The 70089-nt window shown below is 52.0% G+C and overlaps 2 protein-coding genes across 6 annotated transcripts; one reads left to right on the top strand and one right to left on the bottom strand.

The window, feature by feature from the left end:
* Positions 1-27477: 27477 nt before the first annotated feature.
* MVK (mevalonate kinase) lies at positions 27478-48544 on the bottom strand. Of its 4 annotated transcripts, none has more exons than XM_066260370.1 (11): positions 48462-48544; positions 47538-47629; positions 46527-46674; positions 43720-43864; positions 41228-41383; positions 37633-37736; positions 37030-37075; positions 32130-32220; positions 31624-31743; positions 28402-28630; positions 27478-28283 (listed from the first exon to the last, which is right to left on the bottom strand). In XM_066260370.1, the coding sequence occupies exons 2-11, from the start codon at positions 47613-47615 to the stop codon at positions 28105-28107; spliced, it is 1296 nt and encodes a 431-aa protein (XP_066116467.1). In that variant the 5' UTR covers positions 47616-47629; positions 48462-48544; the 3' UTR covers positions 27478-28104. The 4 variants fall into 4 exon arrangements, with proteins under 4 accessions (XP_066116467.1, XP_066116468.1, XP_066116469.1 ...); XM_066260371.1 differs by having other exon boundaries at positions 28402-28555; XM_066260372.1 differs by lacking the exon at positions 41228-41383.
* Positions 48545-48727: 183 nt separating this feature from the next.
* MMAB (metabolism of cobalamin associated B) lies at positions 48728-64498 on the top strand. Of its 2 annotated transcripts, XR_010729292.1 has the most exons (10): positions 48728-48896; positions 50669-50730; positions 52869-52962; positions 54771-54828; positions 57706-57778; positions 58008-58105; positions 58427-58491; positions 60258-60317; positions 61445-61812; positions 62202-64498. XR_010729292.1 is itself a non-coding variant. In XM_066260369.1 (9 exons), exons 1-9 carry the CDS (start codon positions 48781-48783, stop codon positions 61536-61538), a joined length of 720 nt encoding a protein of 239 aa, XP_066116466.1. In that variant the 5' UTR covers positions 48728-48780; the 3' UTR covers positions 61539-61872. The 2 variants fall into 2 exon arrangements, 1 of the variants encoding a protein (XP_066116466.1); XM_066260369.1 differs by lacking the exon at positions 62202-64498 and having other exon boundaries at positions 61445-61872.
* Positions 64499-70089: the final 5591 nt, after the last annotated feature.

Here is a 70089-nt window from a genome sequence, read left to right as displayed (position 1 = left end):
GGTGGTAGTCTTGATGGTGACTATGGTAACGATGGTGGTAAGGGATGATGATGGTAATAATGGTGATGGTGGTAATGATGGCTATGGAGATGTTTTGCTGCTGTTAAGAGACCCTCTCAACACAGAAGTCACACTAGGCCAGGCTATGCTGAAGCCTCAGCTTTCTCCATTTCTTGCATGACACTCACTGTGTTTCTGCATTTCCATTTCTCTTCTCTCACCTTCCCACTCTTCCTTCCACACACACATATGTGTATATATGCTTTCTTCATTTTCTAGGTCTTCCGTACAAAATTCCACAAAGCCAGATATTGAAAACAATAGAAATGTGTTCTCTCACAGTCCTGGAGGGCAGAAGTCCCAAATCAAGATGTTAACAGAGCCATCCTCCTTCTGAGACATTGGGTAGAATCCTTCCCTGCTCCTCCCAGCTGCTGGTGGAGGCCACAGCATTGCTTGGCTGATAGCTGCATCCCTCCACTAGCCTTTGCTGTCATATGGCATGTCCCTGTGTGCCTGTGTGTCTTTTCTCTTCTTAAAATGGCACACAGAGTCTGCCCTAATGGCTTCATCATACCTTGGCTATATCCACAGATTCTATTTCCAAATAAAGACACATTAACAGGTACTAGGGGTTAGGATTTCATAGATTTTTTTAAGGGGTAAGGAGTAGATAGAATTCAACCTACAACACACACAAACACATACATACACACACACACATACACACCTTTTTCTCTGCACCTCACTCCCAGGCTTCTATCATTCTCATACCCTAGTTCTTGAACTATGAGACTTTTCCTTCTGATTACCTCCTACGTCGTCAGTTTCTCTCTGCATTCTTTCTTTCTTGCACCTTTACAGTGTTTATTAAGCTCTACTCTCTGCAAGCTCTGTCCGGGGGAGCTGAAGACAGAGACAATGGTGACACACATCGTCCCTGTCTTCAAGGAGCTCACTGTCTAGAAAGCAGAGTGAGGCCGCCCAGGTCACCAGCTGAGGGCTTTGAGGAGGGGACGTGGTGCATTTGGCACAGTTGAGCCAGTGTGTCCTTGGCCCTCTGTGCCCCCTTCACCACTCAGGACATCTCATCTCCTGCCCACCTCCACCACTCCATCACCCTCCTGCCTCCTGGATGGTCCGTCCCCTCGGCCAGGCGCTAGGGCTTCTGGGCTGGCCACGCCCTCTCCCACAGGCGCCTCTCGCCACCTTCCACCCGCCCACTCCCTCCGCGCATCCCTCATTAAGGAGGCTGAAGATTGTGCAGCCTGTCTCTGGGCTCTGCACTGAAAGGGCTAAATGATATGCTGACACCTTAATTAAGGCCCATTGTCACGCAGCGCTGGGGAAATTGTCTGAGTGATCCCAGGAGAATGGGCGCTAACAGGCCCGTCAGAGCCTTTGATTCCTTGCTGCAGATTATAAAATGACACAAGCGGTGGCTAAACCGCAGCTCCTGGGTGACATGTGTGGGCCACCCCCTCACACATATATACCTGAGTGGTTGTCACGGTAAAGGGGTTCCTCCCTAGCCTCAAGGTGCGGGGTCCTGCTGTGGTTTCATTCACCCCTCCCCCTTCACCTCCCTGGGCTCCCACAACAGGCCTCCAGGCTGAAGCAAATATTTGCTAATATTTACTGAGTCTTGCTCTGTGTCAGGTATTGCACACGTGACCCTGACACAGAGCCTTACCACAACCCAGCGGGGTTTTTTTTTTTTTTTGCTCCCATTTTATGGGAAAGGAAATGGAAGCTGTGTGAGTTTAAGTCACCTGCCCCAGGTCACCTGCTTGTGAAGAACAGAGCAGGCAGCTGGCTCCCAGCCTGGGCCTGGGCCACTGAACAGATGGCAATGCAAGACCCAGAGGGGTGGGGTTTGCCGAGGTCACTCAGCCACCCGCAGCAAAGAGGGGCCTGGACCCAGAGCCCTCACTCCCATGCCAACAAGACTTTTTCCACCAGGGCAGCAATTTGCAAAGTGCGTGTGTGGGGGATATTGACAATAATAATAACACAATAACAGCCGTGACCTGTCAGCGAGGTTGACAAAGCATGGGCTCTGGGTCTTGCAGCCCCAGGGGAATTTCAGCTCTATAGTCAACTGTGCTGTCTTTGTGAGGACCCTGTGAGCTGGTTCAGGGAAAAGCAAGAGGTTGGGAATGGGGTGACCTTGTGGCCCCTTCTCCTTTTCATGAGCCCACAGCACCCAGAGGGCAGGGGCCAGTCCCTGGTGGAGCAGTACCTGGCCTCGGATCACCCCCACCTTGTGGGTACCCTCCCCTCTGCTACTAATAACGGGACTTTTACAATCTGGCTGTCGCAACAGTCACAGGTGAGAGGACCTTCTGACACTACTAACTGGCCCCGTCAGCTGAGAAATGAGTGAGGGCCTCTCTGCAGAAGAGCATATATACACTGATGGCACCAACTGCGATGACAGGAGGCGTGCCGGTGCACTCAGACTGCTAGAGCAGGACCTGCCATCTTCCATGACTGTCAACTCTCTCTTTCCAGGAGACCAGACTCAGGTAAGGGCTGGTCTCCCGCCCCCAACACCATTTCCATGGGGAATGAGAGAGAAGTGGGGACTCTATTGAATAGCTCTGGCCATGTGCCCTGTGTTTTCATAAACCTGAGGGGCCAGCTGTTACCCCCATTTCACAGATGAGAAAACTAAGTCACCAGTCTTGCATTTTTTTGGCAAAATTACAAGTGCCTGCTCTGGGTCAGGGCTTAATTAAAATGTCAAAGATAAAAACAAAGATAGGATATTAAAAGCAACAAGAGATAAAGTAGTTAGTTACCTACTAGGAAGCTTCCAGAAGACTGTCAGCTGATTTCTCAGCTGGGGCCACATCAAGGGACAAAATGGACAAATTCCCAATCCTTGGGGGATGCACACCCACAAATAGAAACTGGCTTCTTGTTCAATCTTCTACTTAGCCAGCAGGAGGCAAGACCAGGCTGGGAGCAGGTTGAAGGAAGGGACTTAATCAGACAGGCTGCAGGCTGGCTCTGTGACCTCAGCAAAAAAACTTTGTTCCCCAAGGCCTCAGTTTCCTCATCTGAAGAGTGAGTGCCTAATGCCCGCCCCCTCCAGGGCAACAAAGTCAGTGCCCGTGGAGCCTGACTCTTCCCACTCCAACCCCCGCAGGCTGCAACAGCCGGATTTGACAGTTGATACAGCATCCAGCAAAGGAAAATGATTCCTAGCGTGCCTTCTGTCTCTAGCCTCCAGCAATGCTGGGAAGTGACTTGATTGTCCCTGTTTGGAAGATGGGAGGCTAACACTCTGAGATGGAGTGTCTTACCCAGATGCCATGGCAGGTAGCCCAGAACTACTGTTCTTTCTACTATCCCCACCCCCTTCTACCATATCCTAGCACAGGCCCCTCCCTTGCTGGACAGCTGCCAAAATGCCATCACAAAACCCAATTATACGACCCAACAATTGCCCTCCTCAGCATCTACCCCAAGAAATAAAAACATGTGTCTACACCAAGCCTTGTAGATCACAGCTCATCACAGCACTATTTACAACAGCTCCCAAGTAGAAACAACTCAAATGTCCATCACCCAAGGAACGGAAAAACAAAATGTGGTCTATCCATACAATGGAATATTATTCAGCCTTAAAAAGGAGTCGAGCACTGATACATGCCGGATGAATGCTGAAAACATTCCGCCAAGTGAAAGATGCCAGACACAAAAGACCACATAGTGTGATTCCATTCATATAAAATGCTCAGAATAGACAAATCCATGGGAGAGAAAGATTTAGCAATTCCAGGGACTCTGTGTGTGTCTGTGTGTGTGCTACTGAGAAGGTAGTTTCCTTTTGGAGGAAAATAATTAAAATGTTCTAAAATTGTGGTGTGGGTTGCAAAACTCTGTGAATATACTAAAACCCATTAAATGATACACTTCAGATGTGTGTGATTCACATTATGTGGTATGTGAATTATATCTCACTAAAGTTGTTGCAAAAAACAAAACCAGTATGCACTGGTGAGTAAGTCTCTGTGATGGATACTCTGCACCTATGCAGAGGGGAGAGCCCAGTTGGCGGGCCCAGGAAGCCTCCAATGGGTGGTGGGGGAGGGGAGGGGCTGACAGGCAGAAATGACAGCCAGGTGTGACATTGCTATACCAGGGCAAACACAGAGAGGAAGGGCTCCTAACCTGGCTCAGGGGCTCAGGAGGAGAAATAAAGCAACGCAGGGACTGGAAAATATTTCAGGCAGAGGGAACAGCAGATGGGAAGGCTTAGAGGCTCAAGAGAGTGTGGCATATTCGGAGGGGAAAAAGGCGGACAGAGAGAGAAAGGAATTCAGGACAAGGACCAGGCTCTGTGAAGAGGAGGCTGGGAAGGGACGAGAGGGAGCAGCCCATAGGCCCACAGGGCCAGTCCTGGTCTCTGAGCATCCCCTTCCCAGAGGCAGAGCCAACACCGGGTCACCTGCCCTGCCCCATCCGCCCTTCCTGGGCTGGGGTGCCTGACATCCCACAAGGGAGGGCATCCAGGCCCACACAGCCAGGGCCCCCTGACCCGCATCCCACCTCCACGTCCCCCTCCCTGCCACCTCTCCCATGCCCTGTGAGCCTTAATCACAGCAGGTGGAAAGGCGAGACTAAATTTTAATAAGTCGTCTCTGGGATGTCTTAAGCTGCATTTAAAAGCTCCTAAGCTTCCCATGAAGGGGGGAGGGGGTACCCGTGTCAGGCAGGGTAAATATTTACGGCTCCACCTGAAAAGCCAGGCCCATTTTTCATGCAGGATTTTAACAATATAGATCACGCCGAGAGAGAGACGTAAAGGGAAGAAAGTGAAACCATGGGCGGCCGCAATGCTGGGGCCCTGAATTATGGATATGAACCTGTCCCCAACATCTTGTTTTTAATTAAAAAGCCCTTTTCAGTAATTCCATTAAGAGGCGGCTGTGGTTTGAGAGTCTCTAGCTTGTTCTCTTTAAATTATGAAATGTTCCGCTGGCCCCTTCCGGTTTCAGGGGCCGGGGATGGGAGTCAGGGAATGCAAGGACTCGGGAAGCCACAGGTCAGGCCTCGCAGGGTCTCTGGGCCCTAAGCCCCCTCACTGCCATTCCGTTTCTCCCCCGCTCCACGCCTCAGCCAGACGCATCACTGTGCACCTCCTGAGCCAGGATGTCCATCTCCACCATCTCTTTACCACCCTCGGTACCAGCGTGAGGTCAGCTTGCGAATGTCTAGTCTACAGAGCAGGGGAGGCTGAGTTGCAGAGAAGGAAAGGGCCAGGCCTGATGTCACACAGCAAGTATGTGGTGGTAGAACTGGATCTCAGACCGAGGACCAGCTGACTCCAAGTCTCCTGCCTGTGGCTCCTTCACCAAGAATGGAGCGAGACTGGAGTCCTCACCCTGTCAACTGGAAGGGCCTGGTGAGGGACTGAATACCTTGGGGCCTGGACCCCCAAGTTGCAGATGTGGGGTCCGGGAAGAGGGATCTCCGAGCAACTGTTCTGTGTGAGAACCCAGGTCAGGAGCTGGGGATTCAGAGCTGAGAGATGCACGCTGGCTATCTGTGAGAAGCACGCAGCTTACCTCCTCCTGGAAGCCTTCTCTGCTTACACCAACCATCATTTCTCCTTCCACCTGTTACCCAGAAACTCATCTCATATTCATCCACCCACCCATCCATCCTTCTACTCATCTAATGGCTTATCCATCCATCTACCCATCCACTCATCCATCCAGCCTTCCAGAAAAAAACAAAAACAAAAAACAAATGCATCTCAAGCCATTACTATGTGTCACTCTATGTGTCTGCCCCGTGCAATTCTCATAGCACCTCTGCCAAGGAAGGGCTGTCACCTCCATTTTACAGATGGAGAAACTGAGGCTCTGAGATGTCTAGATTGCTTGCCCAAAGGCAAGGGGATAAAGAGCTAGTTGCACACATTTAGGAATGGTGATAGTGATTGGCCACTTATGGTGGAGTATCTGGGCCGGGAAAGAGAGATCATCCAATCTTACCAGGTGGGTGGGCTCTTCAATCCCCCTCTCCCCCCACTGCCTGTATAAGCTCACCCAGCCCCTCTCCCCTTGCTCCTAAGCAGGGCGCTGGCTGCCAGGGCCACCTCTTGTCCCCAGAGTGGTTCAGGGAGAGGCAGGCCCCTGATACAGGGTGCCTATTGTGCCCCTCCCGGAGCACAGGCTCCCCATTGTCTGGAGGAGGCTGCAGGTGGGATCCAAGCTGCTCCTGAAGCCCAGCGACGGACATCTGACTTGGGCTGTCACCATTGTGTGGCCACAGCAGCCCTTTGTCTCAGACAGGCTCTTTCTCTTTGCCTGTCCAGTGTTCCCCTACCCCAGCCACGGTGATGCGCACTCAGCATGGTAGAGAGACTTGGGAGGGGTGGGAGAGAGCTCTGGCTGTTTGGGAGATCCCCAAAACATCACATCTCCTCTCTAAGCCTCAGTTTCCCCATCTGTAAAAGGGAGGATCACTCCTGCCATGCCTCACCTGTACTGGAGACAATGGTAGGGAACGTAGGGGGAGTTCTGGGTACAAATTTGGTCCAAACTCTGTTAGTCTCTTGCTGTGTGGCCTTGAGCAAGTCATTTGCCCTCTCTGAATCTGTTTCCACATCTGCAAAGTCAGAATAAAAGAAAAGCCTGCCTCCAAGGAGATACTGTATGCAAAGTGCTTGACACAGGGCCTGAGCTAAGAGACTGAAGTCGCCATTTCCATTGTCACCATGGTGGCAGCAACAGCCCTCTGAATGCTGCAGAGCTCCGTGCCATTCAGGCATTCTGCTATTTCTGCTGCTCTTTCAAATCAGCAAGCCCCTGCTTAGGTCGTCTTATGCCTCAGCCCAGAGAATTTGAGTAACACCTCTAAGGTCACACAGCGAAGGGTCATCAGTGAGGCTCACCGATCCTGCCCTGAGTTCCTTCTTTCTCAATATAGCCCCTCTCAGGGGAAGCACCTCCTGGACACAACAAGGTGACCCATCTTGTTGTAAGATATAGATTGTGTCACACAGACATGCACCAGCCACTCGGATGGTGACACAGGACATGGACTATGTCACACAGACAACTTAGAGTCACACAACTGTGTCCTAGAGTCATGGGCTCATGTCATCCCAACAGACACAGTGACCATGGCATTGGCTGGCACCCCATGCCCCTTCCCACAGGGGGAGGAATCTACCCAGGCAAGGGGACATGCCCTCTGGGAGCTTGTGTCTCTGCTGTCCACACTCTGGAAGCCAGAATCCCAGAACTCCCTCCTCCAGCAGCCTTGGGTCCACTTCCAAGGCCTGGAGGGCCCTTTCCCAAAGTCCATCTGAGGAGAAACCTGATAACTGTGTGAGCACCCCCAGGCCCCAGAAGGTGGTCGAGGAGTGGCCATTGAGGGAGTTGATGTGGATTAAGCTTGATCTGGAAGGCTGGTGTCTGGTGCGTGTGCATGAAGCCCTTTCCATTCTGGTCACAGCCTGTGTTGGGAAGAGAAGCCCTGGCGGTCTGGTGCTAGGGTCTCCGTGTGCACCCTGATCTAGACTCTGGGACTCTCTCCAGCTTCAGATTCCATCAGGCCCATGACAACGTAACCTGCCATAGGACCCCCTACATCACCCAGGCATTACAAGCCAAGCCCTGGACCATTGCAGGACTGAGCAGATGATCCTGCCTAGCCAAGGGCTCAAGTTCATCAGGAACAACTGACAGCGCAGAGGCCCTACCAGGCCGGGGTCCAAACCCTGACTCTGATACCAGCTGTGTGACATCTGGAAAGCTATTGAGACTCTCTCAGCCTTAGTTTCCATTCTTTTGAAAACTGGAGATAAACCTGCTTCCTAGGGATGTTGCTGGGATCTACTCTAATCATGGCTTTGTGTTCTCCCTGTACCCAAAGGCTACAAATATGTCCTTGGCCAGTCCTGGGGAAGCATTCATTGAATGAATGATTTTTGAAACAATCTAAAATGTGGGACGGAAGGAAGCCCAGCTCCCAGCTCCTGAATCCCTCCTTCCTCACAGCCACAGGCCCTCCCTGGGCGGGACCCTGCTCTGAGCTCCTCCCAAGCTGCAGGAGGCCCAGACACATGTTCTGAGGGGGCATTATCTGTGCTCAGTTGACTGTAAACGTTTAAGCAGAATTGACTGTGTACTCAGCCACTTTCAAACACAACTAATCTTCATCGGGGCGACGGGAAGTGAAATATGTTATTGTCGGCAGCAGTAAATTACCCGTGCCAGAGCTGGCTCGTGAGGCATTACAGGCCGTGGCCAGCGCACTCCTTCACCGGGCCGCCACCCATCCGCAATCCATTACGGCAAACAGCCCTGGTCACCTCCTCACCAGCCCCAGGGATATGGGGCCAGCTGCCAGCTGCCCACGCCTGGCCCCGCCCACCCTGTGCAGCTGGAGGAGAAGCAGACGGAGGGGGCAGGGCCTGGTTTTGTTCCCACCCTGCTTCCCAGATGCCCGGGCAAGAGACATGAGAAGACCTTTGCCCGGTAGATTCTTGAAGGTAGGCCACCAGATGATGGGGAGATGGAGGCCTACACAAGTTATGGGATTTGGTCCAAGGCCTCTGAGCCTCAGTTTCTGCTTTTGTAAAATAGGGTTCATTCATTGTTTTCTGTTTTTGCAAATCTCTTTAATGTCCGGCTTAAGTCAAGACAGCTGGATTCTCAGATCTGCTTCTGCATTCTATCTGTTGAGTCTCGGTTAAAGTAGGTGAAGAATACATGGCCTCATGCAAACATGTATCTAGATAAGGGGCGAGGATGCCAATCGCCTTCCCAGATCCCTGTAGATACTGACTGTTCTTGGATACCGAACCCAAACTCCACACGTGGTAGTTTACCATCAGCTACTATATGGTCCCGTAAACCACGTCAGTTAGCTTTCACACACTGCTAATTTAAAACCCATCTGTCTATTTTGCACTTTAAATAGCTCTTTTACTCATTTTGTAATATTACGCATTGGTCATTGGGAAAATATTGATTACTGAGTTATGCAGCTCCTCCAAATGTTGACATATTTCCTTATACAACATCAAAAAGAAAAAAGAAAGGTCACATTCGCTAATATTACTACCGATCTCTTCGGGAAAGTCTTTATGGAGGAAGCTGTCAAACCCACAATGACAGAGACAAGTTCTCCGAAATTCTAATTTTTGCTGGAAAATCAAATTTGAGCATCGGCAACAAATACTGTCAGTTGACAGGCAACTTTGTTCGTGTTCAAGAAAATATCTGCCAGTGGCCACAGCTGGAAAGGCTACCGCCGGTCTGTCAGCTGCTATTTCCAATGGAAACGATGTTGTGTGCAGTAAAGTGGCCGGGGGAGCTCGCAACATGGTCACATGGTGCCTTTCTGACACAACAGACGGTACAGTGAGGGCCTTTACGTGCTCACCTCCTCTTGTTACCCAGAGTATTTCAAAGAGGTGGACTCAGAGGTTGAGATTTTTTTTTTAATTACTGATTTTTACTTTTCATCAAGGACACGCTTAAGTGAAGCTGGCTTTTATGTTTTTAACTGAGAGAGTGTTTAAGTAAAGAATGTAACCATCTCTGTGATAGTCTGGTGCCTAGGTTAATCACCCCAGGGTGGCCAGGGCTGTCAGAAGACTCGGATGGGTGAAAGGACCTTCATAAACTGCTCCACATCCTCAGGCTCCTCCACCCCCAGCCCCATCATCTGGGGCCTCCTCCCCATGTGGGGACCCCAGGCTGGGCTCCTACCCTAATTCCAATTCTACTTGAGGCTGCGATGAAAATGTTTGGCTTCTTTAAAACCCTGCTCAAAGGCAGCTTCTTCCTGAAGCCTTCCTGAACAGAAGCTCTTGGCGGGGATCTTGTCTTTTTCCTCTGAACCTCCTGTCCATTCAGCAGCCCCCTTCCAGCCTCACGGCATTCTGAGCACCCTGCCTCAGACACAATAGCCCTCCACAGAGCCAGGCTGAGCTGAAGGAATGGGATGGAAAGTGTGACTTGGCTAATGGCTAGGGGTGGTTGGTGACACTGGCTAAGTGGTGACACTGGCTAACTGGCATATCCTGCTATGAATCCCAGAACATGGGCATAACCCCAAGAGCTGAGTACAAGGGATCAACACCTGGGTGGGCCTGGAACAGGTGGGGCCTGCAGGAGATGAAGGGGTTACAAGTTCTCTGAAGACTGATCTAGATTAATTGTGACCTTGATGAAACTTACCTTCAGGGTCCTTCTTGCTGTGCTTCCTTTGGCAAACCACTTAACCTCTCTGGGCTTCTGTTTCTCATCCTTCAACTAACGAGGTTAGACCAATCCCTTAGACTCCTTACAGCTCCAAAATTCTATGAGTCAATGATATTCACAAGCTAACAGTCCATGATGCTGACACTCCAACTTCCTGTGAGAGGAATATTCAAGCTTTCCGGTTCACTGACATTTCAACGCAGCATGATGCTGACATTGAAATGTTCTCTGACATCATCCAGTGATACTGACATCAAACAGTCTATAACGCTAACATGTGAAAAGACCCATTATGCTGACATTCAAACGTGCTGTTGCTGACATGGAACACTCTATGACATCAGTGTTAATTGAGTGCCAGTTATGTGCCGGTCATGCCAACGACCCGGGGAAACGTTTGAGTCCGTACATTGTCTTGTCTCAGAACTCTCCTTTCCAGGAATCGAGATTCCCAGGGTGGCACCAAAGAATGGCTTGGGGGGACTTTATCTGTCCCCCATTCCCCCAAAGAATCTTATACAAGGGATTGGTGTGGTGTCAACATAATACAAATGTAGCTTTAACACAGTCCTATGATCCTACTTCCAACCAGATTCTACCCCCCTAAAAATCAAGAGCATCATCACTATAGCCTCAGTTCCCTAAGATTCCCCTGTTCCCATTTTCCATCCAGGCCCACACCAACTGGAACAGGCTGGCGGGGGCAAAGGACATCGAGGAGAAATCAAGGTTCAGGGCACGACCCACAAAACGCCATAGGAGGCATGCCCTGGAACTGTGGCTCAGCCCCCTCCTCCTGCCCCCTGGTCCCTCTGGCTGTGGCTCCTGGGGGGCCTCCAGGGGAGGGGGAGTCACCATGGTGACACCTGCTCCCACCCCCAGGCCGCTGCCCAGACAACGATTCCGAGCTCTGAATTGGCTTTGCCTCTCTTAAAAAAAAAAAAAAAAAGAAAGAAAAGAAAAGAAATTCCTGCAAGTTGAACAATCCTCGTGTTGGATTTGGGAGATGTTATTCCTAGTGACAGACAAGGGCAATTATCTGCAATCCGCCAGCAGTTTTAGCCTAATTTCATTACTGCTGTGCAATTCTCCCTGAGCTGCTAGTCTATCAATGTCTTGCAGAACGGATTAGTGGGCACTTTCTTCATCTTCAAATGAATTTTAGCTGTCATGCCCTTGATGAATAGAGCAGGGACAGGCGGCTGACCTGAGCCAGGGTAGTGGCCAGGGGGCAACAGGCAGGTGGCCTCGGGGCCTGGCAGGAGGTGAGACAGTGAGGGGGAGACCAGAAAGTAAAAGGACAGGAGGCACCTGAGCAACCCAGCCTTCCTGGCTCTCCCACATCCAGGACTTAGGGCTGCATGGACCCACCTCCTGGGGCTTGGCGCACTGAGCCCAGCTTATAGGGACAGCGTTCCGGTCCTGGGCTGAGAGCACAGGAGGGGGCTCTTCCTCACCCTGCAGCCCTCTGGGTTGCACCCTCACCATAGCACCCAGACCTCTGGAGACTCCAGCTTCAGGTCTGCCTCCCTAAGACACTGTGGACCTCTCAAGATTAGAGTCCAGCCCTGTCTTGTCACCGCTGTGTCCCCAGGACCCAGCTCGGAGGAGATGCTCTGTTAAGTTATGTTGTAGGAGAAATGATTCTCAGTTTCGCTGCAGCTTGGGCTGGGGCCTGGCACGGGCCTGGCACATGGCAGGAGCCCAATCACTGTTGGATGAATGGGTGAAGCTTAATAGAAAGAGAGTGGAGAGGAGAGGAAGCAAGTGCTTTACAGAGCACCTACTATGTGTCAAGCACTGTGCTAGGGCCCTTGCTGATGCGGCCTCGTTTAATCTCAGCAGTGAAGCCACTAAGCCCAGGACAGAAGTTGGGAACTGATGAATCCAGGCCTGTCTGGCCATCCTCTGCAACTCCCAGGGAGCACTGTTTCAGGAGCATGAGATTCTTATGGGCAGAGTGGGGCCCCGTGTAGAGAGGGGAGAAGCCCGGGAAGAGGCAGGGTAAGATTGGCAACATGTGGTGAAATCCATGCCTGCTTCAGACCCCCTTTTCCGCACTCCCACCCAGAAGCTTCTCCTCCTCCCCATACTTATCCAAAGTCCTAGGAAGAGGGGCTGTGGGGTTTTATCCCCTTGACTCCCACCTGCTAGTCCTCCCTTTCCAGCCTGGCTCTGTGCCCCGGGAAGCTGACCTCCACGGGCTGCCCCAGTTTCTGGCTTCCAAAGGGATCATCCGACTGGAGGCTGGAGCAGGAGAGGGAGAGGCTGGGGTATGTGTGCCCAACTCTGCCTGCCTCAGCATGGCATTCCTGGCAGTAGCCAGAGACCCCTCAAGTCCACAGCCCCCGCCCAGAGGTGCTCCTTCCAAGGCTCCCTTAGTACCGGGCTCTCCTAGCTCCATTTCTGCTCCTTCTGGTCTAAAGGACTCTGCTGGGTCTCCACATCCCTGTCTGGCTGACACCTCTCTCTTACTCCCTTAACTGAACTCTCTCTTTACTTGTACCATTTCGGTGGCACGCCATGTCCAGCAGGATGCTGACGGATGCGGGTCGGGTGGGACTCTAGGAGCTCACTGGGACAGCAGCTTCCATTCCCTCCATCCCTGCTCGGTGCCTGGTGCTGGCTGGGCCACAGGCCCACTGGAAACTCCCAGCTGCTCAATGGGACAATTTCCAGAGGATCGAAGAGTCCAGGAGACTAGCCAGGGCACCCAGAAGGGAGGAGGGGCAGTCAGGATTTGAACCTTTGTTCGCCTGAGCCCCAGCCCTGTCATTTTAATCCCCACACTGCATGCACTCAACTCTTTGTCCAGAAACCGGAGCCAGCAGAAAGCTCTTTGGGGCCATATGCTGATGATGCTTCAGAAAGACCAGATGTTGTTCTTTGCCCTTGAAAGGCAGCCAGGGTGATTCCTTTACGCTTCCTCAGCCCCCAGCAGGCTGCCACGTCAGCAAAGGGAAGCCAAGACCAAGAGAAGAGGGGCTCCCTCCATCGCAGCCACCCCACTAGCCCCCCAACCCCTACCCAGAGAGGCTACTGCTCTCCTCCCAGATCTTCCAGGAGCAGAAGGAAGATCCCTGGCCCAGGAGAGCCTAACCCCCATTTTACATGTGGGCAAACTGAGGCTCAGAGAGGCAAAGGGACTTGCTCAATGCCAACAGGATGTCATGCAGAGCTGGCCCCAACCCAGGAAGCTGGCCAGCCTTCCTCAGGGCAGGAGAATGAAGCTCAGACCAGCCAAAGCCAGGCTTCCTTCCCCCACTTTCAAGTTCCAGCCCTCCCTGCAGGCACCTGAGAGACTCTCCCAAGTTATCGATCGCCAGGGCAGCCTCAAGTCAATAAGGTGCACTTTGCTAATTAATCTTTTCCAGATAATTGCAGGAAATTATTGGTTGGTGTGAAGTGGGGAAGGGGAGGCAGCCTCTGTTCCCCCACCTGCCCAGAACAGCTTCTGGCAGAGCCTCTGCCCAGCCTCCAGCTCCTTCCCCACCTCCCCCTCCCTGGAATCTAGGGCCGATGAGCCCTGCTTTCTCCTGTCCCCTGCCCAGCACCCCCAACCAATGTCCATAGTATAGGATTCCTACCAGGCCAGCTCTCATAAGGCTCTGGAACACAGGGGGAAACACTGGGAGCAGGGATGGCTCCAGGTTCAAATCCCAGCTCTGGCAATTGCTAGCTGTGCAACCTTGGACGAGTTACTGGCTGCTTCTAAAGACAAAACAAAAGAAGGCATTTCAACACTGATTGACTACGACCTCTAGGACTTTTGCTGCATTCCAGGTACTGTTCGGCATGTCTGATAGGTGCTATTATTACGATTCCCATTTTACAGAAAGGAAAACTGAGGCACTAAAATGCAGTTGCACAGAGAGTGAGAGGTGGAGACTGAATCCCTGTTCAGGACCCTGGATGCCAAGCTCCACCTCATGTGGTGTTGCCAAGCTGAGCATACACCCAGCATAGAGCCGAGTCACCGGGAACAAGCCCTGCCCATCTCAGAAGCCAGGGGCACAGCATGGGGTGGGAAGGAGATGGGAGTGGAGTGCTAGAGATGGCACAGGCCTCAGAGGCACCCATGGCTACCTCCTCCAAGCCCCCTCACCTCCAACCCTGGGCCCATCTCAAAGCGCCTGAGGGAGCCATTGGGCTGGGGTGGACTCAGGGCACCTGGGGCCTCCCCTTAGGTCCCACTGTAATTAATCAAAAGGACACTCCTGGATAGTTTCCATCCCTTTGGGGTTTTCTCCCTTTCTCCCAGATATCATTTAATATATCACCTCGCTGGGCCGTACATACCTGCTCCTAATAAACCTCTAAGACTTTAATGAACTAAATAGCAAATTACTTTTTTATTCAAGAATGAAATTTCATCATATTCATAATTCATATTTTATTTCAGACATCTGCTGCTGATTACATTACATTTAACTAAAATTAGATGATGCTCAGAATGCAATTAAGGTTCTGCCAAATTCTTCGGCCCACCAATGCCAGCGGAGCTCAGCGGGGGCCGCTAGGAACCTAATATGTAATTAGGAGCTATTTTCTAGCTGTTTTTAAAGTCTGAAAATTAGCTGCCTTTATTAATCACACAGACAAATATAAAGTGGAACCAACGCTCGCTGAAATTTCTAAAAGGGATTTTTTGTTTAATTATACACCACAGAGCACTGTGACTCGTTTTGCATGTTGATTTGTTGTGCAGTGACATTTTGACAACTGGTTCTCAATTTGTCTGTCGTAGTTAGGCAACAACAAAGCCGACGGTAATACTTTAACTTTCAAAACCTTCAGTGTGCCAGGGAGAGGGAGAATGGCATTCCTTGCTGTGGGCCCGGAGCTCAGGCTCTCGAAGCTATGGGGGTCAGAGACACAGGGGCCGGTAGGAGAGGGACGGAGGGGAGCTCATCAGACAAGCTCGGGGGGCAGGTAGCTGGAGCACTGGACCCGGCTCTGAGGGTGGCTAAGAGGAAGACCCCCTCTCTGGGCCTCAGTTTCCTCCTGTGCACCTGGAGGGGTTTAGATTCTGAGATCTCTAAGGAGCTTTCATAGGTTAAAATTCTTTTTTCCCCTGTTGGTCAGACCCTGTTCTAGTGTCTTCACATACTATCATTTAGGCTCTCGCAGCTCTGAGGGAGATCTTTTATTATCTCACTGAACAGAGGATGAAACTGAGTCTTGGTGAGATTTGATGACTTGTCACCAGCCATCTGTTAGATTTGATGACTTGTCACCAGCCATCTGTTGGACGCACCAGAACTCAAACTCTGATCCTGTTGACTCTATAGAGTCCCTGGTCTTAACTACTGTATTCACCGGCCTGGCTCAGCAGCTCTGAGCAGAGTGGCTCCCGTGGCCTCGGTTCCCATGAGTGCGGCTTGGACATGCTGGAGCAGCTTTTCAAGGCCTCGGTCTGATGCTGTAACCAGATGACCTTGCCCTTGCCCATCTGAAACTGAGTGCCCCACCTGCAGCCCTGCTGGGGCCAGGAAGGGGTGTGCAAAGGAAATTGTGGCAAGGAGCAGCTCAGGGTCCCTGAGAAGGTCTTCAGCCCCTGCGCAGCCCAGAGCCCACCCTATACCCTCGGAGGCCCCCTGTGCTGTCCAGAGAGTTCTCAGGACAGGGGACCTGCCAAGGGGCTCAGTTGCACAATAACAACAACAACAGCAATAATAAGAGCAGACAGCTTCACTCTACATGCTAGGACTGTGTGACACTTTGTGCCTGCACTGTCCCACAAACCTTACAAGGTAGTTTCACAGCCAGACTTGGGGTAGTAAACCCGGGTTCAAACCATTTCTGCCACTTCCTGGCCGTGGTGGTCTTGGCCAGGCTGCCTCACCTCTCTGAGCCTCGGTGTCCACATCACGTGAGGATCCTGACAGCCCCCTGATCTCCAGGCTCCAAAGAGGACAGATCAGGATAATGGGTACTCGGTCTGGATGAAGCCTCGACCAGAAGAAGCCACCTGTTACCACCCCATTAGACGCATGGGGTCACTGAGGCTCTGCAGGGTGACGTACTTGCCCTAAGGTGCATGTCGCTGAGCTAGCACTGTACCCAGGCGGTCTGATTTCACAGCCCATGCTCTCACCCTGGTACCCTGATGCCTCCCCCCTCCTGCCCAGGGAGGGTGGGAGAAGGGCCTGAGGGTCCCAGGTGGGACCCGGGCTTCCCCATTTGGCCAACATCCTCTCCTGTCTCTCATCTCCTCTTGCCCCCGGGAGGGAGCGCCAAGCAGGGCTAAAGCCAAGGCACGGTGGAGCCACCATGGGGGTCTCTGCCACCACTGACCCCCGTCTGGCGGAACCAGTACCTACCACCTGCCAAAACCTGTTCTCAGCAGCCAGCCCTGAGCCTTCCTCCCGCTCCCAGACTCGCCTGATGAAAATGCCAGCGGAGAAAAGGAGGTTTTTTTGGGTGACAATGAAACTGTCAATAAAATCTCAAACGCAAGGATAGGCAATGACTATTTCACTTACTCTGACAGTTGAGATTTTGCTGGGGAAGGAAAGTGACAGGCATCTGCTGACATCCACACCACTTCTTTAGGAGAAGAACCCATGGGACAGGTGGCCCCAGGGACCTGCCTCGCCTAGGTGCCATTCGGGCCGGGGTGCTGCGGTTGTCAGAGGAGCTGGGGTCAGCCACAAAGAAGAGGCAGGAGGCCCCCGGTTCTACCTACTCATTTGTTCCTCCTATGACTCCCCTCAGAGCACTGACATATCCCTGGTTCTGTGCTGGGGCCACAGAAACAGAGATGAATCAGAAAAACTTGTGCCCTTGAGTGTTATGGCTTCAGTTGTGTCCCCGCAAGAGAGATGCTGACGTTCTAACCCCTAGTACCTAATGAATGTGGACTTATTTGGAAATAGGGTCCTTGTTGTAGATGCCAGCAAGTTGAGGTTGCTTGGGTGGACCCTAACCCAGCGTGACGAGTGTCCTTATAAGAGCAGGAGATGTCATGTGAAGATAGAGACACGTGGGGAGAAGGTGGCCATGTGATGACAGAGGCAGGCATTGGAGGGACACAGCTGTGAACCAAGGGCCACCAAGCTGGAAGGGATGAGGAAAGAACGAGAAAGGATTCTACCCAGACTCTTAGAAGGAATAAGGCTCTACTGACATCTTAATTTCAGACGTCCAGCCCCCAGAACAGGGAGAGAACACACTTCTGTTGTTGGGAGCCTCCTCGCTTCGGTACTGGGTTATATCAGCCCAAGGAACTAATTCAAGGGCTTTCATGCCAACTAGGGAGTCAGCCTAAGGGCACCAGCCCTGGCAGGGGATTATTGAAGAAGGGGCATACCTGGTCCCTGAACAGGGGAGACAAGCTGGACTCCAAGACAGAAAGGCCCTCCAAGCACCCACATAATCCTCCAATCTGTTGCCTTCTCTCAATTGGTCCCCAATGCCACTGTCCTATTCTGGCCATTGCCACCTCTCACCTCTCCCTCCATCAGCCATGCTACAGCCAGAGGACTTTCTCAAGCACAACTGAGACCTGCTCTCAGGTGCCTGATACCCACTCTGGCTCCCTGGGACCTTCAGGATAAACCCTGCTTCTTGTCCGTGCCGAGGTCTTGCCTCATACCACGAGAACCATCTGAACACTGAACAATCTGTGGCTTCCTGGCACCTACCTGCTCCAGTACTGCTCACCTCAGGGCCTTTGCTGCCTAGAATGCCCTCATTTACCTTCCAGGTCAGCCAAAATTCTGCCCAGGCACTTCTTCCTCCAGGAAGCCCTTCCTGATCACCTTCCTATACTCCAGGCTGCCACCCTCCACCCACCCCCAGGCTCCCATGGAAACTTGGAATCAGCAGTTCTTTACTGTCATCGTCAGTTTTCTTCACTGGCTCTGCCATGAATCCTGGATGGTAGAGGCATGTTTTGTTCACCTGTGACCCCAGTGCAGAGCTCAGGCTCAGGTAGTACACTCACCTGCTATCTCAGCCCCAGCCATACTCAGGCCTTGGCCAGCAAGGCGGCTCTGAAAACAAATGCTGGCTTAGCCATCTAGACCAGGGCTTGCTAGTCTTCTGCTTGTGATGCTCTGTGAGATCGGCCAGGGTCAGGGAAAGGAATCTGGCTTTGTAGGGAGGGGGAGGTGAAGCGAGGTCCAAGGATCTGGGCTTGAATCCTACTTACCAGCTGGCTGGTCTTGGGACATCATTTCATCTCTCTGAGCCTCAGCATCCTCCTTAGTGAAGTGGGAACAGCAATACCTACAACATGGAGTCTAACTGTAGCCATTATCAATAGTTTTTATTATAATGATGTTTGATCCATTATAACAATAATGGTTATCTTGTGGATTTCTGTTTCCAAAATCCAGGTGTTGTTCAAGGCCAGTTTCCCTGACCAAGTCCTCAGGACCATGGATCATATAAGCACCTTGTGAGAAAGTCCAGGTTCTGTTGGCCACTTAATTCTTATAACTTTTTACATATTAATATATCAACCTCCCAACTCGATGATATCTCCCTTATCAGTAGGGACCATGTCATACTTCAGGGGCTCTGGAGGGACTCCACAGTGCTGGTTGAGTGATTTGACTGCCCACCCAGGGCCTAATAAAAACCTGAGACAATCCGGGCACTTGAGTTGAGGAGCCAACTGCAGAGCAATGATTGCAGACTGGAAAGGGGTCAGGCAGACCTGTGTTTCCACCGGCCGAGACTGAGGTCTAGCTAGCCATTTCACCTCTCTGAGTCTCGGTTTCCCCCTTTGCAAACTCAGGACAGAATACCCACTTCTCAGGTTGTCAGGAGCAGCATACATAAGGTGCCTGGCACACAAGACTGTAGATGAAAGAGCAGTCTCTAACCCGAGTCCTGGGTTTCACCCCAGCTCCATTCCCTACTGGTTGAGTAATGGTGGGCATGCCCTGCAGTAAGTGGTGGTTGTCATTTAATTGCACTGAGTTTTATAAATGTCTAGACCTGCACTCCTCCAGGGCTAAGGGGCTCCCAAGGTCTGGTAAATGGAGTGAGAAAGAGGGTGCCGATGGGTGCTGGAGCAGCACTCCCTCTGCCAATGGGGACATCTCCTATGCCTAGGGAACTTCCAGTCATCACTTCAAAGGACTTTGGAAACGCTACTTGGCTCACCAACATACTGGTTGCTGGGACAGGGAAGCTCTGTGGAGGCCTTTCTGTTCCTAAGTGAAGGAGGAAAAGACTGACCTTCTTGGTCAAACCCCATTGGAGGGCTGAAGAGGCGGGCTCGGGGCAGCCCGGGTTCCTGAGCTCAGCAGGGCAGCCACAGTGCAGCCAAGAGGGGCCGCTTTCTGTCTACTTTCTTTCTCACTCATTCATTCACTTATTTATTCTTATCATGTGCTGGCACTGTGCTAGACTTGGGGAGACCATCGTGAACAAGACAGCCACAGTGCCTGCCCGCAGGGAGCTGGCTGTTTACTGGGGAGACAGGTGATGTAACAAAAAATGAATGCACAGGTGGGAAATAAGACAAAGGAAAGATGGGGGGAGGGGGTTTCAGGCAGAGGGAACAGCAGACAAAGGCCCTTGGATGGTACATAAAGGTGACTGGCATCATCATCGTCGTCTTCACTCTCATCTGTCCTGCACTCCATGTGTCCTCATGAGCCACTGTGAGTTCATGTTTATTGTCTCCCACCCTGGAAGGTGAAAAGGCAGCCATGAATCTGTTTGGCCCACAATTATATCCTTGTCGCCCAATCATGTTTGTTGAGTGAATATGCAAAACGAATACCCAGGCAGGCACTGTGCTACCTGCCCTACATCCATTACTTTACTGAATGCCCACTGTCACCTTCCAGGTTGGTTGTCTCCATGTTCCAGATAAAGATACTGAGGCTCAGAGAGGTGAAGTCACTTGTCCAAGGCCACACAGCCAGCAAGCAGCAGACCTGGGATTCAAAGTCGGTGCTCTCTAGGCTCTTTTGCTCCACTGCCCAGGCATGAAGCAGGGTTGGAAGGCGTATGTGTGTGTGTGTGTGTGGGGGGGTGCAGCAGACAACAGGGCCCCCAGCACCACCTACTGAAAGCAGGTCAAGGGGGACAGCACTGCAGGCTCCATACATAACGTGGGTCCTGGGCCCTGTTGGTGGTTTAGCAGCCCGAGTGTGTGTGTGTAATACAAACAGCCCTAATCCCCTGTCAGTTAAACTGGATATCAGAGGAGACAAGCTTCCGAGCGGGAGGCCTAATTGAATCGAATTGAAAAGGCGGAATGGGCGGCCAGGCTGAGGAGGCGGGATGCCGGAGCGGAGCGAGCAGGTGCTGCTGGGCAGCTGTCTGGGTCTCGCCTGCCCTGGTCCAGGGGGCACTCCAGCCGCCGCTGCCGCAGGGAGCCGGGCCGGGGTGGGGGGCACACCGAGCCAGGGCACTCCACCCCTTTCGGGCTCCCCTCTATCTGCTGGCTCTGCCATTTTCTCTCCATCGCTGACCCTTTTTCTGTTCTCTGTTATCTCGAATAATGTCACTGCCTCTTTAGAATCTATTCATCAGAGCAGAAAGAAGCCAATGCTGACACTGATAAAAAAAAAAATACCATCTGTGCCTCATGGGGAAGAGCTCTCAACCCCACCTCTGGCGCCAGCCCCGCCCCCACCCGCCTGCCTGCCATTTCACGGGGCACCCAGGGGTAATCAGATTCCACCGGGGGCGGGGTGCCCTCCCACAGGTGGTGCCCCCACTCCCGCACCCAGGCTCCACAGCCAGGGAGACTGGCTCGGAAAGAGCTCTCAGCCCTGGGTGAACATCTGTCTGCCGATGAGCTCGATTTGGCCATTTTTTAAAAAAATTGATTATTCTTTATTGGTTGCCTAATTTAAAAACCACAGTATTTTATCAAACATCCAGATTTCTGAATTCTCTTTGAAAACCACATAGAAACAGTGGGTTATGGTGGGTCTACTACCTCACAGGGCGACAACTGGCCAGAGCTTTGGGGGGAGGGGTGGTACTGCCTCCTCCCCGCGCCATCTGCCATCCCCCATCCCCAGCCTGACTCCTGAACGCTTGCGCTTGCAGGCTGGAGACCCCTGAGTGGGTGGGGTTCCTCAGACTGGTGCTGACCACACCTTGGGCTGGAAATAATATCAAGAATGATAGGAGGCCAAGGCCTAAGCATAAGTCACATAGCATTTCAGAAATCTCTGACTCCTGGGCAGTGCTCTCCCAAGCCATACAAGGCAGGTGGGGAGATGGGGGTCCTGACTATATGGCCCTACCCACCCCTCCTGCAATCCCATTAAAGCCATTAGGACTCCTGCATCTGAGTGCCACCCCCCCACCCCCGGGAGCAGGCTCTCATCCGAGCTCCCAAAGGGCATTGGCAGAGGCACCAGCATCTCCAGGGCAAGGACTCATCAGGTCAATACGCTCCTGCCTCCTTTCCTGGCCTCGGAATGCCCACCTCCACCCTGCCCTCTCAGCTGGTCACGAACTGAGTCAGAGCCGAGTGTGAACCCCAGCTCTGCTGCAAACTCGTGTGAGCACCGGCAGGTCGCTTCCCTTCTCCATGCCTCAGTTTCTCCGTCTGCAGAATGTAGGTCCTTGTGGCACTATCAGGGAATGCTCTTGATGGAAGGACATTCCCTCTGAAATGGTGGACTGGCCTCTCTGAGGCAGATGGCAGGACATGGGACCTGGGGGTAAGTAAGAGCCCTCCAATGCCTGCGAAGACAAGGCCAGGTGTGCACTGACAGGTGCTGATGTGGGCCTGCAAGGGGGCCATTACGTACTCTCCGTACCACCCCAGCCCAGCTATGATACAGAACTCCCCTGCTCCGTGAAAGTCAGGGCACAGAGCAGACACAGCCATCCTGGCAACAGAAAACAAGTGCTTGTTCCAGCGGAGCTTCTCCTCCAGGGTCACATCCCCTACGTCCCATACCCATGATAACTACTGGATGGCACCATGCACCTGGGACCAACTCAGCCAAATCAGCCTTGTGACCCCAAGTCCTGCCCTATATTCTCCCTCCTGGGCTGGGTGGATGCGTCAGCAAAGCCCAGCCTTGCTTGCTAAGGAGAGGGGAGGGAGCCCAGGCTTTGGGGTCAGATCTCAGCTGGGTTCCAATCTCAGCTCAGACCCCAAAACCCACAAGATAGTGATCACTGGGAAGATGAAATAAGGGCACAAGGGTAAAGCTTCTGGAACAGTGAATGGGCAACATGATTTCTATGGATGAAAAAACCAAGGCCCAGAGAGGGCCTGAGGTCACACAGTAAGCTGCCTTTTGGCTTTCTTTACACAGCTGGGGTGCCACAGGAGCAGCACTGTCCTTGGAGTTCAGAGACCCACCTCCGGGTCTAGCTTCTGTACCTGCTGATTTTGTGGTTGGAGCAGGGACTACCCTTTGGGCTTTAGTGTCCTCACCTGTCAAGTGGGGCTAACCACACTATCCTCACGGGCTTGCTGTGGGTAGGGGTGGAGACAAGAGGTGTGGAAACATACAGAGCACAGGCTGGTGAGCCACAAGGGTAAGAGCAGCCCTACCAGTCACCTCACTTCCCCAGGGCCCAGCCTAGTTCCTGCTTTGCAGTCGTTGCACATTTCATATTTGCTGAATGAATAGTGACCGTGAGCTGAGGGGCCAGGTTTTGCCTGCGGCCCTTGGCAATCGGGCAATCGTGGGGAGGATAGCAGCCCTCTCTGGGCTGGGAGGACACCCGGGAGGCCCCAGGAGGCCAAGTGCATCCCAGCAAAGCCTCTGTGCCTGCCAGCACTCAGGGGGGTACCTTGGCCTCAGCCAGTACATTATGCAAATGCCTGGAAATGGATGTTTTCCTTATCAGATTTAAACACTGTGTGAGAAGAGACCCAGCTAATCTTCAGAGCGAGGGGGAGAGGGGGTTGGCAGAGCAGCCTGTGAAAGAGGCCCGATTCTGTCTCTTCTCCTGTGTGTGTGTGTGCGTGTGTGCGCGCGCACACATTTGTGTGGCTGCCCCTCCGTTAGCTCACGAATATGGTAAAAATTGATGCATTAGGGCCTCACAATCACTTCTGGCTGCTTGGAGTAGGGGGAGGCTCAGGAGGAGAAGGAGGCCCCCTCTCTCCCCTTCGGGCTGGGCCCACCCATTCCTGTCCTTTTTCAGAAAGAAACTGATCCCCAAGGAGGTCCAGGAGCTGGAGGCGTGGACAATCACATTACAAGTTTTATGGTTGGAAAAAAAAATAGAAATGGATGATTCTGATTTGACTTATCAGTTTGAGCCAATATAAGTGGGGCCGTGCCCCTTGCCTGTAGCCTGCACCATGTAGGGTAGCATCCAGCCCCAAGTGGCCAGTGCAGAGACTTCCCACCCTAGTGGACAAGGACATGCCCTGGTCAGCCCCTGCAGCATGGGAGGTCATCTCCAGCCTAATGGCTGGGGTTCAAGTCTAGGCTTTACCCCCTTAGCTCTGTGGCCTTGGACGGATCACTGAACTTCTCTGAGCAGCATCTGTCTGCTTCTCTGCAAAATGAGAGAATCACTCAGGCCTGTGATCCAAGGCACTCTGCAACCCAGAAGCTTGGCATCAAATGCATTTGGCAGTAAACACAACACAGGCTGACACATTATGCATAATCTTTACTCTTCATACCTTTCACTGCAGATCTGGGGTGGTGCTGCCCCAGGTGCCAGGAGGGATGGACCACAGGGTGTCTATCCCTAAAACTGCAGACTTCTGAATTCCAAATCCCAGCTGGACCCCAGAGTTTCAGATAAGGGACTGTGGTTCCGTCCTACCTACACTAGAGTCATTATGGGAATTAAGTGTGACAATGTCTGAGATGTTTAGCACCCTGCCTGGCATTTTACATGTGAGGAAACTGCCCAGAGGGAATTCCCTGCTCCAGGCCACACAGTCAGCATGTGCAGAAGCCACAGAAACATCCGTCTGGTTGACTTTGGAGGCTACTGCCCTTGTCCGTTTCAGTTTTGAGAAGACTTGGGGTGTGGTGCTTGTTTAGCCTGGCGCCCAGCTTTTTTCTCTGAAGTGGGGAGACGATGGCCTGGGCAGCTGTGATCTTCGGCAGTTCAATCAAGTAGCCCATTTGTGGCATCGGCAGGGCCACAGGGATCCAAGGTATGGGCAGCGATGAGGACAGAGGGGGCAGGAGACAATTGAGGGGAAATGTGACGATGGCCTGAGCATTATACATGAAAACATAGAACAGGACTGGATAAAGAAGATGGGGCACATATACACCATGGTATACTATTCAGCTAGAAGAAATGATGACATCGGATCACTTACAGCAGAATGGTGGATTCTTGATAACATGCGGAGTGAAATAAGTGAATCAGAAAAAAACAAGAACTGCAGGATTCCATACATTGGTGGGACATAAAAGTGAGACTAAGAGACATGGACAGGAGTGTGGTGGTTACGGGGGGTGGGGGGAGGGAAGGAGAGAGAGGGGGAGGGGAAGGGGGAGGGGTACAAAGAAAACTGGGTAGAGGGTGACGGAGGACGATCTCTCTTTGGGTGATGGGTATGCAACAGAACTAAATGACAAGATAACCTGGAAATGTTTTCTTTGAATATATGTACCCTGATTTATTGATGTCACCCCATTAAAATAAAAATTTATTTATTAAAAAAACAAACAAACAAACATAGAACAGGCATGTTGCTTAACCTCTTGGGCCTCAGTTTCCTTATCTGAGACAATGGACCAGGCACACAGAAGGTGCTAAGAGACAGCCAAGGAATTGGTCCTAAATGAGCCGGCAGCCTGGAAGGGCTGGGTCTTGGCCATGCCTGCCGACCAGCGGCCAGTGCCTAAACTGAAGAGGCTGCCGGCGGTCCACGGGAGAGGTTCTCGAGGACAAAAAGTCAGCACCAACAGAAAGAAGGTTGGTTACTCTGGCGTGAATCAGTATTTGCTGCCTGTCTCCTGACGGAGATCTCCGCTAGACCAGGGAAATTTCCCGTGAGCTTCAGGCTGGGAGGGTGGGTGTGAAGTCCACCCTCCCGCGGCAGGCGCCGGGAGCAGCTCCAAGTGCTGACTTGAGGGATTGCCGTCCTCCAACTGGCAAAGAGGGCACCGGAGCTACATGGCCACCTCTTCCGAGAGGAAGCAGTGGGAATGCCAGTCAGCATTAGCTGTGTTTCTCAAATAGCGACCCTAGGCATCTCAACCTGGGTAGTTTGGACAAACTGGGCTGGGCACTTGTAACCAGGTCTGTGTACCATCCTGAAATTTCTGGGCTCTCAGAAACATTCCATTTTTCAGCACAGAGCAGTTATAAAAACGAGCGTCTACTGAGTACTTATTCCGTGCCAGGCACTGTGCCAAGGGCTTCGCGTGCATTTTCTCACTCAATCTTCATGAAGCCTCTCTGAGCTGGGTGGGTACTACTCCTACTCCTGTTTCCATCTTCTAGATGTGGAGACTGCAGCCTCCAGAGGTGGCCTGGCTTGTCCAAGGTCATGTGGCTAGTGGGTGGCAGAGCTAAATGGGAGCCCAGGCCAAGGCGAGCTCTCTAGAACCGTAACGACACGCAGAAATGACCTTAGGGGTCGCCTATCTCAGTGTCCTCAGCCCTGGCTGCACATCAGAATCACCCGGGAGCCAAACCAAACAGGCTGCCAGCGGTCCACTGCTGAGACCACTAAAAACGGAATATCTGGGAGTGGGGCCAGGCATCATGGGTGGTTCTGCCGTGTCGCTAGGAGTAAGAACCCCAAAGCAGGCAACAAGCAGGCGTGATGCTACAAATGCAAATCGTCTGCAAATGTACTATCAAGGACAGGTGGCCCATATGGTGGCTGGTGGCACTGGGTAGGGTGAGAGGCTGTGCTGGCAAAGGCATGGAGTGATACCCAGTCCCTAGGGAGTCAGAAAGAGGGAGGGTCTTGGTGAGCAGACAGATTCTGGAGGCCCAAGCCTTACAACACCCCCTCCCTTGGACTCTATACCTGCCATGGCCGCCTGTGGGAGCCCCAGGGAGGATCCCAGGCCCATCCTGTTTAGGCTGGAAACACTGTCAACTCCCATCATCCCCAAGAAAACACCTGTCAGCCCTGGCTCCTCATTCATACGATGTGGGCAACTTCCAAAAAACACCCAGGCCCATGACCCGCTGTAACCAAGGGTATCAGAGACTAGTCCGAGTGTGGAAAGCAGCAAGAATGGCAGCAAATCTGCGTCCAGGCACGTAGGGGGCTGAGGGCAGGTGCTGGAGTCAGTGTCTGGGTTGGAATCCTGCCTCTGATGCTGATTAGCATGTAGCCTTGAATGAATTACTCAACCTGAGCTTCAGTTTCCTGATCTGTAAAATGGGGCCGAGACTAGCAATTACAATCCAAGTGTGGGGTAGGTTAAAAGAGATGATGTATGCACCATGCTCAGAACAGTGCCTAGCACAAGGGAAGTGCTCAGCATTAACACTGTTTTATGTATTGTTTTAAAGAGTGGGGGCAGGGAACTCCCCATCAGTGATGCTGGGGCCATTTGTACGAGTTCAGCTGGGGCAGGCGTCCTTCCTGTCACCCCTATATTCCTGGCAGAGCCCAGACAGGCCTGGCATGGGGGCTGGGGGGAGGGAGGCTCAGGTTCTGCTCTTCAGGCCAACTCCCACTCACCCTCTGTGAAAAGCACGAGCTGCCCCCTAGAGGCCAAGGGCAGAAGCTCACCGAGCCATTTTAACCACATCCTGAAACCCCTGCCCTACCTAGCCCCCACCTTCCCTCCATAAAGCCAGCTCTCAGGTCTGGGACGCCTGAAGCTTCTGTTGGCAGTGTGCTAGCTACATGGGGCTTTGATAGACTCTGGCACTTCGGGAAGAGCCTTGATGGTAATATAAAGTTCAAATCTGGCCAGGTAGGTGCCAGGCACTGGGCTATAAGCACTTGAGTGCTTTCCCCACCCAGTCAATTTCAGAAAGGAAGGAATATTCCAGGACCCACAGCAGGTTTTTGCTTCAATGCTTACAAAGGTCTATAAACTGATGAGTGCTTATGATTCTAGGAAGGAGCTAAAAAGCTTAAACTTCCCCTTCTTGGAAAAGAGCCTGGCGCTGTGCTGGCAGACGGAGAGCCTCGTGTCCTGGCACCCACCCAGGTCCGGCCAGGACTGAGAAAATCCCATCCCATCCCCAAGACACCCTACCAAGTGACCCCGAGCCCACCTTCCTTTAACTCCTGCAGAGCTCCCATGAGAAGGGACAGGGACAGAGGAGGCAGGTGTGCGGGTGGGCTGGAGACACCAGACCCTTATCCTTTCTCCTGGACACACAGTGAAGCACATTGACTCAAGATTTTTTTATTCTCCTTTTGCCATTTTTCTACAAAACCCCTGGTATAGACCAAAAGAAACTGCACATTGGTCCTGCCTTTGGTCAACCTTTGGGCCACAGAACAGAAGGCAAAGACCACCACCCAGATCCTCCTGACGGGGAGCCCACAGGGAGCTGGAAAGAAGGGCAGGCCACACAGTGCTGAAGGTTTAGAAAGACGGGAGGTGTGAAAGCAGGGAGGAGGGACAAAGGTGGCCCTGCTGGGGTCAGGGAAGGCTTCCTGGGGCTGGCTGGGGCCTGGCACCGAGGGACCGGTGGAGGTGCAGATGTGGAGGAGGGAGAGGCACGCTGCTCCACGAACCAGACCCCTGCAAGTGAGCATTCTGCCAGGTCAGCCAGGGAGTCTGAAGTGAAGGAGGCGGGTCTGGGGGAGCCTCGAGGAGGCAGAGAAAGAGCACCTCACGTCTCAGGTCTGCAGTCTCAGAGGACCATGCACAGCCCACTGCACAGCCGGCTCCAGAGACCACAGAATGCAGACCACGTCTTCTGGGCAGCCCAGCCCGCTGCAGGTTCCAGGTCCCAGCAGCAGCACTGCAGAGGCCCACAGTCACAGGGCGCTGGGCCTCTCTTGTCAGTGTCAGGAGCTGGACGCCCACTGGCCGGCACAGAGGCCATCCAGAGCTTGCCAAACGGGGGCATCTAGGGAAGCGGCCGTGTGGACAGAGACACCAGGGGCACCGATGCTGGTTTCCCAGCAGTCAAACCCACAGCCGGTCAGCGCCTGCTTCACGGCCTCCACCTCTGGCCCCGTCAGGTCTGGGGAGAGGGAAACAGCAGGTCACCTCTGACAACCATCTGCCTCCTCCCCAGGGAAAGACCCAGACAGAACCTTTGTATAAGCCCAGGCTGGCAACCCTGCCCGCCCCCCTGGTACCTGGCCTGAGGAGTGTGATGCCACAGCCACCGCCACCAGCGCCAGTGAGTTTGCTGTGCAGCCCATGGGCCATGGTCACCTGGCAGAGCTGGTCCAGTGAGGTGTGGCCCACACCAAGGGCATTCAGATGGTGCTGGTTCATATCGATGAGCTCCTGGAGGAGAAGACTCAGTCTGTTCCCATTTGGCCTGCCAGAAGCCGGGCTCTTGTGCCCGTGCCGTCTGTAACACTGGTTTGGGACAGCAAATGACTTTGACTACCCAGCACACAGTCCCTCTCTGCTAATGAGAGAGCCTCTCCTCCCTGTAAGACTCCCCAAGGATCTGGGATAGAGCTGGTAGTGAGCACATGTCCCAAGCCTGGCACAGATGCCTCTGGCCATGGTAACTGGTCAGGGTTGGGCATATGGGCCAATCAGGCCTCTCCCAAGGTTTTCTCTGCCTCCTTCCACTGGAACTGCTACAACTGGTCGACTTCAGCGGTAGGCTACCAGAGTTACCTACCCTGCAAATGGTCAGAGATTACATGGAAGACAGGTATCAGACCAGGTTGTTTTGGCCTCTGGATCCAGCTATGCCTGAAGTTGCTCCCTCTGGCATTCTATTATAAGCCAATAAATTCCTCTTCTGCTAAAGCCCAGACGAGATGGATTTCTATCATTTATAGAAGTCTCAAGCAATACACCATCCTAAAGATGCCTCAGGTACCGATATTCAGAATAAAACCTGGTTTGCAGTTCTAGCAAGGTCATACACAAGGGAGGTGAGAGAGTTCAGCTTTCCTTGATTATGTATAACAAAATTCCTTCTCTTCTGATGACCAGATGAGGCAGGATGAGGAAATAACTAGACTGATAGCTCCCACTACCCAGGCATCCCCTATTTACCTCCCATTTACTCCACGAGGGTTTGACAAACACACAAGTACCAGCCCTGCCACTTCATGATGGGGGTGTCCTTGGGTGAGGTCTTCCACTCTGAGCCTCAGGCTGCCTTCTAAAACAGGAGGGGAAGAGGATCTGCCCCCACTGCCGGGGGAATGAAAAGAGGTGAGCCATCTGTACAACACCTGGCACAAGGGGTGTGCTCAGCAAACATCTGCAGCCCTTCGTACTTTTATGGTTACAGTACCATCACCCCCATTTTACAAAGGGGCAAACTGAGGCTCAGAGAGGAAAGTAATTTGCCTAAGCTCACTGAGCTGGCAGCAGAAGCCAGGTCTGCCTGACACGAAGCTCGTGTCTACTCTGCCTAGGAAAGTGCCCTGGCGTTCCAGGGGACTAGGAGTGCCAATGTGAAGACTGCCAATCGCCGGGAGTCTGTGGAGACCCGCCTGGTTCTCCGGCCCAGGGCTGTCTGGCAGGGTGAGGCCAGCACTTCCCACGCAGCCCGCAGCCCACCACTCACCTCCCACCTCTGGTGCCCCAGCACTTTTGACAAAGGAGCAGACAGGCATGAGGGCCTGTGGCAGCCCCGGCTTCCTTTCCCGGCCCGGGGGCTGGATGTGAGGGAAAACTTCTGGGGGCCTCTCTCTGCGCCTGAGCACCAGGTGTCATGTTGCTGAGGCAGGTTCCAGACACCTGTCACATTCTGATCCAAAATCTGTCAAGGACTGGATGACAGGTTGTGACATAGGAGAACAGCTCGCTGGTTTGAGCGCAAAGCTGTCCGGGAGCCGAGCTACACATTTCAGCGGCTGCCACAGCCAGAAATATACACAATGTATAATCAACGTGCTGTTCTGGGGGCATTCTCCAGGGGCTCAACGGGGTGTATTTTAGGCAGTACTCTATCATTATTAATTTCCTACTCAGGAGGACTGTGTTCCCTCCTTTCTACGTGAAAGGAATTGAGAGCCAGCCAAGCGAAGGCTGGGGGAAGGAAGGCAAAAGCAAATAATTAGGTGGAGTCTTGCGCCTGGCAGACGCTCATTAAAGAGTTGTTGACGAAAGAAATAAATAAGTCAGTTTGACCCCTGGCTCAGCCACTGCCTAGTTGGAAAATCTTGGGAGAAAGTTGCTCCCTTCAGGCCTCAATTTTTATACTTGTAAAACAGGGACAATAGACCTACTTCACAGGTAGGTTGTTATAGGGACCAAATGAGAACTCATTTGTGAAATGACTTACAGCTTCCATTCGTTACAGGGGCTGCAGGTTCAAATGCTTATAGTAGGACAAGGAGGCACCAGGTAGACTGTAGTGGTGTGGGCACACTTAGGGAGTGGTGAGGACTGTGGAGAAATGGACACCACGGGAGGCCCCTCTGCACCTCTAGCTGACTGCCGCTGTTCAGCCCTGTCAGCTGAGGCTGCCTGATCCTGTGATTCTTCACAGGAAGCCAGATGGCTTAATGCCAGCCCACATCCACCAAGCCAGATGGGCCAAGTCTGAGGATGAGCTCGGGCCCTCTGGCTTACTGAGCTGGTGGCTCATCAGGCATTGTCCTTGTGCATCACCCAAGAAACTTCACTGCATTCTTAAGACACTCCAGGGGGTGAGGCCGGGATTCAGACCTGAGCCTGATTAAAACCAAAGCATGAGGTCTCAACCTCTGCACTAGAATTATGTAAAGGGTGCTGGGCTGGGGTGATGATGACAAAAGAACAATATAAGGCTCTGTCCAAGCCAAAGCATGCAGGTGATAAATAGTTACTGAATAAGCAAACACAGTTAACAAAAATAGCAGAGCCCTGGCTGGTTAGCTCAGTCCATTAGAGTGTTGTCTCGAAACACCAAGGTTGCAGGTTCGATCCCCGGTCAGGGCGCATACAGGAAGCGACCAGTGAATGCATAACTAAGTGGAACAATAAATAAATGCTCTCTCATTCTTTCCCTTCCTCACTCTGTCTTTCTAAAATCAATAAATTTTTTTTTAAAAAAAAGAAAAAAAATAATTAATAGTAGGAAAGAGGCAGCCAAGTAGGAAATCTTTCCTGCACCCATGGAAGACTATCAGAAATATCCCCGTGCTCCTTATGTAAACCTGGTCCATTGCATTTAGTCCATACCAGGCACTGCCCTTAGCGTTTTCTGTGTATTTTCCCTTAATTATTGCAGCCACCTAGAAAGAGGTTGAAAGATAAGGCATGCTTGCTCATGTGTGTGCATACACAGGACCCTGGGCCCAAGCCTGGCCCCCAGGGATTCTGAGCACAGGCAGATTGGGGGGCTCCACTGCAGTGGTGTGGGTGAGTGACCCCGGATCCCGCAGACGGGTTCTTACTTCCAGCGCGAGGTAGTGCTCTGGGGCTGGGACTGCTGTCGCCATCTCTTCCAGCACTCGTTCACACTCCAGGGAAATGGCATTTATGGAGGTCAGGAGGGGGGCCACGATCTTTGGGAACTAGGGGGAAAGGAAGCAAGGGACTGTGAGAACTAGGGGTAGGCAGGCACTGGACAACTGGTCCAGCAATGGGGTAGAGGAAGGTGTGCCCACTGCTTATGCCCACCCTCTGTGGAAACCACCTCTTCTTCCAGCCCGGTCCCTGCCTTGCCCAGACGTCCAATATAAGCAGGGGATTCTCGCTGCAAAGCCAGCATGACGGACGATCCCTGTCCCAACTCCCATCTGGAGTGTGAACAGACAACACCTCCTTTTTTGCCAAAACTGCCTTCCCAAGTCCCCACCCCTCACCCCCATTAACCCATGAGGCAGAGGGAGAGCTCCACCACATAAATGTGACTGTTGTGATCCTGCTAGACACCCATCAGGGCTGGGACAAGAAGCACCTTGAGCAGTCTGTTCCTGACGTTGAGCACAAGAGCCTTGGTGCTGCGAGGAACCTTGGTGTTGATCAGCAAGATCTTTAGAGCTGGTGGCCTGCAGGGTAAAGAGGGTCCAGAGTGAGCAGGACGGAGCTCGGTCAGGGCTGGGGCAATCCTGGACTCCACTCCCCTTCCCATTCACAGGCCGCAGAGGCCCAGAGAAGGGACATCAACAGCAGGCTGGAAATGAGTTAGGGGAGCACAGGCTCTTGACACCCAGTCCAGTGTGCCTGCAACTAACCACAGCTGCATCTTGCTTCAGCCCCTGGACAGATGGACACTTCCCGTGGTTCATCACCCACTCATTCATTCATTCATTCATTCATTCATTCATTCATTCATTCGACTGTGATGGGCACATGTGAGGCCCTAACCCAGCCTGGAGGTGGCAGAGCATGGCACATTCATGGAGCCAGAGTTCAAAGTCCCTATAGTGAAGAGTACAAGGGGCCAATATTCGGTCATGTGAGCCACTCTAGGGAGCTGAAATGAAGGGTGCTGGAGACTTAGAAGGAAAAGGCAACAGGTCCTAGGATGGACTGCAGACTGGGTGTACAGGGGTGGGGAAGATGCCCAGCTGGCTGGTTCAGCCAACACAGAAGTATGAGAGAGTCCCTGTTCCCAGCATGCTGAGCCCTCCTTGCCCTGCTCTGAAACCAGGTGTGTTAAGAGGGAGTCAGTCGCCCCCACCTGGCTGTCCCGGGTAAGAAAACAGAGGGTCAGGGAGGCCCCAGTAAACTGGCTTTCTAGCATGACCCTCACCTGCCCTCTGAGATTTATAATCCTTCTTAAAGCCACAATCCTAATTGTCCTTGTGCTTAGCTGTCTTTGGGGACTCAAGCCCCCATTTCTTGTTATCCCAATCAGCCTTGCATAGCACTGCTGGCCGGGGACAGAGGGTGGAGAATTTGGATGAGCGGATGAGCTCTAGCCCAAGACAGCTGGAGATGAGCAGACCCCTTGATACCTTTATTTGCTTTTCTTTTCATAGCTCAAGATTATAAAATCCAATAGGGCTGGAAAAGGCGGCCAGGAACCTGCTTGATCTCACCGCCCATAAGCCCATGAAATTAATATCGATTCTCAGCCTTGGAGGCCGGCTTTTATTTTTTTTAACTTTACAAAAGATGAACATTCTATTTGGCTTTTCTTTTCCCTTTAAAGACTAGCTGTTCCTCAAAAGGGCAGTGTTCTAGGAGGCTGCATCTTGATCCACTTTGCAAACAATGCCTTCTCTTTTTTTTTTTTTTTACAGAGAAGCACCATGCATGGTTTGGGGCAAAAGGGCTCCTCTGTAAGCCATTGCGGGATTAATTTGGTCTGGCTTCTCTGCCTCTCAGAGAATCTGCCATCTGCTCACCACAGCGCCCTGCAGCCAGCAGTGAAGGTGGTATGCTCTGTGTTCCTATCCATTGGGCAGGAGGAGTTTGGGTACTGCCTCTTCATGTTTTTTAGATAAGTCTTCTACAAACAAGTCTCCTGCTGGCCCCACAAAACTCAGGGCTCCTATGAAATCCTGTGTCCACCACTGGGGCTATGCCTTGTAAGTGCCTATGTGCACTTGGCCTGGCTACCTCCCCAGCCTCATCTCATCTCGTCATGTCTCTGCCCTCCCTGGCTGCTAACTCCACTCAGCCAACCTGGTCTCCTGGCTGCTGCTCAACACACCAGGCACACTCCTGCCTCAGGGCCTTTGCACTTGCTTTTCCTCTGCCAGCCCCCACTCCCGCTCCATCCTCAAAAACTGCATGACTCACCCTTATATTTCATTCAGGTATTTGCTTAGATGACATGTCATCAGAAACCTCCACTGATGAACCCATCCAACTAGCTCCCTCTTTCATCACCTTGAGTCCCTTGTCCTGCTTAAAGTTTCCTAAAAGCACCTAGGACTGCCTGGCATGCTCTTAAAGAGCAATTTGTTTTGTTGGTTGTCTCATCCCACAAAAATGTGAGTTCTGTGAAAGCAGGACCTTTTGTTCCCTGCTGAGGCCCCAGCACATAGTAGTTGCTTAATAATTGATAAAATGAGTGAATAAATTTGGTCAGCAAAGAGCTAAGAACTTTATAGAGACTGTTTCTGATTTCACGCTCAGGATCCACTGCATTAATAAGAGGAAGATATGACTCATCTAAGGGCACCTGCCTACCAAGTGGCAGAGCTGGCATCGAACCCAGGCCCATGGACCCCAGAGCCTCTGTCCATCACACTATCACCAGCTGGCCCCTGAGCATGCCTCGGGACCTCTCCCTCATTTCTGCCATGGAAACACTCCATCCCTCATTTCTTGACTCCCTCCAATAGAGTGCACACGTGCACAGGCTCCGTCTTAATGGGGCCTAGGTTAGTGATCTCAGGAGGCACTGTGTGAATGAAAGGCCACTACCTCTGTCAGCGTAGGCAGCTAGATATTAATAAGGGAAGGAAGCAAAGGGAATCAGACATTAGAAAGCCTGCTTGCTTCATTAGGAAATTACCCCCCTGCCCCAAGGAGGAAGGACCAGCTTTTCAATCTCTCTGGAGTACAACTGGTACACACCCAAACTATGGCGGCGGGCAGGGGGCACGTGCAATAGAAGCCAAGATGGCGGCCATCAAGGCCTGTCAGTCAAGCCTGGGAAAAGGATCAGATTGGTTATAGGGAGGAACCATAAGAAGCCCATAAAAGATTAAAAAGCTGATTGGTTAGTTTAAGGACATGGCTATCCCAAGATAATACAACACAAGCCTAACAAAGGAGCTCTCTCTATTCTTCCCTTGTTTGAACCAGCCCGGGCACAACTGAAAAGACTATGCTGGGCAGATGAGGACCGGGGCAAATTAGACTGAACCGTGACAGAGGATATCTGGACTCTGGTCTTCGTACTGGGCTTAATGAAGATTGTCTTTTTTCCTTGGAGGGACAGAGACAAGACACAGGGACGTCGTGGCCGCCTTCCATTTCAATCCCATCAATCCCTACCAAGCCACAAGCTCCTATGCGTCAGTCCTTTGGAATGCCTTCCCTGCGACTGATAAAGAACACCATTTCCAACGGCAAACACCTCTGTGAAGGAGCCCCAAATCTGTAGCTTGACCTATGACACTCCTTGATGTCATCCACAGCAGACCGAGAATGCTTTGGCTGCCTCCGTTCTAAATACAGTCCTGATTGCCTCCTCCGATAGACTGTGAGCCCTGAGGGTGGGCCCAGGCCCGGACAGCTCAGAATCCTCCGCTCTCTCGGGCTCTCACGGCATACACACCACACAAATTCAATGTACCTGGCAGAGCCAGCCCCCACCTGGGCCCTGAGGCCCCACTGCCAGGATGCCACAAGCAGCCAGAGGAAGCTGTTCCATAGTATTAAATGGCTCTGCCTCGTGTTCTGTGTAGAGCAGATATAGTCACCCAAGGGGATTTTGCCCTCTAGGGTCCATGTGGCAATGTCAGGAAATATTTTTGGTTGTCGCCACTGGGAGATGTGGGAGGTGCTACTGGCATCTAGAGGGTAGAGACCAGGGACGCTGCTGAACAACCCACACTGCACAGGACGGCCCCGCTCTAGAGAATTACGCGGCCCATGATGTCAATAGCGTGAGGTTAAGAAACCTTGATGAGCCTGACCAGGCGGTGGCGCAGTGGACAGATCGTTGGACTGGGATATGGAAGGACCCAGGTTCGAGACCCCACGGTCGCCAGCTTGAGCGCGGGCTCATCTGGCTTGAGTAAAAAGCTCACCAGCTTGGACCCAAGGTTGCTGGCTCGAGCAAGGGGTTACTCGGTCTGCTGAAGGCCTGCGGTCAAGGCACATATGAGAAAGCAATCAATGAACAACTAAGGTATTGTAACAAAAAACTGATGATTGATGCTTCTCATCTCTCTCCGTTCCTGTCTGTCTGTCCCTATCTATCCCTTTCTCTGACTCTCTCTGTCCCTGTAAAAAAAGAAAATAAAAAAAGAAACTCTGATGAAGAGCCTTGGAAAGGAAGACTTGGCTCTCAGAAGCCAAGGCGGCAGGGACAGGAAGTCCCCAGAGGTGCAGGAGAGCCACCCCACATCACCCCAGGTCACTGAACCACTAATGGAGTGGACTAGCTGGAGAGGTCAAGAGTCCAGGACCTGCTGCCCATCCACAAAGAAGACAGACCTGGGACCCTCACAACCAGGAAAAGGCCACAGAGGCATCACAGTGCCCTGGGACAAACACCACCCCCCGACTTGATTGAGGGCTCGGCAGCAGCCAGGGAGCACGTGCTCCTGCTTGCCCCACACTGCGTGCCCTGCATCTGACATTCCAACTGAGAGCAAACAGAACAGGGGACGTTGAAGTTGAATACAAATGTTTGTAATTCCAGTTACTCCAGAGGGAGGGTAGAAAGAAGCATATAAAACAGGCTGCAAGTTGCCAAACATCACCTCTGACCTGAGCCGCTCCTGAGCTCCCTCCCTTCTTGCTCCCGCCCTGGCTCTACCTTGCTCGCCTTCCTCAGGGCAACCCTCAGTTTCTTGTGGAGGCCTTTGTGTGTGTGTCTGTCCCCACCCGCCCAAAACTGTGTCCAAGATTCATCTTTATATCCCCTGTCCCCAGTGCAGTGTCATTGGGAACACAGACGATATCAATTCTTGTTTGCTGAGTGAATGAATAACTAAATGAGCAGCCACGTTGGGGAAGGTGAACAGCGCGGCCATGCATGACTTCCCCTTTAATCTCTGGGCAATTTAAGAGCTGACATGGAGAGGCAAAGAGCAGGGCTTTCTCATGGTGATGGGCTGCACAGGCCACGTGGGGGAGGGGAAAGCCCAGGGACACCTGCCTCACGTGTTACAAAACAAAGAAACAGATGTGCCCTGCCGGAAGGTGTTGCTCCACCCCAGAATTACCTCTTCAAGGATGAAATCTTTCCTTGTTGGTATCGGAGCGCTCCTCCTAAAGAAAAAACCAGTGGGTCAGGAAAGTGGATCTTTGCCTCTCAGGAGACGTTAGATTCTGGGGTAGTTTGCGTTTTGCCCCATCCAGGGAACAGTCTAAATACCACAACTATCGCCTCAGCTTCAGCTGCAAAAGCTCAGGAGGGCATGAAGGTGTACTGTGCTCAGCCAGGCAGCTCCTGCCAGGCCTTGGGCTCCAGGGTCACTCCCTTCCCTCCGGGCTGCCCAGCTCCACTGCAACAGCCACAAGGTGTGAAGGTGGGGCTCGCCAGATGTGGTCTGCAAATTCCACAGCAATGGTTCTGTAGCTCTAACTTCAGACACCTCTGGGGACTTCATTGGACTGCAACTTCCCAGGCCCCAGCCCCCAGAGACCTGCATTCAGGAGGTGTGAGGCTGAGATTTCTCCCATTCCCTTTAAATTAGGAAAATGCTCTTTTTCTCAGAATCCACTGATTCTATTCATCCCAAACCAACAGACCCTGGGCATCTACAATTGTCAAAAGAAATCTTAAGAAGGATAAAAATAAAGAAGACAAGCCCGAGGCAGCCTACCCCAGGTGCTGACAGCGTTGTCCACTCCGGAGGGGTTCCCGTGAATCACCTTCTCCCCCTGGAAGGCCCACTTGTTAATTAATTCCAAATCCTCCGCTCTCCACCTGAGGAAGACACAGAATTTCATCTTCACCACAGTGGTGATGCAGGCCAGGGGTTCCTACGGGCAGCAGAGTCAGGGGCCACAGGCTGGGCTTGGTAGAGACCAAACAGCAAAGGGGCTTGGGGTCTTGAACTGAGAGACCAACCACTCGGAACCTCTCCAGCTAAAGCACGTGTCGTACCTTCCCTTCCCTCTTAAACCCTCCTGCCTGGCCCAGTGGAGAGAGCCCCAGCTTTGGGTTCACACAGTCCTACTTTGCCTCCTACTAGCTGAGTGACGCTGGGCTCATTACCTAACCTCTCTGAACCTCGCCCCTCATCTGTAGAACGGTAACTCTGCTCTCCTCAAAGCTGGCTGCAAGTGTACTGAATGCTGGCCAGAGCGGCCGGCAAGGTGTCCACAAGCAGCAGGGGCAGCTCTATGAGACCCTTACAAAAGCACCCACTCCTGAACCAATGCCTTAGAGAAGAGCAAGCAGAGGGATGACTGTTTCCCAAAGCCCTGTCTAAAGGCCAAAAGGACAACTGTTACAAATTCAAATTCTAGATGCTGCTGGCAAGCCAGGTTTGCCCCAGCCACCTCTGGCTCTCCCCCAGGCGTGCAGATACACTGCCTGCTTTGGAAGGTGTGAGCTCACTGACACGTTCAGTGAAAAGACCCCAAACACATAAGAACCCAATAGGGACAAATGATCAGCCCCATTCTCCCACCCTCTTCTCTCAGCCTGTGTCTTTCTATTAATCCCCTTCCCTGCGACACAGAAGCCAATGGTGGTTTGGCGACCTCCAAGAGTGCAGGGCTGGCCTGATCTGTGGCGGCGCAGTGGATAAAGCGTCAACCTGGAAATGCTGAGATCGCCGGTTCGAAACCCTGGGCTTGCCTAGTCAAGGCACATATGGGAGTTGATGCTTCCAGCTCCTCCCCCCTTCTCTTTCTCTGTTTCTCTCTCTCCCTCTCTCTTTCTCCTCTCTAAAAATGAATAAATAAATAAAAATTAAAAATTAAAAAAAAAAAAAGAGTGCAGGGCTGAGTGGCAGGGCCATGGAGTCGGCAGGGGGCCTGGTCCGAACCTCATCCTGTGGCCAACCCACTGGGCACCCCTGTGCTTCCTCTAATGGTGTCTACCTCACAGAAGATATTGTGAGATGGAAAGAACGTGCAAGTGCTTTGCAAAAGGCCCAGGAGACAGCACGGGCTCAAATAAAAAAGGCCCCCTGGGATCACAACTCCTGGATTCACTCTAAACTCAGAGCACTGTGCTTTCTCTAATGGGCCATGCTCTGTAAGCCCCACAGTGACCCTATAGGGAAGGAACCACTACTATCCCCTTTCTTCTAGAAGAGGAAACTGAGGCTCAGATGGGTACAGTGGCATCCCCGAGATCACAGTGCTACTCACTGCTGCAATTGAACCCACGTCTCCCGACTGGATCCTGAGCTCTTAACCACTGAGCTTTGGTGCTGGTGAGCCGTGCTCACTCCTTCATTCAATAGCGAGCAGCTACGCGTGCCCAGGATGAGGCTCAGAAGAGAGAGCGAAGCAGACAGGGCCCCCGCCTGCTCGGAGCCTGGAGTCTAACGGAGACAGTGGATGTCAGTCAGCAATCTATTTAACTACAACCCAGGAAGTGCGTGGAGGCTGGAGGGAACCCCATTCTGAAAGGGAGGGAGGGCCGAGGGGGGCCAGTGAGGGAAGATGTGGGGGACAGCATCCCAGCTCGAGGCTGTGTAGCTGGTGCAGTGCCCGGAACTGTGCAAGAACTAGCTCTTGTCAGGACCAAACTGTGAGCGAGCGGAAGCAGGAACGGCAGCTGGACCGAACCCGCAGCCCAGGCCTCTCAGCAATGCCCGTCTTCCTCCCACTTGGCACACAGCTCTGTCATCAGGGGGCCGATTCCCAAGCCTTCTCATTTGGAAATGTGGGTGTGTGGTGGGGTTGGGGTGGCTCTCCCCCGAGGCTCTGAGATGGAGTGACTGGGTCTTTAGGGAGGTGGAGAACGGGCTGGAAGGAAGCAGCTGAGAAAGCCTCCCGATTCCTACACGGACACCTGACACACGTCACCCTGTGCCCTCCAGTCTGCTGCCCTGTGGGCAGGTGTCTATTCAGGGGACCCAGGGCAACCAGGCATTCATTGATCTGGGTTATAATCAGCGATCAGCACACAGTAATGAGTAGCTGTCTGGAAGCCTCTGTCCTGAGTCACCATTTTAGCACAGGATTACCAAATGTCAAGGCTGGAAGGTCCCCCAAGGGATCATAGGGGGCAGCCCTGCATTTTCAGATAAGGAAACAGAGCCCCAGAGATGAAAAGGGGTTGCCTAAGGCCACACAGCCAGCTGGCAGGCAAACCTGACTGAAATTCCTAAAAAGCACTTCCTGTTACTCACAGGTACAGGATCTCATTACCTGCTGGATTCTTCCCCTGACAAACAGCCACTGCTCCCCAACCCCTCCATCCCATCTCCACACCCGGGAACCTCTCAGGGCGACTCTGGGAAATGCTGACAGAGATATGACATCGGCAGCGCCCAGATCCACTTGGGCCACGAGGACCAAAGCGCCCTTGGGCTCAGTCTGGCACAGCTGTGTCCATCCTGGCGGCCAGCACCGCCTGAGCAGCTGTTTCTGCTGGCTGCCCAGAGACACAGCGAGGCCAGCAGGCCACCTGCTGCAGCACAGCTGCGCTCCACATGGCTGGGACCAAAGGCCCTCCAGTGCGAGAGCTCCCTTGAATCCCGCTTTTCCCGGGACAAGCCTCGACAAGAAGCTGCCAAGCTGGCTTCTGGCGTCTCATCCACGACTCCCGGGGTGAGGCCCAGGGGAAAGTGCGTCACCTTTGCGCAGAGGTGGTTCCTCAGGGCGTGTTCCCCAAGCCACAGAGATGCCTGCCAGCAGCCCTGCCCCAACAAGGCTGACTCACATGACAGCAATGACGCTCCCTCTGCGAAGACAAGATCGAGGGCCTGCAGGATAGGGGTGCCCTAATCTGACATACAGGCCTCCTGTGCCTATTTCTTGGTACACTGTACTTTTCCCATAACCATCAGATGCGACCTGGCTGTGCCTGCCTCAGCGTCAGTACTACCGTTTCCAGAGGAGGACGCTGAGGAGTCAGGGGTGCAGCTGCCTGGCCGAGGTCCCGCATGAGGCAGCGGCAGAGGTGGCCCAACGCCTCATCTAACCCATCACCCTCTACATCTGAGCTCAAGTTCTTTCTGGGCACTCGAACCCAAAAGAGGTGAGTTGGGGTGAAGGGGCGGGTTTGGGGAACGAATGTGGTGTAGTGCAGGGGTGGAGAGCTCAGGCTCTGGACTCAAACCCCTCTCTGCTGTCACGGGCCGTGTGGCCTGGGCCAGCCTCTCTGTCCCTCAGCTTCTCCTGTAAAATGGCCCGTGACACCTCTCACCTCACAGGTGAGCTCGTGGTAAAAGAACCCGTGCCCAGGTCATGGCTCACAGGAAGGACAACGAGTGTGGCGAAGGCCACAGATACCTGCTGCTGGCCTCCCCATCCTTCAGCGGGTTTGGGATCTCCTCGCACAAAGTCAGGAGGGCGGCGGCCAGACACACGGAGTAGGCAGCACTGGAGCCCAAGCCAGCCCCGGGGGGCAGCTCTGACCACACCACGATGTCCAGGCTGGGCAGGGCCCTGAAACACACACACAGGGCGCAGAGCGTGACTCTCCTGAAGGGCGGGTACCAGCTTCATTTAAACCGCCATGGTGTCCAACCAGAGCTCTTCCTAGAAGTGCCCCATGAACCACCACCCATCCTCTAACTCCCTCCTGTTCCCCACACAAGCAAGGCTCTTTCATGGCCCTTCTTGTAGCATAGGCTGTCCCCTGCCCAGGGGAGCTCTGCATCTCCTTCTCCCCCAGGGAAATTCCTACCCATGCCGCAAGACCGTTCTCAGGTGTTATTCCCATTGGGAAGCTTCCCCTGGACACCCTGAGGTCATTCCTTGCTGTCCCCACCCCAAAGACACCCCCCCCCAGCACATAATCTTTCTTCACTGCTGTGTACTGTGTGTCCACAGCAAGCCTCTTCCACCAGATGGCACTGCCCAGTGTGGGCAACAGGTGGGCTTTGGATCACTGGCAAGTTCAGAGTCACTGCTTCCTAAGTGTATTCCCCCAAGTGAGAAGCGCCAAACTTCACGTTCTATAATTTCCATTAAACTCTTTTCCTATTTTTCAAATATAAAATAACTACACGTGGCCACCCCACCCAGATCAGAAGATGCTGAAATATGCCCGCCCCCTGCAGAAGGGGACATACCCCCTTCAAGCTGAAGATCCTGGCTTGGCTTTGGACAGCAAGCGTTGAGACATTTGTAAATGCGTCCCCAGCATGGTGCCTGGCACCAGTGCTGCTTAACTTCTGTCTGCTGCACGAGTGAAGGGCTCTCCCTCTGGGTTCTGGACTACTCACTGTGTACCAGATACCATGCTAGGCCCATTTGTCTACAGCTGACCCTCAGAGGGTTAGGGCACTGACACCTGTACCGTTGAAAATCTGCATAAAAATTAAGTCAATCCTCCACACCCGCAGATGTGAAACCTGAGGGCCGACCATATACATATTTACTGAAAACAAATTCACATGTAAGTACACACAAATAGGTGGACCTGCATAGTTCAAACCTAAGTTGTTCAAGGGTCAACTGCATATTTCTTTTTTTTTTTTTTTTTAATTTTATTATTATTATTATTTTTTGTATTTTTCTGAAGCTGGAAACGGGGAGAGACAATCAGACAGATTCCCGCATGCGCCCGACCGGGATCCACCTGGCACGCCCACCAGGGGGTGACGCTCTGCCCACCAGGGGGTGATGCTCTGCCCCTCCGGGGCGTTGCTCTGTTGCAACCAGAGCCACTCTAGTGCCTGGGGCAGAGGCCAAGGAGCCATCCCCAGCACCCGGGGCCATCTTTGCTCCAATGGAGCCTCGGCTGCGGGAGGGGAAGAGAGAGACAGAGAGGAAGGAGAGGGGGAGGGGTGGAGAAGCAGATGGGCGCTTCTCCTGTGTGCCCTGGCCGGGAATCGAACCCAGGACTTCTGCACGCCAGGCCGACGCTCTACCACTGAGCCAACCGGCCAGGGCCTCAACTGCATATTTCTAATCCTCCAACAGTTTTCTGAGGAAAATAATAATTATCATTATTGTATTGAATATAATGGCTAACATTTCCCAAACAACATGCCATGCTCTATGTCAAGCCCTACAGATAAATGAACTAATTTAACCTCACAAGAACCCTACAACGTAGGTACTATTACTACCCCATTCTATAGATGAAAAAACTAAGGCTCAGGACAGGTAAGAACCTAAGCAAGCCACTCACTAAATGGCCGTGCTGCGGGTGAACCAACGCAGCCTGACTCTCAGGCCATGCTCTGTAACACCATGTCACACCACCTCAACAAGACTGTCACCCTCTAGCAGCTGGCTTCCTTAAGGACTGACGCTATCATAAGGGGCAAAGTGGTACAGGCTTCACTGTGCTAATCACGGCATTTCCCTAGAGCCGGCAGGCTGTGGAACAGGGTGCCTCTACGGACACGGCGTGGCAGATGGCACACAGTAGATCCAAGGATGGACTCTGGCTTGGGCTCTACTGAGTCAAGGAGGGCAGAGGAGGCCACTGGGGTTAGGAATGTCAGGATGAAAGTGAACTGAGTTAGCTCCACCTCTCCACTTCCAAACTAGCTGCGTGGCCTTGAGATAAGTGACCTTATCTCTCTGAGTCTCAGTTTCTCCCTGCACAAAACGAGCACAGTGCCTTTCTCGCAGGGTGGTTGTGAATACTAAAAGCAGGGTGTATCTAAAGAGGCTCACACAGTGCCTAGATGGTGGGGCAGTGACGGCTGCTGTTATTAGAAACCTGGAATGGAGCACGTGCATTCTCCAGCAGCCAAAACTAGAAACCGTCCCCCACTATCCAGGGGATACTGAGCTGGGACTCCTTCCCCAGGCCGCGCACACACCTCTGCTTCCGGCAGATGCACAGGTACAGGTAAAGGAAGGCCAGCACGGCCAGACGTTCGTGGTCGGTGCAGTCCTCAGGGAAGTCTGCCACCTCCTTCAGCTTCTCCAGTTTCTCCAGTATGGGAGATGTGGGGTCACCTTGCTCTGTCACACAAGCAAACAAGTACACCCAGATGGGTGAGAGAGCCTTGGATGCTTTCATAGACAACAGGACACGAAGAACTACGCAGTCATGGCAGTTGGTACCTGGGTGGACCTGGATTCATGACCCGAGCAGCACAGCTCAGTCTGTTAGTGGACTGCAGGCTTTGGATGCCGGTAGACTTGGCTTTGGGTCCTGACTGTGATGCTGCCTGCCTTTCTGGCCTTGAGCATGTGACTTAACATCTCTGAACCTGTTTCCCTCCTTGGTAAACAGGGATAACAAGAGTACCTCCTCATAAGACTGTCATGGAATAGAGTAAAATCAGGTACCTAAAGTCCCTAATAGCTTCTGGCACATAGCAAGTGCCTAATTAAGAGTAATATTAAAACTCACATACACACGAAAAGTGAATGATAGCTCAATCACTCAGAGGCCTGAGTCTGATCTCTATCTGTACAAAATCAGTACCAAAAGGCACTATTACATTATTCTCCAAATATTTCCCTCTTCCAAAACATAATTAGCAAGAATGGCACTCAGTAAGACCAGTGAACGTGAACCATGGAGATGCACTCGGGCAAGAGGGAGAGGCCAGGTGGCAGCTTCCTCCCAGTGCCTGTGAGAGGCTGGAGCACTTCGCTCTGGGAGGCTGAGGGGCAGAGCGAGTCTGACGAGCTTCCCTTTCCAAGTCACTCCCAGCCCTGAGTCAAATTCTAAAGGGACATGAAATTGAGCGGGGTGTGCCTGTGTTAAGAAACCTCAGGGTGGGGCCTATAATTAAGTGCCAGGCATTGACTGAATTAATGACACATGAAAGGCAGCCAAGCCAATGACAGTGTTGCTGAGATCCCGACATTTCAGAGCTCTGGAAGGGAGATGGGATGGTTCGTTAAGAACCCGGGCTTGGGATTTTAGGAAGACCTGGGTCTGAATCCTTTCCATATCACAGACAAGCTGTGTGACCTGAGCCACTTGGCCAGAGCCTCAATGTTCTCATCCATAAAATGGGGGCAAATAACACTGCCTACTTCCAGGGAAGGCTGGAATTCTAAGACTGTCAGCATACATGTCCCTACCTGATACACATAAAGGCCCACAAATACTCATTGTTTATTACTATTGGGAGGGAACCAAAGAACACTGAAAGAGAAAAAAAGGGGCAGATCCCTGTAACTGAATAGAAAATATTAAGTGTCCAAAGGGCTCAGACTCCCTTTGCCTCTTTGGACAACAACGGACAAGCCCTCAGGTATGTAGTCACAGCCCAGGGCCCAGCTCTGACCCTGCTGGATCCTCACAGCAACGCTCCCAGGTGACCGAACTCTGCTCAGTGTTAGGTGGCCTGCCCAGGCTCATGCCGGGAGTCAGAGTGGGCTGAGACTTGTCCCATCACCCCTGGTTGCTGCTTCTATTTGTGCTACTGACATAGAAGCAGCAGCCAGTTCTAAATGGGAACATTTCCAGCCTGGCTGGGCAGCCCTGTGCACTGTGAAAAGCAAAATTCAGGATTTAGGTTGCAGATGATGGCTGGTTTCTGAGGCACACTCCAAAGCAGTGGCTATTTTTTTTTGAGAACTATTATAAGGTTTATTTGAGCCAAACTGATGACATGTGCTGGGGAGTAAGACCTCAAATGCTCTCCAAAGCAGTGGCTCAGGTGTCTCTGAGATCACTCCGCAAAACCCCCTTCAAAATGCACATGGCTGGTCCCCTCCCACCAGTACCTTCCACTACTAATTCTCAATAGAAATGGGCAGGGCCAAGAATCCATTGGCATTACAAACAACAACAGAAAACCTCCCCAGGGGAGTTCAAGGCAGGACTGAGGTTGACAATAGTGACAACAATTGCTCCAAAATGGGGGTTTTCAGCTGTTACTCTGTCACCCCACAGTACGTATTTGAGAGTGGCTGAGTGGCCTGCTGTGGACTGATTCTCATGGGGGACAGAAACAGTGTGGGAGAAACCCTGGGAGGATTCTCATTTGTTCCACTCTGGCTGAGAAACACTGTTCCAAACAGCGAGGCATTCGTAGTCCAGAGAGGAGACAGCAAATTGGGAACAGAACACATGCTCCAGGTGAAAACACCTGGCCTGCAAATCAGTGGACATGACAGTCACACAGACATCAAAAACTGGCATGGAGACTTCTATTTACTGGAAGACAGCCCTGATATACTGAAGAAAAAAGACCTTACGTTTCTGAGGAGTTTATAAGGCCTAATCGATTTTAGTTAAAAAAACAAGATATCTCCCTCTCTCAATCAATCTATTAAAAAATATAATCCAGAGGGATTAACACCAAAATACTTAACAGTTATCATTAGGAATGGTGATAATACCGGAATTTTTCTTCACTGGCAATGTTCTAGTAGCAACTCTTACTTTCCAATGATAAGCATGTTACTTTATTGTGATTTTTAATCATATAAAACGCCAATACATTCTCTTTGTTAAAATAACATTAAAACATTTGTTCGCTCCTGGACCTTCGCACCCTTCCCAGAGGTCACTAATCGCCCTTGTCAGCCTTTTTCCATGCATTTACATACATACTGATGCTTAATCTGTGTCATTCCTCTGCTCTATACCAGCCTCATCTTTGCCCCGCCCTTCAGGGCCCAGGCTCAACCCACACTGGTTCCTCTTCCCCACACTTACCCAGAAAGCTCATGTCCAGCAGCTGAAGCCTGGCCACATCCCAGGCCCTCTTGATGCCAATGTTTGGTAAATTGAGGCTCACTTTCCCACTGCTGTGGGGTTGAAGCTGGAGAAATGTTCTCAAGTTCAAAGCTACTGCCAGTGCTACCTATAGAGCAGAGGGCAAAAGCAATTAGCCTGAGGGTGGGTGGCAACAAGCATGGCTCACATCTTAGGGAAAAGCAGACAATGTCAACGACCTAAGAAGAAAGAACAAATACCAGTACATAGGCCACCTTCACTCAGACCCTAGGCAGACACCGCTCATCAACCGTGGCACACTCTCCCACTAAGCCTGGGTACAACCACTACCAATCAGTTAGGAGTTAATATCTACTCATATTTGCCTTCCCCATACAAAACTTCAGACCTTCGCAACACCGAGGGATGGCTTCCCTATAATCACCATGTTTTCAAAGATAAGAATAAAGAATGACAAAGAGGAGGCGTGGAAAAAGCATGAGCTTTGGGTTCAGACAGTTCACTCCCAGCTCTACCGAGGAACATGGAATTGGTCAAGTTACCAATCCTCTCCTGAGCCTCTGCTTCCACATCAGTAAAATAGGATAATAAAAGTTCAACCTCAAAGGGCGGTGGTAAGAATTAAATGAGACAATGCATGTTTCAGGCTCCTTTGCTGGATCTTACCCATCTTCCTGACTTCTACATGGTAAAGTATCCCAGAATTCAACCCTCAAACCTCTTTTCTTCTCCACCGCACCTCACTGCCTAAGGGATCTGATTCCACACGCAGGGCTGTATACGTCTCTTCCCTCTGCAATCTCACTGAGGGGGCCAGAGGAGCCCTTCAGTGGGTACAAGACCTGCCTTTTCCTTGCCTGGCCGGGGAGAAACTGACCTCCTCTCTGATCTACTATCAGTCTATGCCCCAAGGCTTCCCTGTAGCTCCTTTTAAGACTGTCAGGCAGAAGTGCTGCCCAGTCCTTCTTGGAGGCTCTGGGGGCCTTTTACCTTGCCATGGACCACGGCGTGCTCGCCATGCAGAATGACTTTCCCTGGTGCAGAAACCAGCAGGACATCAGACAACATGGCTCCTGGGAATCCTGAAAGGGAAAGCCAGAGGATGGATGGTCCCAGGTCCTAGAAATCCTTTAATATAGCTAGTAACAATCTCATCATTATTTTTTTTTAAAGGCAGCTTCAGTGCTACAATTAACTAGACACACCAGAAAGACCTGGGTTCAAATCCCAGGGTTGTCATCCTAGCTAACTCACTTAAATGGCTTTGAACCTCTGTTTCCTCACGTTACACGGACAGTTGTACTTACTTCAACAGGTTCGGGGAAGTTAAACTACTGCAAAAGAAACACTTGAGCAGTGTCTGGCAGCTCGTAATCACTCGATTACTGATAGCTTACTGACTGGCTCCGTTCTGGGTTCCAGGTTTTATCATTACTACTAGTAACGGCAGAGATTTAAGTGAAATCATAGACCAGAAAGAACTCTTTCCAGGACATTTAGCTTGTCTCCAATTACGCCTCTATTTGTACAATGAAGTGAGGACAGCAGAGTCCTAGAAAGTAACTTGCTGGGTCTACGGGCGAGAGTATTTTAGATTTTAATAAATAATGCGAAATTACCCTCCACTTAAGGTGTTACGTGCTTTAATTACCTCAGTATAGTAAGACCTGGCCGCACTATGAGCTAAGTACTACCGGAACTCCTTAGCAGGGGAAACCACGGCTCAGAACGGGGAAACCTATTGCTTATTATCCGAAGCTCAAAATCACGTCTGTCAAATTCGAGGTTCTGGCCCCTCAGGACGGATTCTCAGAGTTGGTGAAACAGCCAGAGAAGTCGGGAGCCCGGCACAGGGTGGTCCTGTGTCTCGGCTAGGACCTCGAGGATCCCGGCCCCACAACCCATGCTCCTCACCTGCCGCCGCCGCCACTCAGCTCCCACGTCCAAGCAGCACCAGGACTCCATCCCCCACAGCGAACAAGCCTCTACACCCAATCAGAGCGTGCGAACATTGGCCAATGGGTGCTGCCAATCAAGTCGTCACGGGTTTCCCCGCCCACCTCCTTCCGTGAACCAATGGAAAATGTATGCCTGGGAGTGTCCCGCCCTGGGCCGAGCTCTACGGACCAATGGAACATAGCGGATGAGCGATGGCGCGGTCGGCGGTAGGTGGAGTCACCCCGGGACCTGGACGGGAACCTGGTGGGGTCAAGCCTGACAAGAAGCTTGGCGCATGGCTCTGTGGGTCTTAGGAGGCCGCCTTGGCCTTCGCAGGTGCTTCGGGGCTGGCAGGCTACCTTGTCCCCGTTTCCAGAGCCGCGGTTCCCCGGGCGTGGAAGACGGGGACAGGTAAGTGCCTAGCTGGGAGGGTAACTCGGACACCTGGAAGTGTGCCACAGTTATGTCAAACAGTTGTGAGATCAACGGGGCACCTGCCAGGTGTCATCCTCTGTCTTGACGTCACCATGGCAATGTAGGCACCGTGGAAGCCAGAGAACAAGATTTCTTTGCACAAGAAAAGTCCGAACGAAGCACAGGACAGGACGTGTGGGCCAGGAGGGCCCTCTTACCTGGCTTCACAGTCAGGATGAGCCTCAATTCAGATTTTCACCTATCCCCAAAGCTGTTTGTACTTCCAGACCCAGAGATACACCACATGATCTAAACACGGCTGTCATCATTTATCTTGAAACTTGCACCCGAGTCTGACCTGTGGTGGTGCAGTGGATAAAGTGTCAACCTGGAAACGCTGAGGTTACCCGTTCAAAACCCTGGGCTTGGCCCTGGCCGGTTGGCTCAGCGGTAGAGCGTCGGCCTAGCGTGCGGAGGACCCGGGTTCGATTCCCGGCCAGGGCACACAGGAGAAGCGCCCATTTGCTTCTCCACCCCTCCGCCGCGCTTTCCTCTCTGTCTCTCTCGTCCCCTCCCGCAGCCAAGGCTCCATAGGAGCAAAGATGGCCCGGGCGCTGGGGATGGCTCTGTGGCCTCTGCCCCAGGCGCTAGAGTGGCTCTGGTCGCAACATGGCGACGCCCAGGATGGGCAGAGCATCGCCCCCTGGTGGGCAGAGCTTCGCCCCTGGTGGGTGTGCCGGGTGGATCCCCGTCGGGCGCATGCGGGAGTCTGTCTGACTGTCTCTCCCTATTTCCAGCTTCAGAAAAATGAAAAGAAAAAAAAAAAAACCCTGGGCTTCCCTGGTCAAGGCACATATGGGAGTTGATGCTTTCTGCCTCTCCCCCCTTCTCTCTCTCTCTTCTCTCTCCTCTCTATAATGAATAAATTTTAAAAATCTTTAAAAAAATAAAAATAAACTTGCACCCAATTCCCGGACCTCAGAACCTGTAGAGTACCATCAATTACTAATGGAGTCATAGATTATTCATAGATCCAGTAATTTAACCTTTGAATAACCTGGAAATACCATATTTTAATCTTGTAGCCTGTATTAAAGGTGGTGTGTTGGTTTTTGAAAATGCTGGTTTTCGAACCTTGTTTTGGCAATTCTTTGAGTATCTTGAAGTTTCATAGAATGCAAGTGGCCCATGTTTCTCTCCCTCCAAGAGGCCCTGACTCAGTGGAGTGGTGGGTGAGAGTTTGGGTAGAGTAGAAACAACAGTAAGATGGTCGTGGGCATGAGTCTCAGCCCTACACTTCCTCCCTGGGTGACCTCAGAAGGTGGGTCTCCTCTTATGAGCTACAGTTTCCTTAACAGTAAAATGAAGGTCATAGCTAGTGCTTACCTTTGGGGCTGTGAGAAGACTCCAGGGATAATTTCAGGAGATAATGCTAGTAATCCTCTTAGCACTGTGCACTATTAATCACTGGGAAAAAGTGATTGATAAATTCTTTCAGTGAATACTTATTGAACTTCTGTGTTGAACAACACACTACATCAGCTACTCAGCAGATATGGATGTGGCTAAGACACAGAACTTGCCCACAAAGGGCACCCAAGAGGGTTATGGAGGGCAAAGATGTCAACAAGATAATTCAGCATGGGGTGGGGGGATAAGTGCTGCCTCTGAGGCTACGATCAACAAGCTGGGGCCCACGAAGGGAGATGCCCCACCCACTGTGTAAGCCATTCTTACTCACCACCTCTTGTTGTCTGTTTTCCCATTAGGCCACAGCCTTCCTCGAAGACACCCAAGATCCCCAAGATTTACACCAAAACGGGAGACAAAGGTAGGGTGGGGACAAGTGAAAGATGCAGAGACATGTCAGACTGGAAGTGTCCCCACAAAGTTCTCTCAAATTCTTTGCAGCCGTTAGAGTATGTGGCAGGTCTCGGTGTACATCACCAAAATGTGGTATGATAGGAAAGAGGTCCAAAATAGATTAAACAAGTTGTAGAACAATCCATATATTAAAAATGATTTGGGTAAAAGGGTGAGTGTGAGTGTGTGTGTGTGTATGTGTGTGCAAGTATGCATAAAACAGTATGAAAGGTTACACCTGGGAGAGAGATTGAGTTGTGGGGGAGGGGAATGGACAGAAAGGCTTTGATTGTTACTGTGCATACTTTTTTTTTTTTTTTTTTTGTATTTTTCTAAAGTTGGAAACAGGGAGGCAGTCAGACAGACTCCCGCATGTGCCCAACCGGGATCCACCCGGCACGCCCACCAGGGAGCGATGCTCTGCCCATCTGGGGCATTGCTCTGTTGCAACCAGAGCCATTCCAGAGCCTGAGGCAGAGGCCATGGAGCTGTCCTCAGCGCCCGGGCCATCTTTGCTCCAATGGAGCCTTGGCTGTGAGAGGGGAAGAGAGAGACAGAGAGGAAGGAGAGGGGGAGGGGTGAAGAAGCAGATGGGCGCTTCTCTTGTGTGCTCTGGCCGGGAATCCAACCCGGGACTCCTGCACACCAGGCCGACGCTCTACCACTGAGCCAACCGGCCAGGGCCATATACTTTTATTCTATTATTTTTTCTAATGAGCATATATCACTTTGATAATATAAAAGAATACCAGAACATAATGTTGTATAGAAAAAAAGAATGTATCAGTATAATACCATTTTCTAAAGATAAAAACATACAGATCACTAGTATATACTGTTTTTTGGATATACAGCAGGTCCTCAAATATCTTTGTTTCGTTCAGTATCATTAATTATGTTGATGAGATGCAGTGGAACTTAACTCTTGTTTACATTAAATAGCCTATGGTGAAAGTGGTTTCATTATACATTGTTTCCACAGTGCCAAAGCATGTAGAGGATGTACTTAATGCCACTGAACTGTACTTGTAAAAATGGTTAAAATAGTAAATTTTATGTTATTTATATTTTACCGCAATTAAAAAAAAAAAGAAAATATGCTTAGGAATGGTGTTGATGCCCTCTAGCCAAAGACCTCCAGGGACAATCTAGTCAAAGTTGGGTCAGTTAGCTCATTGCAGACCGGGAGATGGCACACCATGGGAACTGTGGGCAGATCACTAAGGGGATGCTAGAAAGGACTTTAGGATTTGGTTTATGTTAGGTGATTTGGGGAGAGTTCGAGAAAGTGGGGTTTTGCTCTCGATTGGATGGTGTCAGAAGCAAGGTAATTCTGTGATTAGGTATCTGAATCATTTCTATCTAGAAGAGGAGAGGGGCAAAGAGGGGCTAAATCTGTAATTGATAAAGAAACAGCAGTCTCATTAGCCAGGGAAGGGGGGGATGCTTGGTCATTTTGATAGTCCAGTGTTCTGTGCTCAGACATGATTAGGAGGGGTTCTGTTTTGGTCTTGATCTGTCATAATCATAGAGTGGCCCATTTGATAGTATTCTGTGAAATCATTTCTGTTCAAGAAGAGAATGCCGCAGTCTACCTGTGAGTGCCAGGCCAGCACCTGGCAGCACCAAAGCCTGTCTGATGTTGCCAGCCTGGCTCCTGGCTGTCAGGAGCAGGTGTGCTCTTCCTCCATGGTTGGGGAAGAAAGATGGGAAATGTGACCTGGACAGAGATATAGAGCACTCTTATTTTATGTGAAATATAATGTATACGTAATATGCACATATGTCATTTCTTTAGCAGGATGGTTAGTACACTATTGTTACATTTAAAAGCATAACAAGAAATAAGTGAGGAGAGTGGTGTTCCTTGAATGGTGGTGACTGAAAGGGGGTGCACACGGGCTTCTAGGGTGCTGGTCATGTTGTTTCTTGACCTGACTGCCAATCACAGAGGTATATTCAGTTAGCAGCAATTCATCAACTTGTACAGATCTAGCACTTCACTGTGTATATGTTATACTGGAAATAGAAAGTTTTCTAAAAAATGCATGTTAGGGAAAAAAATCTTATTTTGGACAGCTAAACATTCTCCCCCCCCACCCACAGGATTTTCTAGCACCTTCACCGGAGAAAGGAGACCCAAGGACGACCAAGTGTTTGAAGCCTTGGGCACCACGGATGAATTAAGTTCAGCCATTGGGTAAGGGAGACAGCACTGGTCTCCAGGCGGAGTTTGAATTGGGCATCCATAGATGTAGTTAACATGAAACCTTTGAGACAGCTGGCTAGTCTCTGAGGCCATCAACCCTTGATGAATTTTCCTGGCCTGGAAGAACAGGCCATGTGAAGCTGCCCTGCCCCCCATCTCTGGCACCCCTATTCTTTAGGTGAGTGCATGTACATGTATGCCATTGAGGCTCCCATACTAAGTGAAAGAGGTGAGTTGAGCCCAGTATACAGCGCATCAAATGCGATCCCTTTGGTGAGTCTTGTTTTTTAAATAAGCATAAACTCAACCAGGGTTTAGAAGTGGGCTCAGGGAATTAGGATCAACCAGGCCATGCTGCGGTGACAGACAACACCCAAATCTCATGACTTACAACATCAAAGGTGTATTTCGTGCTCTTACGTCAAGCCCGTCACAGGTTGGGTGTGTTTCTGTTGCACATGATGTCATTCTGGGACACGCTGACGGGACAGTGTCTGTCCAGGCCAACACCAGTAATTGTGGCAGAGGGAAAGTGATCATGCTAAAGCTCACACTGGCTCTTAAAGCTTCTGTGAAGTGACACACCACTTCTGCTCACATTTTGCTGGCCAGAGCCAGTCACGTGGACATGCTGGACTGCAGTGCAGTGGGAGGGGCAGCAAGTATTTGATAGTTGTCCAGTCAGTCCACCAAGCTCAGCAAGGTGTTGACAGTGTGAGTGGCAGTTATCTCAAGTGCTGGTTTAGGAGCTCTGATGTGGCCCCGAGGGTGAAGGTCGTGGGAATCAGTCAGACCTGGCTTCAAATTCTCTACTACTGTTGACTGGTTGTGTGACTTTAGGCAAATCACCTGGCCTCTCTGGGCCTCAATTTGCTCTTTTGTCAAATGATCATAGTAATAATGTCCATCTTGTTAGGTTCTTGTCAGGATTGAATAAGTTAATTCCATTTGCACCCTTAAGACAGTGCCAGGCCCTGTCTGGATAGCTTGGCCAATTAGAGCATCGACCCCATACAGCTGCGGGGCTCTGGCGTAGCCCCACTGAGAACCTAGCTCTCTCCAGGGTCCAGAGCACCTCTGACCCGCCCTGGCCCCTTTGGCTTCTGCTTTTGCTCATCTTTGCTATCCATGATCAGTTTCCATAACTCTTCCCATGATCTGTTAATAGTCCTTCTGCACAACTCTTCTCCGGGAACCCTTCGAGAGCACCACTGTGTGCGCCCTGCCAAGCCCCTGATGGTGAATGGGAGTGCAGAGTTCTGTGGGAGGCCAGAGCCAGGGTCCAGAGCTGCATCTGGGCGCTTTTCCTTCCCTACCCCACCTTACCAGGGAATTCCTACTCAGTCTGCAAAGTCTCACCTGCTATACTGCTTCCTCCAGGAAACATCCCTGAACCCTAGCCAAGATTAGGATTTTCAGGAATCTAGCCCTTTCCTTCAGAGTACTGACCTCAGTCTGCAACTTCACCTTGACTCGTGTGATGTTCAATTCAGGCCTTCCTCTCCTGCTGTACACAGCCTGTATCACCTCCGCTCACCACTGAGTCACCTGGACACAGCCACAGTGGGCACTGAAAAAGGAATTGACAGGATGAGTAATGAGTATAAGAAAGGGCATTTTGGAAAACAAATACTGTTAACAAAAAGAAGCTTATGATGTCTTATATCAGCAAGAAATAACACCGTGGCTCTTATAGCCAAATTAGCTAAATGGCCCATAACCTGAGAATCTATTGCCTTGCAGCAAACAGCCTGGGGACGGTGTATTGGAGTCAAATTCTCTTTCCTTTTCCCTCATAGGTTTGCTATGGAATTGATCGCAGAAAAGGGCCATCCGTTTGCTGAAGAGCTTGAGAAAGTGAGTAACCCCAAGCTGGAATTTTTTTTTTTTTTTTTTTTTGGTATTTTTCCAAAGCCAGAAACAGGGAGGCAGTCAGACAGACTCCCGCATGCGCCCGACCAGGATCCACCCGTCATGCCCACCAGGGGGCGACGCTCTGCCCATCCGGGGCGTTGCTCTGTTGCGACCAGAGCCATTCTAGCACTTGAGCCAGAGGCCACAGAGCCATCCCCAGCGCCCGGGCCATCTTTGCTCCAGTGGAGCCTCGGCTGCGGGAGGGGAAGAGAGAGACAGAGAGGAAGGAGAGGGGGAGGGGTGGAGAAGCAGATGGGCGCTTCTCCTGTGTGCCCTGGCCGGGAATCGAACCCAGGACTCTTGCACGCCAGGCCGACGCTCTACCACTGAGCCAACTGGCCAGGGCTTGGAATTTTTTTTTAACCCTTTGAGTAGTGAGTTTTTTCATGCTCGCTGACCCCCGGGAGTGAGGTTTTTTTTCAAAAATTGAAATTAGTTCCAGCCAGTTTTATTAACTTAAAATCGTGTTTGTTTAATAACCAGTTTATGGAAACAAAAAGAACTTATATTTGCCTTTTTTAAAGGTCTCCTTACACATTTTTAAAATAAAAATTTTGGTACGATTGTACTCTGGATGGTCAGGAGGCACGAGGATGTACATGAATGTTCGTACTACTCAAAGGGTTAATCTCCGAGGCCTGGTGACCATAACTGGATTTGCCATTTGATCATCACTTCTTCTCTGTGTCACCTGGGACTAGCACTCTCCTCTGAGCCTCAGCTTCCCCATCTGTAAAATGGGGACACGCAGTGATAGATAATCCACCATCCCAGAAAAGTGGTAAGAATTGCACTAAGAGAGGGAAATGGAAAGGGTAGTGGTCTCTGTCCCCCAGGGAACATTTGTGATGTCCGGAGACATTTTTGATTATCCCAACTAGAGGTTCTATGAGCATCTAGTGGGTAGAGGACAGGATGCCGCTAGACAGCCTATAGTGCACACGACAGACCCACCCCAGAGAATGACTGGCCCCAGAGACGGATTTAATGGTAGGTGCACTGGGTGTGCCCCTGGGCCCCGATTTCTGAAGGGCTCTACAAAACCCCAACTTTACACTTTTTTCTAATGTAAGGGGCCCAATATTTTCTTCTGTGCCCGGGGCCTCAACCGACCTTTAATCTGCTTCTGACCAGCCCAAAATGGCAGTAGCAGCGAGGCTGAGAAACCGGAAGCCGGGCCGCAGTACGCCCTGGGCGAGGGGGGCTGTGGTTGTTATAACTGTTCTGTTCCTCGCAAAGCACCTGCGGTCCGATCCACAGAGGACCCCAGAAGTGGAGACCTCCCTAGCACACGCGGGATGTGCCCACGGTTTTCGTCCACATGGTGACCTGCGTCTTTAGAAGCTGCTCCCTGGAGGGTCAGCCCTCAGCTCGCTCAGTCCTCCAGGCCAGGCTGGAGCTCACTGGCTCCTGGGAGCAGATGGAGGACAGTGAGGGGACTTTCTCCCATCCCCCAGAGCAGGGGTTGGGAACCTTTTTGGCTGAGAGAGCCATGAACGCCACATATTTTAAAATGTAATTCCGTGAGAGCCATACAATGACCCGTGTACATTACGTATTATCCAATAAAAATTTGGTGTTGTCCCGGAGGACAGCTGTGATTGGCTCTAGCTACCTGCAACCATGAACATGAGCGGTAGGAAATAAATGGATTGTAATACATGAGAATGTTTTATATTTTTAACGTTATTATTTTTTTATTAAAGATTTGTCTGCAAGCCAGATGCAGCCATCAAAAGAGCCACATCCAGGCCCTGGCCTGTTGGCTCAGCGGTAGAGCGTCAGCCTGGCGTGCGGGGGACCCTGGTTCGATTCCCGGCCCGGGGCACACAGGAGAAGCTCCCATTTGCTTCTCCCCCCCTCCCCCCCTCCTTCCTCTCTGTCTCTCTCTTCCCCTCCCGCAGCCAAGGCTCCATTGGAGCAAAGATGGGCCGGGCTCTGGGGATGGCTCCTTGGCCTCTGCCCCAGGTGCTAGAGTGGCTCTGGTCGTGGCAGAGCGACACCCCGGAGGGGCAGAGCATCGCCCCCTGGTGGGCAGAGCGTCACCCCCTGGTGGGCGTGCCAGATCCACCCGGTTGGGCGCATGTGGGAGTCTGTCTGACTGTCTCTCCCCGTTTCCAGCTTCAGAAAAACACACACACACACACACACACACACATACACACACACACACAAAGAGCCATATCTGGCTCGCGAGCCATAGGTTCCCGACCCCTTAGAGATCTGTCACTCAGGGTCCTGGAGTCATTCCAGCAGAGCTCAGCAGGCGCCTCTGTTGTAAGCAGCCCCCCCCCGCAGAGCACGCCCCCCCCCCCCCCCCCCCCCGCTTCCTGCCCCTGAAACACCCACTCACTTCTGCTGACCACGTTCTCGCAGGTTCTGTCCTTCGTAATTTAGAAAGCACTGACAGGTGTGGTCCCTTGGCTCAACTATTATAGGATAGAAAAACAAAGCTGTCAGTTTAGAGAAAAGAAAAAACCTTACAGGGCCCAGGCACATGGGAGACCAGGGTCGAGGGTTGGGGTGAGAAGTTTCCTCTTGACCATCACTTAGCACTTGACACTCAATTGTCTTCATAACCCAGCTGTTCACAAGGGATCCAGGTCCCCTCTCAACAGGGCTGGTGCCCAGCATAGAGGGTCAGACAGTTTGCTAATTAGCCTTTCCACGCCAGCGAAGTAAAGGTTCTGATGGTCCCCAACAGGCCCGTCCCACACGCCTTGCTCACTGCAGTGGCACCTCTGCATGTGGGGAAACCATGTTGTCTCTGCTTGGCCCCCAACAACAGATCTTCATTTGAACCTTCTGTTGCTTCCCCAGATCCAGTGCTCCCTGCAGGACGTCGGCTCTGCCCTGGCGACACCGCGTTCCTCAGCCAGGGAGGCTCACTTAAGTAATTCTCTGAACCCACTGTGTGTGTGTGTGTGTGTGTGTACACTCAGCAGGTCCTGTGGGGTGGGGACTCTCCTGGGTGCCGGCCTGATCCACAGGCTCTGGCAGGGAAGGAACCTTTAGAGATGGTGGACGTGGTGTGGAAGGTATCAGGCAGAAGGGAGCTGGGAGCTGTTCCCTTGGTGATCCAGTGGGCAGTGTGCCTCACTGCTGTGTCCTTGACTCCTCAGGGCACACTGCATTTGAGACGGGGCCCATCCTGGAGCTGGAACAGTGGATCGACAGATACTCCAGCCAGCTGCCCCCTCTCACCGCTTTCATTCTGCCTGTAGGCGCCAGGCAGCCTCAGCCAGGGGGCAGGGGTCTGGGCAGCTGCAGGCCAAGTATCTTGGCAAAAATTTACAGACGCAAAATCAGTCCCCCTCTTTAATTTTATATAGTAGCAGAGCTGTCCGCCAAGTCCCCTGCCCTCCCAGCCCTGTCCACTCGGGAGCGGGGTGCCCATTGGGTGCTCCCCTGGCAAGGCAACCTGCACGCAGAGCTGCCTGCTGGGGGCAGGGCCCACCTGTCCTCCCGACAAGCTCCCCGTCTGCAGTGGGCACCCCCGCCTGCCCCTCTGCCCCAGCCAATGCCCACTTTTTCCCTTCAGTCAGGAGGCAAGAGCAGCTCTGCCCTGCATTTCTGTCGGGCCGTGTGTCGCCGAGCTGAGAGACGGTAAGGAGCCCAGGCTGGAGGGACAGAGCTGGGTCAGCGCAGGAGGCAGGCTGGCGGGGTCGCCTCCAATGCTGTTTAGCCTCCCATCAACAGGTCTCCTGGCAACCTCACTGCGCCTGGTGGACACCAGGACAGACCAAGTCCCTGTCTTCAGAGCCCTACATTGTGGAGGGGAGACAGTGACCTGTGACCAGACAAATGACAGATGACGTAACTGTACACCAAGATCAGAGCTTGTGGAGAAACTAGCAGTTATGGGGTGGGGAGGGTCATCCTGGTGGGTTTAGTTGGTCATTTATTATAACAGATGGTATGAAATTCAAGGGGGTGTCTAGTGAAAATTCTCACCTGGGCCCCAGTTCCCTCGTTCCCGGGGTTCATTGAAGCAGGGCGGTCAGCTGAGCAGTGATAAGGGCTGTGAGGGAGGCCGTGGGGCGCCGGGGGTCCCAGCCCGGGTGCAGGGAGGGTCTCTCTCAGTCATGCTGTGGGAGCCAGGAGCTGAAGGATGGGGACGGGGCAGGAAACCGAGTGTCCAGGATGAGGGGACAGCAAGGGCTTCTAAGGAGCAGGCCTCATTGAAAGGATAGAAATGAGGCCAAATGTCTGGAAGCAGGGTGAGGGGCGTGGGGCACAGTGAGGCCAGAGGCTGAGCGGGGGCCGGGCCAGGCCGGTCCTCACAGGCCCACAGGGGTCTTCCTTTATCCTGAGAGCAACAGGAAGCCATTGCTGGGTTTTAGGCCATGGGGTGATGTGAAAGGACTGCTGGGGAGGAAAGGCCCAGTGGGAACCACATGGCCGTGGGGGTACAGATGGAAGAACTCAACAGACAAGCCACCTGCTACCCCAGCCCCTCAACTCAGAGTCTGGGAAAGGAGGGACCTGCAAAAGCTAGTGTCTACCTTTTCAAGGAGACTATAAAGTACTTACAAAACCTCTATTCACACTAGTCTCCAACCGGGCGGCCACCCAGCTTCACAGAGACGTGGAAGTGAAGCCTGCTGGACTGATCCAACAGTCAGGGTGGTGCTGGACACTTCATGTTCATTGTTTCATTGATTCCTCGTGATGACTCTGGGAGAGAGGTGGTGGCAGCCCTCACTGTATGGGTGTCAGGAAATTGGGACTCAGAGAGGTGATGTTATGGCCCAGGTCACCTGAGGGGTTCATGGCAAGGGTCTGGAGTTGAGCCCAGGTGTGCCTGGGCCTAACCTAAGCTCTGTACAGAGCCCTACATCATAAAGGAAGGTTTCATCCTTCGTGACAGTCTCTTGGGCCCAAGTTGTCCCTAAAGGGATCCTGGTAGCAGAAAGGACTTTGGCTTCAAAAGGAAGTAGTCATTTATACAAAAGCCATCCACATCAGCCATGCTTATAATAGCAAAAAGTTGGAGGCAACCCCAAGACTCAACAGTGGGGAATGGCCAAGTGGTGGATGGGCCCTCAGTCCACCAGACAGGAGACGTGCATTTGGGACGCCACTGGGTGACAAAGCCCCCCTGGGCAGGGGACACAAACCCAGAGCTGCAGTTTGGGGAGAGCATCTCCTGGCAAGGGTTAGGCAGCAGAGGTGACGCGCATGAAGGCTCCCGGCAAGGGCCTCCCTCGTCATTGGTGCTCAGCAGACAGCAGTCCACTGTCCAGCATGTCCAACAGGCTGGCAAGGACACTAGGTCAAGGTGCAGCGGCTGTGACATGCTGGCAGGGGACACACCCCAGGGTCCTATAGTGTGTTGATCCTGTGTGATGCTGTATCTCCTCTCTTTCCAGCGTGGTGCCTCTTGTCCAGATGGGTGAGACAGATGCAAATGTGGCCAAGTTCTTAAACAGGTACTTAGATGGAATTTGGAGATCACTCTCTGGAAAATGAGACACCTTATGGATAGTAACAGTAATAGAGTGGGCCTCGTTCATTCACTTCCTATTCACGGAGGAAGTGCTGTGTGCTAGACACTGTACCAGGCACACGGATGCAGCTGAGAATAAGGCGGGCACCATCCCTGTCCCTCACTGGGGAGTGAGGTGACGATCTTGTTGGGATAGGCTGCTATAAAAACCAGCAAAGAGAAACATCAGAACAAAGGGACCATGCCGTAGCAAGGGGCCTGCTTTGAGGCTGGGTAACCAAGGAGGCCTGGAGAGGTGTCATGGTGGGGCCCAGGCAGGAGTCAGACCCGCTCACAGCCAGTCCTCCTCCCTGCAAGGCCCCTGGCCAGTGTGAGCCCAGAGGAGACAGCCAGACAAAGCGAGCTCAGGACCATCCAGGCTCAGGACCCTGGCAGTGAACCTGCTTAGCCGGCTGGCCCAGGAGGGCCCCTGCTGCCCACACTTGGCCTCCACAGCCAAGGCTACAGCAGGCCAGGGGCCTGTTCCACTGGGTTCTATTCCAGCTTTGGCTTGTGCAATTTTAGTGTGGGCAAGGCCAGCACCCAGGGGGGGGCAGTCCAAGAGCTGGGGGACCCTTGGGAGCTGTCCTAGGCATCCAGAAAGTGGCCTCATACTCAGTGGCTGGCCCCTTATTGTGGTCACTACTCCCACAGGTTAGACCTCCAGAATCCCAGGCCCGGCCAGCTCCCCCAAATCAGAATCACCAGGACTCCTAGGGACTTGTGCGCATGCTGCAGTTTGTGGGGGCACTAACCCTGGTCCCTGAATGGTGCAGAAAGCAGCCCAGGGAATGGCCCAACGTCACCAGCCCTGTGCAGTAGTATGGGGGTACTGGCCTTGTCCTGTAGGAGCCACCCAGTCCTGGCGCCAGAGCCGGGCGCTTGGCTCTCACAGAAGCTGGCTCCGAGTGCCATCCATCAAGGCCAAGTCGGCCGTGGCACATCGTCCCACCCGACGCTCCCGGGGGCTCATGATTTATACTTCCTCCTTGAAGGCTAATAGGGGAATGACCCAGTTAGCATTGATTGCTCCTCTCAGATCATTCTGCCTGCTTCTCTCTGCCCCTCCAGACTCAGCGACTATCTCTTCACATTAGCCAGATATGCAGCCATGAAGGAGGGGAACCAAGAAAAAATATACAAGAAAAATGACCCATCGGACTGAGCCTGAGCCGCTTGGAAATAGTGGAAAGAAGGAACTTCATAGACCCCCTCGCTGGTGACCCATGGGAAAGGAAGAGTTTGCCCTTTGTGTCCTGACTCCTGAGGGTCTCTCCCGGAGGGGCTGGAGGCCAGGCTGTCATTCAGAACCCCCGCCTTTCTGACCTCCTGCCACTTCCCTCCAGGAGCTGGGACCCCTGGACAAGTCTGCCCACTCCCCGCTCTCCCCTTGGTCTTAAAGGGAGTGGGAATGAATTCAGTATTGCAGGAAAAAAAAGGTAAAGTGATTGTTGTAATGAGGAGCCGCACAAAAAGAATAAAAGTGGGAAAGGCTTGAACTGAGTGTGTGTGTGTGTGTGTATATGTGTGTATATGAGAGAGCAAATGCCCTTCCCTTCCACTGCCAGCTCGGCTTGTTCAAGGATTTGGAGTGGTACCAGAGGCCCCTGGAAATGTAATTGTGATTTACCTGTGCCAAAGGGGCTTTAAATGTCACATTTATAAAGGGGGAAGGCAGACAGGATTTGGAAGTTTAGTCACCTCTGAGCCACCCATCAGCACCTAAATGTGCACGGAGGACAGCTGCAGATTGACAGGTGAGACCTCGGGAACACTCAGCCTGGAGACTCCTCTCTCAAAGGGGAACCTTCCCCTTCCGCCCCCCTAGGGACCAAGACCCTGGCGAGAGAAACACCTCGGCTTAAAGGAAGGCGTGTCCTGCCCAGGCAGCTGGTGTCGAGGGGCTGATGTGAACCGATTCAGTCTGAGATAGTAAGATCTTCCGTTCTCCGCGAGGCCAACCCAGACGAGACTTATTTCCCTGATGTTGCACTTGGCTGGTTTGTGCCTCCAAGATCCATGCCATGGCAGTATTTTATTTCACTTGTCACCACTGCTCCCTCCCGCGATGAAGCGACACTGCCAGTGCCAGCTGTGTCCTTGGGAAGGGGATATTTATGAAGGGCGCGGAGGCAGCCCTGAGAACTCGAAGATGCCATGCTGCTAATTGCAGGAAATGACTTCGGAAGGGCAGGCTTTTGCTAGCTGTCGGGGCTGCAGCACCTGGTGAACTCCATCCAGCAATCATTTATTTACTGAGTGCCTGCTTAGCAGGAGGCACCAGCAAGGCCCAGGAAGGCTGGGCACAGCCAGCTGACCAGCCACCATTAAAGCCATCGGTCACACGCATATTTTTGTCTTTATTCTCACCACTTCACCTGCTGACTTTGCTGGAGGAACAGGCACATTGCGTCCTTTCTGGGTCTCTTCGTTCCCAGCAGGCTGCGGTGACCTTCTTAAGCCTCGGGCAGAGTGGCTTAGGTGTACATGACTATGATTGAAAGTGAAAACCCTCCTGGAAATAGCCATGTCCGGTTCCTCCCACAGAGCTCAGTGGTTAGCGCCGGGTCTGGTACACAGCAAGTGCTCAGCGACTGTGGACAGAGCTGGAAAGAGTAAAAGCACGAACCTTTCAGGAGAGGCCTGCGGTGCTGAACTGCCAGCTGTGCTGGCACTCGGGGTGGGCCGCAGGGGACTTTGTTCCAAGAGCTTGCAGCAATCGGCTCCGGTGCACTCAGTTCTGCCCGCTCCTCAAAACCTTCCAGGAAGGAGCAGGACGCACCTAGTAGAACAGCAAGCAGTCCTGCACTCCTAGCCATGGTGAAACCCACCCCACAGAGGACGAAAGGCGCTCTTTGAGTAAATATAGCATCCTAAAGTGACGCTTGTTGAAACAAGGCAATTTGCCTGTTGCCAAATCCCGACCTCACCAGCTCTTGCTGGGAGGGGCTGTCATGGGCAGTCCAGTTCCCAGGACCCCCTCTGCATCTGCCCTCCACCAGCCAACATTCCCCCAGAGACAGCCCAGGTGCAGAGCAGACTTGGCAACTTTGGAGGTATGCTCTGGGCCGCCAACCTGGGAAGATGGGTTCTGCTTTGCGGGGCCCTGAGGATGGTTGGCTTGAAACCTTTACTCTTCTGCAGCGCCTGGTGAAGCCGTACTGGAGCCTGAGGCACAAGGCGGAATGCACACCCCATGTCACATACTGAGACATCCTTCTCTGTCCTGAACCCATTTGAAGAAGTGAAAGCCTTACTTACCTTGGCTACGGGGGTTTGGGGCACGCCCATCCATTCTGCACCCAAGACAGTGCCTCACCTGCCTTGCCCTGGTTCAGGTCCAGTTCTCAGGGTTGCATTTAGTACCACTGCCAGAGATGAGCTGGTGATTGGACGTCCCATCAGAGAGAACCCCTCTATACTAATGATGCCACCAGAACCATGCCAGGCCCCGAGCTCCAGACTTCATCTCCTTTAAGCCCCCAGCAACCCTGAAGGGGCACTATCGACTCTTAAAAAAAAATTATTTAGTTTAGAGGGGAGGCGCAGGAAGCATCAACACATCGTAGTTGTTTCTTGTATGTGCCTTGACTGGACAAGCCCAGGGTTTTGAACTGCCAACCTCAGCGTTCCAGGTCGACGCTTTATCCACTGCGCCACCACAGGTCAGGCAGCACTATCTACTCTTGTTTTGCAGGTGAGGAAACTGAGGCTCAGAGAAGCCCACTTGTCTCAGGGAGTCGGCACCAAGGTGTGGGTGGGCCCAGGATGTGGCCTTGTGACTCCCAGCCCAGTGCTCCTGGCCTCCTTCCAACCGCCATTTGACAGTCGTTTTAATCACGGCCTGGGCTGCCGAGATCAATGTCAGGCACTAATAGATTCCGCTGTCTCATTTCTCAACCTAGTTTCCCTTAACTGATATTTCATGGCTATTGTTAATGCGCATTTTTCACTGAGTAATTTTCACAGCCCGAACTTGTAACACATCCCGATGACAAACGTCCCCGGTTTCGAATCCCCCATCAGCTGCAATGTCACCCTCGCCTCCTCCCCAACACCTTCCTCCGACAGCCCATCCAGTTTTATGATCGCTCTGTCCCAGTTATCACTACTGAACCTTTAAGAATCCAGACGCATTTCAAGTTTAATTGAATAAAATTCTTTGTATAATAAATTCTGCAGGAATGCTACATAAATCAGTGTGTCTGGGAGGATTTGTGGCCCACCCCTCCCTTCAGACCAGGCTCAGGAACCTCACTGGCAATACTGGACCCGGGCTGGTCCAATCTTCCTTATTGAGGGGACCAACTTCACCTTTACAGCACAACTTGGGGTGTAGCTTTCGTTCACCTTGACCTGTTGTGTTCTTCTCTGGGGGGTCCCTAATGGAAGACAGTGCTTGAGCCCAAGAACAGGCAGGTTGGAGACACCTAGGACTCTGGAGATTTCCCTTGTGTTCTCCCATGCCACAGAATCAGAAACTTCTGATGAAGGCCACCCTCTCCCTGCGTAGACACACACACGTGTCCATAGGTTGCACACAATTTGAGGAGGTCTGGAAGCCCCAGGTAAGAGTCCGTGTTCTAGAATAACCAGTGCCGCCCCCTCTTCAGGAGTGCATCGAACTCACAAGGCAGCCTCTTTGTGGGGTGCGCACAGCTCCAGCCTTCAAGTGTGAGAGGAGCATGCGGGACTGGCCGGGGAGGCTGCCGGGTGACCTTCAGTGCTTGTGAGACTGCAGGACCGTTAACAGCCCCAGGCAGCTGAAGACTAGCTCTGTCCCTTCCTAGCTTTGTGACTCTGGGCAAGTCATCCCTTCCTCCTCAGACTTGCTTCTCCATCTGTATAATGGGAATAATACAGCAGTCCCCCCTTATCTGTGGGGAATATGTGCCAAGACCCCCAGGGATGTCCAATTCCAAGGATTGTGCTGAGCCTGATATATACAATGTTTTTCCTATGCATACATATCTAGGATAAAGGTTAATTTATAAATTAGGCACAGTAAGATATGAACAATAAAAGAACAATCACAATAATATACTGTAATAAAAGGGATGCGAATGTGGTCTCTCCCGCTCCGATAATGGAGATGCCTACTAAGTGACTAATGGGCAGGGAGATCTACAGCGTGGACATGCTGGAAAAAGGAATGATTCACGTCCCAGGTGGGAGAGAGATGGCACAAGATTTCACCATACTACTCAGAATGATGCACAATTTAAAGTTTATGAATTATTTTTAAAGTTTTCCATGTAATATTTTTGGACCATGATTCACTGTGGGTAACTGAAACCATGGAAGCAAAACCTCAGATAAGGGAGGACTGCTGTAATATCTATCCAACAGGGCCATCGGGAGAGCTTGATGAGGCTTTTTTGTTGTATTTTTCTGAAGTGAGAAGTGGGGAGGCAAAGAGATAATCCCGCATGCGCCCAACCGGGATCCACCCGGCATGCCCACTAGGAGGCAATGCTCTGCCCATCTGGGGCGTTGCTCTGCTGCAATCAGAGTCATTCTAGCGCCTGAGACGGAGGCCATGGAGCCATCCTCAGTGCCCGGACCAACTTTGCTCCAATGGAGCCTTGGCTGCAGCAGGAGAAGAGAGAGATAAAGAATAAGGAGAGGGGGAAGTGTGGAGAAGCAGATGGGCGCTTCTCCTGGGTACCCTGGCCGGGAATAGAACCCAGGACATCCTCACGCCGGGCCAATGCTCTACCACTGAGTCAACTGGCCAGGGTGACAAGGCGGTATTTAAAAGGACTTAGTACATTCCCTGGCATATGTGAGCTGCCACTATTATTATTATAATTAAATGTCTCACCCTGCCACTTCTTTGCTAAGTCACCTGAAGTGAATTGTTTAACCACTCTGAGCCTTGATCCTCACCGTTTATAATTTGGGATGATACCACCTTCCAGGGGTTCAGGGAATAAGTCCATGGACCTGGCACGTGGTAGCAGCCCAAAAAAACAATGTAGCTGTTGTTGTTAAATCCCATTTTGTCAGTTTCAAAGCACTTTCAAATAGCTCAGGCCCAGATGAAGCTCAGAGAGCCACAGAGCAGTGCATCTGGTTTGTTTAGACTTCCTGGGGGCAGGGGAGGCCAGTGGCCTCCAGAGGGTCTGGTCCCAGTCAGACAGGGGCATATGGCTCTAGGAAAATCATTCCCAAGGGAAGGGGAGAGGTGACGGTCACAGAGCAATGAGAGCTGAAGGGGATCGCAGAGATCATTGCCCCATTTTACAGATGAGGAAACTGAGGCCAGAAAAGGATAATTTGGTAAGTAAATATTAATAATGATCACTATTTGATCACTGGTCTTTCCAGGCATCTTGCTAAGCCTCTTACATGCAATAATAGTTTGTTTTATTCTTTCAACAGCCCATGAAGGCGATGCTATTATCATCATCCTCAACTTACAGATGAAGAAACTGAAGCCCAGAGAGAAGAGATGATTCAAGGTCACATGTCTCCAGGAGGTGGACCTAGGCTTTAAATCCAGGCACTGTGCCTCCAAACCCCACAACTAGCATTTACTTAACACTTAGCTATACACTCAGCTGTACCACAACCAGGTTTTTATGTCTTAGTTCTCAGAACCCTATGAGCCATGTAGTTATTCTTCCCATTTCACAGGTGAGGAAACAGGTTCACAGGGGTGCAGTCACTTGCTCAGAATTGCAGTGTCCTCTGGGATGATGAGGATGGTTATAATGATATCATAATAAACAGCAGACATTTACTGAACTCTTCTTTCGTGCAGAGCTCTTGAAACCCCATCACCATGGTGATACGAGGGCAGGCTCCATGTGCACTTAGCATTTACTCCTACGGCAGCCCATCAGGTGCATATTAGACTCTGTGTTTCAGATACAGAAACCGAGGCACAGGGAGACCGCACCTTGGCCAGTGTCACATAGCACAGAAGAGGTCAAACCTGGATTCGAACTTGGATCTGCCTGCCTCCAGCACTCTCACCTCCCCAGTGACACAGGTTGTTTGAGTTCTCCCTGTGGGCAGCAGCGGAGCCAGGACAAGAACCCTGGTCTTTAGATTCCGAGGAGGGAAGGGGCACCTTGGGACAGTGGTGATGAGGACATGATTGACAACTAGGTGGGACAGGGGAGAAGAGGGTACCATAAACCCAGGGGGACCTTCCTGACCCCACTACAAACTCCCTCCCCCAGGAAGGGAGAGAAGCAGGCACAGTTCAGGGGACATGGCGATAAAGGCAGCCTGGAGAACTGATTAAAGAAATGGCAGAAAGGTATGCAGCTGACTCAGGACCTGGGGGAGGCTGGGGGACCTCTCTCCCCCCCCACCGGATGCTCCCAAGGCACGAATCTTTTGGCCCACATCCCTCCCCAGCGAGCGGGTGCCTTATTTACGATCACCTTGGAAGGGTCGAGCAGACATATGTTGCTAAGGGTCGTTTATTCTTGTTTATAAAATTTATGGCTTCACCTCGATTACACACTGTCAAAACGGGAAGGATTGGCCCCAAAGTCTCTTGCCGCATGACTGCCTCAGACGTGCGTACATCTGTTAACTCTGTAGGAGCTGTAGAGGGAAATAAGGTTGGCGATAACTCACAGGCTTGCGGTCCCGTCACAGGTGTGGGCGGCAGGCCTCGGGAAAAGACGTGGGAACGGAGCTTAGGATCTGCCAGTGGCCACTCCAGGTGGCATTGGATCCTGCCCCCCGCCTGGCAATGGACTCTGTCAGGAGGCTTCGGGTAGGGTAGTGGGAGAGGAGGAACTTGATTCTGATGGTCCCCGGGGGTCCTGCCACAGGACCGGGCAGCTGGAGAGAGTACAAAGCCTGTGGCTCTGCGCTTGCAGACTTTAGTGTGGAGAGAGAAACATCGACTCTCCCCTGTTGGGGACTGGAGATAGGTATGACCTTTCAGGAGGGCAATCTGGCAGTGCAGACGCAAGCCCCAGAAACGTGCCTCCTTATGGCCCAGCAATTCCACGGCTGAGAATCTCTCTGAAGGAAATAGATATGTATGTCGGTGGAGCCATTAGGAATTTTTTTTCCCAGTGCAGTGCTGCTCATTATGGTAAAAACTTGGAAACAAATGTCCAACAATAGGGAGCTAGTTAATAAATAAATAAGGGACACTCAGAAATAGCATAAAGATACTGAAAATGATGGTACCTATGGATTTATTACTGTAGAAAATTGTTCACAATCTATTAAGTAAAAATAAAAACAGCAAGTTCTATAATAGTATATAATGGGGCCAAATCCTGTAAAAGAGATACGTGTGAATATATACCACAGACAAAATGCACAGAGCCGTTCCTAATGTTCATAATACTTATGTCTAAGTCATGGTATTATGGGGTGTTTTAACTTTCACTTTTGTTTGGATTTTCCAATTTTTTTAAACAGTGAGTTAGGGTTGAACTGGACAAAGGCTTACCTGTGTAACAAACTTGAGTGAAACAGAAAAGGAACAGATAAGTGCTTTCCCTGCCTGTAATAAATCACCTACCTCCCTTGGGATGTTTGGAGCCAAGAGGAGGGTGCCCTCCAGTTGCCAAAGCCATGGGGGTCCCTCCCATGTCTACGACCCTGGAGACCATGCCCTGTGTTGCTTTTGCCGGAGACGGCTGGCTGTTGAGAGTGTTGCCCCTGGTCAGCCCAAGTCTGGATGCTTGGCTTCCATCCATCACACTACGCCAGCTTTTCACAAGAGCTGAGGATGCTGGCATTCTTCTCTGGCCCTCGGGATCTGCTAGAGAATTCCTTTCCTGTCCATGTGAGGCACAGCTCGTTCCCGCTGCTTGCAGCTCAAGACCACTCGCTGGTGGTGGGCAAAGGTGGGCAGCTTTCAACCTCCCAGTTCAGTGTGACCACCTGCTGGGACAAGCCACCCAGCTCATTCACCTGGGGCCACTGTTACAGCAAACCAAGAAGAAAGACAGACCAAGGGACTCTGGCCATTGCTGCAGAAGCAGTGGCAAGTTCACTGTCATTATTAAGGTGTTTTGGAGGTCGAGGGACAAGGTGACAGTATATGCTCATACATCTCCTTGGATTAGTTCTGCCTCTTCCCCTCTTCCCCTCCTCCACCCCCTCAACCCATACTGAGCTCTCTGTAGGGTGGTGTCCATATTCTTCCTGCCTGTATCCCCAGCACCCAGTCCAACCTGGAGCATGGGTAGGTCTCACATGCCTATTTGCTGGATGAATGGACGTGAGCCTTGACTCCCCGGCAGTCAGGCTTCCTGGGCCAGCTCCTGGCTGGGACACCGGCCAGCTGCCAGGCCCATCTGGCTGGCACCATCTGTGATGATGACAAAACCATCGGGCTGCATGGCAGACTTCATGCCGTCCCTCACCACCCTATGCAGGGTGATGATCCTTTTCCTGGACAGGGTCCCTGGGTGGGGCATAAGCAGGTCAGGGAGTCAGTGGGGCCAATCCCTGTAGGGGAAGGATCTCGGGGCCTGATGTCCGGTATAGGTGCCCAGAGCAGGCAAAACTGTCAAGAGGACAAGGCATCATTGTCCCTGTTCCCTCTTTGCCCTAAACTTCAGGCTCCCCCTCTCCCCTTGGAGAGCCTTCTCCTGCATCCCACCTTGATTTGTACCCAAATAACTTCTAGCCCTCTTCACTGAATGGGACATCTGGCACAGAATGTCACAAAATAAGGCTTCTGATTTTTAGGTGGGCGTGTCTCACATAGGAGGCCACCAACGTAT

The sequence above is a fragment of the Saccopteryx bilineata genome, chromosome 2, assembly GCF_036850765.1.
Source record: "Saccopteryx bilineata isolate mSacBil1 chromosome 2, mSacBil1_pri_phased_curated, whole genome shotgun sequence".
Classification (NCBI taxonomy): domain Eukaryota; kingdom Metazoa; phylum Chordata; class Mammalia; order Chiroptera; family Emballonuridae; genus Saccopteryx; species Saccopteryx bilineata.
This window is presented reverse-complemented; position numbering and strand designations above follow the sequence as displayed.

What these genes read in the sequence shown, in the direction of transcription:
- MMAB (XM_066260369.1), top strand. Translation starts at nt 48,781, where the DNA reads ATGGCTCTGTGGGTCTTAGGAGGCCGCCTTGGCCTTCGCAGGTGCTTC. An exon ending in GGCGTGGAAGACGGGGACAG is followed by an intron (nt 48,897 to 50,668) that starts GTAAGTGCCTAG and finishes TTTTCCCATTAG; the next exon opens with GCCACAGCCTTCCTCGAAGA. An exon ending in TCACCGCTTTCATTCTGCCT is followed by an intron (nt 58,106 to 58,426) that starts GTAGGCGCCAGG and finishes TTTTCCCTTCAG; the next exon opens with TCAGGAGGCAAGAGCAGCTC.
- MVK (XM_066260370.1), bottom strand. Translation starts at nt 47,615, where the DNA reads ATGTTGTCTGATGTCCTGCTGGTTTCTGCACCAGGGAAAGTCATTCTG. An exon ending in TGCATCTGCCGGAAGCAGAG is followed by an intron (nt 41,384 to 43,719) that starts GTGTGTGCGCGG and finishes TGTGTGTTTCAG; the next exon opens with GGCCCTGCCCAGCCTGGACA. An exon ending in GATGGGGAGGCCAGCAGCAG is followed by an intron (nt 37,737 to 41,227) that starts GTATCTGTGGCC and finishes TGTCTTCCTCAG; the next exon opens with GTGGAGAGCGGAGGATTTGG.